Source organism: Leucopleurus acutus (genome assembly GCF_964270905.1).
Source record: "Leucopleurus acutus genome assembly, chromosome: 1".
NCBI lineage: Eukaryota > Metazoa > Chordata > Mammalia > Artiodactyla > Delphinidae > Leucopleurus > Leucopleurus acutus.
Window position 1 is genome coordinate 159,964,267 of NC_139142.1, and position 71,377 is coordinate 160,035,643.

The 71,377-nt window shown below is 48.9% G+C and overlaps 1 protein-coding gene across 1 annotated transcript; it reads left to right on the forward strand.

The window, feature by feature from the left end:
• Positions 1–6,441: 6,441 nt before the first annotated feature.
• Positions 6,442–35,778, forward strand: FAM174B (family with sequence similarity 174 member B; the record flags this gene model as incomplete). The annotated part of the gene is made up of 3 exons (XM_082840676.1): positions 6,442–6,794; positions 24,298–24,429; positions 35,680–35,778. The coding sequence occupies 3 exons, from the start codon at positions 6,442–6,444 to the stop codon at positions 35,681–35,683; spliced, it is 489 nt and encodes a 162-aa protein (XP_082696802.1). The 3' UTR covers positions 35,684–35,778.
• Positions 35,779–71,377: the final 35,599 nt, after the last annotated feature.

The following is a 71,377-nucleotide window of genomic DNA, read 5'->3' on the forward strand; positions in this document are numbered from 1 at the left end:
TATAAATATATATATATATATATATATATATATAGGCATGTATATATAAGTACCTCTCTTATCTTTCCACTTATCCATCCTTCTCTCTCTCTCTCTCTCTCTCCCTCTTCTCATTTGATCTGTATTATTTCTGAAGAATTTTCATCTAAGTTTGAAGTGGCCTCCCTCAGTGGTGTGTGAGCCTTGGTGAAGCAGGACTCCACCTCTCATACGGAGCTGAAGGGGGTGAAATATTCCCTCTTCCCCTCCTTTATCAGCTGGGACAATGACATGTGACTTAGGGCAGCCAATCAGATGCTCCAGCACAGGACTTTGAATTTCAAGGGAGTGATGAGATTCAAGAGCAGCTTAGAGGTTCACTCTTTCGGCAGTGGTGATGGCAGTGGCGTCTATGTCCAGTTACAGAGGCGGCAGTGGTGATGGTGGAGCCTGCAGAACGTCTGCTGGGCAGTGCCGCTGGGCAGTAGCTTCCCTAACAGGATCCTTCCTGGGGTCTGATTTTGGCTTTGGTTCTAGAAATCCAGCCAGACTCAGTTCTTTCTTTCTTCCTTTCTTTCTCTCTTTCCTCTCTCCCTCCCTCCCTCCCTTCCCTCCTTCCTTTTTTTCGCGGTACGCGGGCGGGCCTCTCACTGTTGTGGCCTCTCCCGTTGCGGAGCACAGGCTCCGGACGCGAAGGCTCAACGGCCATGGCTCACGGACGCAACCGCTCCGCGGCATGTGGGATCTTCCCGGACCGGGGCACGAACCCGTGTCCCCTGCATCGGCAGGCGGACTCTCAACCACTGCGCCACCAGGGAAGCCCAGTTCCTTGTTTCTTGCCTGTTGGAATGGGAGGGGAAGACTGTGTAGCATCCGTATCTTCTCTTCCTCCTCTCTAACAGAACCTTCCCTCTCCTTGCGGCGAGTGGGTGCTACTCTTCGTTGCTGTGTGCGGGCCTCTCATTGCAGTGCCTTCTCTTGTTGTGGAGCATGGGCTCTAGGCGTGTGGGCTTCAGTAGTTGTGGCTCATGAGCTCTAGAGCACAGGCTCAGTCAGTAGTTGTGGCGCACGGGCTTAGTTGCTCTGCAGCATGGGGGATCTTCCCAGACCCGGGATCGAATCCGGGTCCCCTGCATTGGTAGGAGGATTCTTAACTATTGCGCCACCAGGGAAGTCCAAGAGGAGGGTTTCTATTCCACGATTGGAAGAAGGGTTTTTCCTTCTCACTTGATGTGTATGAACTAGAAGGCAGGTTACCCCAGTTGTCACTGAAGTGTTCTTGTGACCAGCAATCACTGCAACCCTCCTAAGGTTGAAGCCAGTGCTGTGGGCAACAGAGCAGAAAGATGGAAACATCCAGGGTCCCAGACATCATGTAACTGCTGAATCAACCACCTGGGTCTTCCTTTATACGAGAAGAGATTTCCTTTTTGTTTAATTCAGTTCAAGTTGGGTTTTTCTGTTGCTCATAGCAGAAAATATTCTAATTGATTTGCTTCTTTTTTCCACCCAAGCCTGATTATCTAAGCTCATCCTCTCTCAAACAATCTTTTGGTCTCAGGAACTTTTGGTCTCTTTTTGATGTCCAGTCTTAAGAAAAATGAAGGACCTCAAAGAGGTTTTGTTACGTGGGTTATACCTACTGATATTTACTGCATTAGAGATTTAAAATGAAAACACCTTAAAATATTAATTCAGTTAGAAACAGGGTAATAAACACATTAATATTTTAACATCGATACACTGTTATGAAAATAACTATATTTTCTAAAAAAATAGAAGAGTGGCATTGTTTCAACATTTTTTGGTAAACCTCTTTATGGTCTGATTTAATGGAAAATAGCTGGAAAAACTAATACAAATGAATCCATATTCAAAACATAAACAGATTCACAGATATTGAAAACAAGCTTATGGTTACCACAGGGGAAAGGGAAGGGGGCAAGGACAAATTACGAATATGGGATTAACAGATACAAACTATGTACTATACATAAAATAGATGAGCAACAAGGATTTACTGTATAGCACTGGTAATTATACCCAATATCTTGTAATAAACTATAATGGAATATAATCTGCAAAAAAACGGAATCACTGTGCAGTACACCTGAAACGAACACAACATTGTAAATCAACTATATTTTAATAATAAAATAAATTTCTATCAAAAAAAAGAAAATAGCTGGATTTTCATATACACTTTTGCATTCACTCTGTTGCGATTTGTTGTTTGGGCTGAAAAATATGAAGAAAATCCAGCCTCACCTAGATATGCAGTTGGAAAAAGGAGAATTTTAATAGCCTTTTCAGATAGTGTGGATATACTTCTTTAATTTCACACCAAAATTTGCGAGCAGTAGTTTCTTAAAGATTACACTGTGAAATCTGGAACCATATCAATTAACTTTTTTTTTTTTTTTTGCGGTACGCGGGCCTCTCACTGTTGTGGCCCCTCCCGTTGCGGAGCACAGGCTCCGGACGCACAGGCTCAGCGGCCATGGCTCACGGGCCCAGCCGCTCCGTGGCATGTGGGATCTTCCCGGACCGGGGCACGAACCCGCGTCCCCTGCATCAGCAGGAGGACTCCCAACCACTGTGCCACCAGGGAAGCCCCAATGAACTTTTATACTCCACTTCATCAAAATCCATTGGTCTACCTTGCACTTTGAATGGACCTTTTACCCAAGCATGATTTTGTAACATTGGCCATGCAGAAAAATTGGCTTGCTGATTTAAGCAGATCTTTCAAAATTTGACATATTTCATTATATAATACCAAAAACGCCACACTTTTTAGTATCACCACCAAGCTCATCAGAAAAGTCTTGAAGTATTGGGAAGCAGTCCAGCTCACAGCAGAAAGCCTCCTAATGGATAAGTTTTCTAAAAATTCAGATTTTAGCCTGAAGGTTTGAATTTTATCATTGGCTACCATACTGTCAGTTGCCATCCTTAAAGTGACAGGCTCATTCTTGTTCATTTTTGAGAAAATGCCTGCCAAAGACCAGGTCTGAAGTTTGTCAGGCACTCTTTTGATTAACTATGGTGTTCCATGAAAAAAGTGGCTAGTTCAGTTTGCAACTTTAAGAATCGCACGTGTTTTTTTCTTGAGACACTCATCATGGCGCAGAGTGCAGCAGATGAGATTTATGCATACTTCTTATTTTACCACATCTAACAGTAAAATGTTCTGTTCTCAAGGGTCAAGATTTAATCATTTCATGGCTCTATCGAAGACACTATAAAATGAAACTGGCTCTTTTTATTGTTTTTTCTGTTGTGCATGGTCACGAAGAATACAATGACTATGAGTATAGTTTGTCTTGATTCATGCTAAGGCACCATCAGTTTTCATCACGATTTCTTTTGCACCATCAGTGAAAAAGACAAATAACATCTTAATGCTATTATGGAATTAGTTTTGGCTTTGCAGCTTCCCTGGAAGGGTCTCAGGGACCCCAGGAGTCCCCAGACCACACTTTTAGAACTTCTGCTTTAGCTTATGGTTGATTCTAGAAGCAACCCAACATGCTTCCGATAAACTCCCTTTTCCTGAAATCAGCCCCAGTTGGTTTCTATTGCCTGTCAGCAGTGTTCCATGTTAAAATGTCATTGTTTACGGTTGGTTGATTCAAAATGTTTAAGGAACTCTAATTTAGGGCAATTTATAAGTAAGTTCTTTGTTGTGATGGTTTGCACAGCAAATAATCAGGAAGAAGGAAAGATTCTACAGTTTCACTTTACTAAAATAATCTAACATTTATGTACATTCTTGGTGTTAAGTCAATTTTAAACAACCAAGCAAGTCTACTCCAGTCCATGAATTGTGGCAAAAGAAGGATAAGGGCACTAATGTTTTCTCCCTTCTTAGGCATGCTTCCAGCGACCTTCCTGAGCTAAGTATTATTATCCTCACTTTAGACATTAAAGACTTGAATTCTGTGGTTAAGCCTTTGGCCAAGGCCACTCAGCGGTCAGACCTCTCATCCTGGCTAGAGGCTCCAAGGCCCAGGCCTTCTTTACTCTACCATGCAGGAATTTTTGATAAGGACAAAAATATAAGCCTGTGGGCTTCCCTGGTGGCGCAGTGGTTGAGAGTCCACCTACCGATGCAGGGGACACGGGTTCGTGCCCCAGTCCAGGAAGATCCCACATGCTGTGGAGCGGCTGTGCCCGTGAGCCATGGCCGCTGAGCCTGCGCGTCTGGAGCCTGTGCTCCGCAACGGGAGAGACCACAACAGTGAGAGGCCCACGTACCGCAAAAAAAAAAAAAAAAAAAAAAAAAATAAGCCTGTGATGTCTGAGGTTTATGCCTTAGAGGGCAGTGCTGCAAAATCATGGACGTCGCCAGTGGTTCTTTAAGAAATTTCTTTTCTAAATTCTATCATGATGATATGATAAAATGCTGGCTCTCTACCAACACTTTTTTTTTTTTTTTTTTTTTTGCGGTACGCGGGCCTCTCACTGTTGTGACCTCTCCCGTTGCGAAGCACAGGCTCCGAACACGCAGGCTCAGCGGCCATGGCTCACGGGCCCAGCCGCTCCGCGGTATGTGGGATCCTCCCAGACCGGGGCACAAACATGTGTCCCCTGCATCGGCAGGCGGACTCTCAACCACTGCGCCACCAGGGAAGCCCTCTACCAACACATTTTTGACATACCATAAAGTGGTATTTTAGAGTTGGAAGAGACCTAAAGCATGTGATCTGTCCAAATTTCTCACCACTGGGGCATGCTGGACTATTCAACGTGCATTTCAAATAGTACCTCCTGGGCGATGACTTCTGATAACCTGATTATTGTTCATCCCACTAAATCAACATGTGTCACATTATAAGTGGCAGGCAGCTCTTTAGATGCCCCAATAATCCCTGCTTCCTGATATTCACACCCTGTACACTTCCCTTCCCTTGTGATAAGATCTGTAACTTGCTTCTAACCAACAGAATATAGCAAAGGTGTTGGGATGTCACTTCTGTGGTCAGGTTTCCTAAGACAGTGACTTCTGTCTTGCTAACAGGGTCTTTCTATTGTCTTCTAGACTTGCACATTTTGATGAGGCAAGCTGCCATGTTGGAAAGGCCCACATGGTAAGGAACGGTGGGCAGCCTCTGGCCAACAGCCAGTGGGGAACTGAGGCTTTCAGTTCTATAGCCCATGAACAGCTGAATCCGGCCAACAACCAGTGATTGAAGTTGGAAGCAGATCCTTCCCCAGTTGAGCCATCAGATGAGACCCCAGCCCCAGCTGACACCTTGACTGCACCTTTGTGAGAGACCCTGAAGCAGAGGACCCTGCTAAGCTATGCTCAGATTCCCAAACCACAGAAACTCTGCTATAATATATGTGTGTGTCTTAAGCTGTGAAGTTTGGGGATAATTTGTTAGGAAGCAATAGCTAACTACTACACTGTACTATATTTTATTTATCTGTTGCTCTTTTTAGTAGGACCAGGAGTGAGCTGTTTAAGGTCACTGAGTACTTGTCATGTGTGTTTACCTGTTACTGGAGAGCTTCCTGCCAGGATCCATCCTCATGCTGAAAGGTGGAACCTGAGGCCTGCAGTATAGCTCCTAGTGATCCAGGAAAGCCCTCAGTGCCCTGCATCAGTTCCCGACTTTGGGTCTCACACTAGAACATCCATAACTGTCTTTCTCCACTTAAGTATCATTTAGCTTACAAACCAGAGGCAGCAAGCCAATTACTCCCTGGGGTCTGAAACTTCAACCTGGGAGGAAGACTATTCCACAGCAAAGGTATGAATGCAGAAATGCACATCCTAATCCAGTTCGTAAGCAGAGGTGCACAATGTCTGAAAGATCGAAGCCATGAGATAAGAAACTCTTTCAGAGAAAAAGAAGTTAACTGGGGAGATGTTGAACTATGTGCACTGCATAGGGCATCGGACAGCCCATTTCACTCTGGAGGCTTCAGTTTCCGCATCTGTAGAATGGAGGCTTGCCTCGGGTGCCATGGTCTTTCGATTCTTAGTCTGACACAACCTGGGTTGCTATGAGCAGGCTCTCTGGGTCTTGAATCAACTATTAAAGGAGGGTAACAGAAATACCTGTCTCCTAAGGGGGTTGCAGGATTAAATGAAATAGAGAAAATGTGAAATGTGCAGCACAGCGCCTGGCTATTGTTACTTCTCCAAGGGGGTGCCAGGTCCCGAGGGAACTGGGGCCGCTCGGAGAGCAGCGCAGCCCGCACCGGGCCTGGTGGCCTGCCCCGCCCACGTGGGGCTGCGGCCCGTCGAATGACTCCGTGCAACGTGTTGGTGGCGGCTGCCGCGGCGGCGGCGGGCGGCTCGGACTCTTCCGGGCGCCGCAGCTTCCTGCCAAGCACCGCGCAGCCGCCTGGCTCCGCCGCGGGAGTAGCCGGTGAAGGCCTCGTCGCCGGTGCGGGACCCAGGGCTCCGCCGCGCTCGCCCAGCCCGACCCCGGGCCGCCGGACCGCACCATGCGCGCCGCGCCGCCGGCCGCGCGGCTTCTGCCGCTGCTGGTGCTGCTCGCGCTCCTGGCCGCGCCCGCCGCCCGCGCCAGCAGAGCCGAGTCCGCCGCCCCGCCGCAGTCCGGATCCGAGCGCCAGCCGCGGCCGCCGCCCGGCCCTGGGCCCGGGAACGCCACCGGGATGGGCTCCGGGGAGGCGGCGGGCGGCGGCGGCGGCGGCGGCAGCTCCAACAGCAGCGGTGACGCCCTGGTGACCCGCATCTCCAGCCTGCTCCGCGACCTGCCCACCCTGAAGGCGGCCGTGATCGTGGCATGCGCCTTCTCCGCCTTCCTCATAGCCTGCCTGCTGCTGCGCGTTTTCAGGTGGGTCCGCCGCCCCTTTGCAGCCCCCGCGGGCCAACTTGCACCGCCAACCTGCTGTCACTGCGCGCCCGCCGCACCTGCGCGCACCGATGCTCCGGCCCCGGCGCCTGGGTGCGCTCACGCCAGCCTGGGACTCCAGGCCCTGCTCCACAGGGTTGCACTCGGCTGGTTTTCCCTGCTACACACTTTAGGAATTTTCTCCCTTTCGAACGATATCTCTATCTATAGCTATAGCTGTAGCTATAGCTATGATATGTATCTATATATATCAATAAATATATAAAAAATATTGAATTTCTTTTCACTCTCCACTAATGCTTAACACTCTCCATCGCGCTCCGAATTATGACACCCTTACACGGAATTTATTTTTATACCTATTTCACAGATGAGGAAAAATTTTCCGGAGAGGCAAGGTGGCTTATTCAAGTAAGCTCAGTGGTGGAAGTAGGATTTGAACCTTACCCACCTTGCTGAGCCTCCCTCTGTTCCCTCTGAGGGCTTCTCAGGCACCACCTGCTGTTTTTTCTTTTCATCGGTTCTGCTACCGAAAGAAGCAGTGTCTAGCCTGTGGGGATACCTGTGGGAGGCGCGCATGGCGCCAGGGATTGGGGCTGGGCTTTAGGGTGTTTGGCCATCCTTGGTGGCCTCAGTGACTTTCTGCCTACCACCCTGCCTGAATGAACTGCCGCAATGAAGATGTGCAGGGGCATGAGGGATCTTGGAGAGGCTTTTTGTAGGTTGCTCAAGTTCAGGGAGAAAGTGGGAAATTAGAAAGGATGGCCGGGGTCTCTGGAGTAGGGGGATGGAGAGGGCTACAGGGGATGCAGGGAGGGTTGCATTTCCCCCTAATGCCTGGGAAATTCTGGTTTTGCGGGAAATGAACCAAATGTGTCCTGTTACTCAGGCGGGCCTCTGGGAAATCTGGGCATGTGTGTGTCAGTTATTCACAGCCTGTTCCTTCCCCTTCCAAGTGTATACAGTGTGCTTGGGTGTTTGATCAGCTGTTGGAGGTTTGGGGCCAGGGGCTTGTGAGCCTTTTCAGAGCAGGAGCAGAAACCAGATCTGGAAAGGCCGGGTTGGGAGCTCTCCCTTGAGGTTTGCTGTTGGTTGCTGTGTGACTTTGAGTCAAGGTGTTTCTTTGTGGGGCCATAGGATTAAATGGTAGTGGTCCTGAGAAAATGGAGAAGGGGGAACTGTGGGCCCACATCCCCTCGCCCCATCCCCTGCCCTGGCTCCGGCTACATTGTTTTCCACTGTGCTGATCCCCTGATGTGCAGCAGACGTTGAATTGCCCCTCTCTGTACCCCATCCTTCCCGCTGCCCTTTATCCTCTGCTTGCAAACTTCCGTGGCTCCCTGTAGCCACTACCTGGATGTGGCATTCAGACCCTTACAGACTAGCTCCAGTGCACCTTGTGGCCATCAGCCAGCCCTTCTGAACCTCCTGTCACTTCTCTCCTGACACTCCCTGCGGCTGGCTTGTGCTCGTCCACTCCTGGGCCAGTTCCCACTGTACACTTGCCATGACTGCACGCAGCCACCGGGGCCCAGCTCCCACGCTCCGTCCTCTGGGTAGTGTTCCTGGACATCCGAGCCAGGCGGTTGCTTCCTTTTCTGGCCTCCCCCAGCCCTAGCCCTGTGCATCCTCCGTACGGCCCTTCTCACGCCAGGCTGGTGGCTCTCCCACACAGCAGACAGTCCTGGAGGGTGGGCATGTCCAGTCCCCGTGCCCAGGGACGGCCTGGCCTTCAGCAGATGCGCCGTAGTCCTTTACTGCCTTCCTGATTGTTCAGTTGCGTTGAACGTCGGTGCCTAGAGCAGCTCTGAGCCTGGAGGTTTGAAACATTTTGCTCAAAATAGGCCGCTCAGCCCACAAGGCGGTGCACTTCTTAAGACGGTATTTGAACTATTTTGCCAGTCTGCTCCGTATTACCCAGGAGCGGAGCCGAAAAGCAAGCAGCATGTGGCCAGATGTGAGGGCACGTGTTGGAGCAGGAGAGCCGGTACTCAGGGCCGGAAGGGATGGGTCCTTGCTGGCCTGTGAGCTGGGCGTTGGAGGAAGGTTCCGACTTCACAGGAGAGGCTCCTTATGGCTGTGCCTTCTCTTTCCAGGAAGGCCTTCTTGTTGGGGAGAGTTTCCAGGGGTTCAGCTGACACCCCAGTTCTGATGTGGATAGGAACTTACAGCATTTTACAGCTGGGAAGGGCCTTGATGGTACACAGGTCCCATGTGCTCCTTTGCAGAGGAGAAAGTTGCATCCCAGGGAGGGGAGTAGGTCATCCGGTAGACTCTAGAACACTACAAGTCTGTGGTCTGTACTGTGACCTTTCCACAGGCCTCTGCACGCTCGCTTCATCGGGCTTCCTGAAGGCCTGCTGCCCTGACTGGGCGTCTTCCTTACCTGCTTCCCCTCCTAGCCCCTTAGCGTGCAGTCACCACATCCTGGCTATTCTGCCTCTCAAGTCTCCCTGAGACTGTCTCATCTGGGCCATACCCCTTCCTCCATGGAGCTTCCCCACCTGCCAGCCCTTCTGCCTGACTCCCCTCCCTCCCTCGTGTCCGGAGTCACAGCAGTACCTTTCAGGCTGGCGTTCCTGCAGCCAGCCTTGTCCCCACTCCCATCCATCCTCCCTCGTCTGGTTTCACCCTTCTTCTGCCCACTCATCCCCCCGTGCGCAGGCTTCTCAGTGTGCTGGCAAGCTGGCTGTGTCTAACCAGGGCCCCGCCTCCCTCTCAAGCCCCCATCTTAGCTGTACCCACTGCTCCCACCCTGCTGGACCTTCAGGTGTTCTCCAGCGGCATCTGGTGACCTTAGCCCGGCATGTGCCTCTGACCCTCTGCTTGGGGTCCCCTCCACCACCAAGACTACATGGCCAGCTCATTGCTGTTTGCCTGCCTGTGTGTCACCTCCTCTGAGAAGCCTCCCAGCAAGGCCCCCTTCCAGAGCACATGTGAGTTTGGGATTTTCTACTTGGAGTCAAGAGTGTCGCTGAACTTACCAGGCGGAGGGCTCCTAAGAGCAGGACTGGCCCTTAATCGTTTGTGCCTCTCTAATGCCTGCTGTGGCTCCAAGCACAAGCTGGCATCTGATAAAGGTATTTTTAGCAAATGAATGAACCCCTGAGTATTTTGCTCTGCTGATGCTTTGCTGATGCGTCTCAAAATGTCCTCGGTGATGAGCTGCATGGCTGATGCTGGGAACCTGTGAGATCGGGGCTTATTTGGACAGTGGCCGCCATTTCCTTAACGATGGATACAGAGAAGGGAGGGAGGTAAAGGAGGAAGAGTGTAGTAAGTATTATTGCTTATACATAACCCGTGTGTCTGTTTTCCCTGAAGGAGTCGCTTTGCCAGACAACAGAAAGAATGTGGATCCAAGGAAACTGTTACAATTAGAAGCAAAGAATGTGTATCGTGGTAAGAAAGATATATACCTTTAACCAAGCAGTCCCATTTCTAAGGTATGCACAGTTTTTACTGCAATACCTATTCTTTGCTTCTAATTTTATTACTTAGGAGAGGAAGCAAAGATGCATGGCCAATGAAGTCCAGAGCAGTTCTGTTTAACAGTGAAAAGGTTTAAGTAACCTAGGTATCTAACAATCGAGCATTGGTTAACTAAATGATGGTAGTCCTTACAGTGAAATACTGTGCAGCTGTGAAAAATGATGATGCTAATATAATACTCACTATATGCTGGTTGAGTGAAACAGGTTACAAAACAGTATGTGTAGTATGAGCTCATTAAATAAATAAATTATATATATATATATATATAGATGTGCAAAGAATTTTTTGTATGAGTGTGTACATGTGTGACTGTGGGAGATTCTTCATTATGTATTTATTTATTGTTTATGATATATTTCTACATTGTCTGAATTTCCTTTCAATGGACATTTATTCATTTTCTTTCTCCCTGTCTGTGCCCTCAGCTCCTTGCTACATCCTGAGGTGTGTCTTCCTGAGGACCTGTGTAAGAGAGTCTGGGGTGGACCCCTAGGAGTGGGATTCCTGGGTCCCAGGGGTACTCTTACACGGTTTCCTTGAGTATGTACCAGTTTACCCTCCCACCTGCAGTATCTGGGGGTTCTCAGATCCTCCCATCATATCTGACACTTAGTATTATCTGACTTTCTAATGTTTTTCAATCAGATGGGTATGATTGGGTATCTCATTGCTTGCTTTTGCAGATCTCCAGTTCTTACTGAGGTCGAGTAGCTGTCTCTTCCCATACTTATTAATCAATCTGATGTCCCATCTGCAGAATCATTTACAGTTTTTTCAGGTATTGGAATCATTAAGGAAAACTGTTTAAAGACTGGAGACAAACTTGGAGGGAGAGAAAGGCAGTTTGGAGGCAGAGCGCCCTCGAGCCAGAGTACCTTCAGGTATATGTGTGTGTGTGCATGCACGTGTACGTGTGCGTGTGTGTGTGTGCAGTTCTGCCTGGCTCGCAGTAGGGCCAGCCTCCCTAGGTCTGTTGCTTGACATGTTTATGAGAGCTGGAAGGAAATCAATAAAGAAGCTGTGTTTAGGAAGTAGAAAACTCCTCCAATTTTTGGATGTTGGAAAGCGTCTCATGGGGTCTCATGGATTCAGGGATAACAGGCGTAAGCCAGTGGCCGCTGTTCAGTACCTTTTGCCCCCATGCTCTCTGAGGTCTGACTTTACCCTTTGAGATCTGAGGGGGAATCTGACTTTACTCTGTGGTGTCTTATGAACGAGGTGGAGACAAGTTAGAAACTGCCACCTGAAACCACGACTTTCATTTCCTCCTGGGGATCCTTTCCCCCGTCCTGTCGAGTCTCCCAGCTCTCCTGCCCAGGCCACACTTCTCCCAGATCTCTGTTGGCTGCATGCCCAGCCACTTATTTCAAAAGCTGTGTAAAATCGTCTTATCTGAAAGGAGGGTTGTTTTGGTGCTTCCTGGGGGACGAAGAGGAAGACAAATTCTAAGTGATCTGACATTGCCCAGCTGTTGCACTTGGATCAGTGGCAAAGTTGCACGCTGTCGTGTCCTGAAGACGCCGGAACCACGGGAGCTTAGTGAATTACTAAGCCAGGTCTTTGAAAAGGAATAAAAACGTTCCTGCTTCTCCTGGATTCCCCAGATCTCCCATTGTCTGTGTATTTATATTTGTCCTAAGAATAAAAGTTATTTAAGAGAACATCTAGAAGTTTAATGCTTTCAGGATTTAGGGAAAGTGTTCTGAAAAGTTTCTAGTTATTGCTCATTAGTATATCAATATTATTTTAATAAATTGGAGCTTGGGGCAGAGCCCTGGTTAGAAAGTTAAGCCCCTTTTTATGACTTTGAGATTGTGGCGCTTGTGTAGCACCAGGAGGTCATTTTTAAAAAATTTTATTGAAGTAGGGTTGATTTACAATGTTGTGTTTAATTTCTACTGTACAGCACAGTGACTCAGTTATACATATATATATTCTTTATCATATTCTTTTCCATTATGGCTTATCATAGGATATTGAATATAGTTCCCTGTGCTGTACAGTAGGACCTTGTTGTTTATCAGGTCATTTTTGATTGCTTGACCAAGGTTTTGAATTGGGGGAGAAGCTATAGTTGTGAAACATATTTATCTTAATTTAATTTTTACTTTTCAAGTGGGTTTTCTTTTTTCTTTGTTTTCCAGTTTTATTGGGATAAAATTGATACACAGAACTGTATAAGTTTAACGTGGACAACATAACAGCTTGACTTACATATATTGTGAAATGATGACCACGATAAGTATAGTGAACATCCATCATCTCATAGATGCCAAAAAAAGGAAAAAATCATTTTTTTTCCTGGTAATGAGAACTTTTGGGGTCTACTCTCTTAGCAACTTTCCCATCTATCACACAGCAGTGTTAGCTATAGTCATAATGCCCACTCCATCCCCAGGACTTATTGGTCTTATTGGAAGGTTGTACTTTCATCCAATTCCCATGGATGTTTAATCTTACACACCACAGTAAAGAAAGTGTTAAATAAATCTAACCCAGCAAAAATCCAGATTAAAAAAAAAAAAAACAGGGTAGAGGGTATGCCCTTGATTCAGTTTTCCACCAAGATGAAAAAGAAGTCATAGCGTGTGGGAGGAATAGGGTCCCTCAAGTGGTTCTTTCCTAGGCGGATTCTGCCTGCTTTGGGGTCATTTAGCAATTTCTGGGGACGTTTTTGATTGTCATGACTTGGGGAGGGGGATGCTACTGGCATCTTGTGGGTAAAGGCCAGAGAAGCTGCTGGACATCCTACAGTACCCAGGACAGACCCCCTTAACAAAGAATGATCCAGCCCAAGATGGCAGTAGCACAGGTGCGGGCCGCCTGGTTGTCTACGTGAGCAGTTTACTGAACCTTTCCGGGCATCTGCTTCCCAGCACTCATTAAAGTACCTGCTTCCCAGGGCTACTGGGATGTTTGGAATGAGATTGGGTCAATCAAACCCCTGGCTCCCCTTTAAGCAGCCAAGTGTCCTATTGTATTTAAAAAAAAACGATTCTGAAAACAGATGTAATTTATACCCAACCTTTTGGTCTTGCTTTTGCCTGTAAATGAGGATTCAGCCGTATGGCCAAGATCGTCAGGCAAGTGCATCTGTTTCTGAGCCTTGCAGATATGAAACTGGTGACTCTAGCCTGCGTGAGCCTCCCTGGACATCTAGGACCCCATGTAGGGTCCCGCACACAGCTGAATTCCCCCGGGGAAGGGGGTGCCTCATGACTGCCCTTACTAACAGGCCTGTGAGGACTCAGGACCTGCCACTGATCCCTTCTATCAAGTTGGAAAGGGAGGAAAATCTCTCTTTAATTTAACCCTGAGCCCTCCGGCTTATTTGGCTTTGCCTGTAAACTCTTTTGCCCATGTACTCATCGAGTTTGGGGGGCTTTGCCAACACAGGCCCTTCTGGAGACACGGGGCATGTCTAGGGGTGGGGTGGGGGTCTCCAGTGTCAGTGTCTGCATGCATCCTGTACGGAGAGTGTCACAGAAGGGAAACCCTCCCAGATTTAAGCAGAGAAGGCTTCATAGGTTGTGCCTGGGATTTTAGTTTTATGGCTGATGTTTTGGTTCTAACTATTTACAAAGGGAGATTCTGGGACCACGAATTTAGAATCATGTTGTCATGGTTTCACTTTAAAAATCTGTATTTAATCTTCCTGGCAATCTGCCAGGAATCCAGACTTGCTATTTATTTTCCTGAGGGTGCGGGGAGGAGGCAACCCCCTCTCACTGGCAGGTGTGGAGCAGAAGAGGGGCCATGGCAAAGAGCCTGGGCAGGGCTCTTCAGGCCTGGGAGGGCTTCAGGCCCTTGTAACCTCTTGGGTGTGGGCTTTCTTTGCACTCAGAGTGCCACTGAGCTCCCTCCTTCTACCCATTGTACAGATGAGGAAACTGAGGCCAGGAGATGGGAAGGGTTTGTTAAGGTCACCCAGTGAGTTTGTAGGAAAAGTAGGACTCAAGGCCAGGTGTTCTGATGCTCAGCCTGGCCTCTTCTGGGCCTCCAAGATGTGGTGGGCTGGGTTTTAGCCTGGTCAGTTGAGTCTCCCCAGTGCTCAGCCAGGGACCCAGGAGAGAGCATGGCTGAATGGATGGAGCAATCTTACCAGTGTATTTAATGACCCCTTGGAAGCCTAGAAGGTGCTGAGAGAATACAGCTGAGGTGAAGGAGTTTCCAATTCAATCTGGAAGATAGGATAATGCCTTTGTATGATTCTGCTTGGCAGGTGAAAGGCAATCTAATTCTGTAGGGGAGTCGTGTGTCAGAAGCAACACTTGATAAGTTGCCAGAGGACTTATCAAAGCCCCAGGGACTTTGGCGGGGGACATAGTGGTCAGGGAGGGCATATGGGGATGAGTAGAAGGATTAGGACCTGATGGGGTGGGAGAAGAGGTTCTTCCAGTACCGGCTGGCCGAGCAGGTTTTGTGGTGGGCAGGTTTGTGAAAATGATCATCTGGAAATTACGGTGACGATAATAATAATAGCAACTAATATTTATTAAGCCCTTACTGTATACCAGCCTCTCTGCTAAACATTTTATATGTTTCTTCATTCCTGTGAGGAGTGTCCTGTCGGAATCCCATTTTACAGATGAGTAAATCAAGTTGCAGAGTGATGAAGTGTCTTGCTTAAGGCCATATGGCTGGTGACGGGCAGGAGTCTGATTTCCAATCCAGCATTCCTCCCCCACTCCTTTTCCTGTTGCAGCCGGATTTTGGAAGACAGGAATCCCAGCCAGAGGATTTGGGGATTAGTAGTGGGTCAGAGGAGCAAATGGAGGATTTGAATACAGGAGTGTAATGATGAAAGGGCTGCTTTAGTAATGCTGACCCCTTTTAGGTGCTTAACATGTATTTGCTGAGCGAATGGATGAATAGTGATGTGGCTGCCTCGGGGATGCAGGATGGCGGGGGAGACCAGTGGAAGGCGCTGGAAGGACCAGTAGGGAGGGCTGGAGATTCGAGTGGGTGAAGAGGAGGATGAAGAGGAAAGTGTCAGGAGGACCGGAAGGGCCTGGAGAGGTGGGCGTGGTGAAGGGGATGGTCAGGCAGGGGAGAAGCCTTGGTGAGAAAGAGGGTGACAGAAACACCATGGAAACGCCAGCCACGCAGCTGGACATCTCGGCTTGCGGTGGCGGGGTTGGGAGTTCTGTCAAGAAGTGACTGTGCCTGAAGTGTGGACTGTCCCTGAAGTGGGGGGCAGTGGCGGCAAGGACTGACACCCCCGCGCCTCCCCTACCACGTGGCAGGGACAAGTGGATACTGAAAGGGTCATTTATGACATGTGTCCCGAAGCACAGTGACCCCAGAATTTCAAGGCTGTGGTTGTGTCCCTGGGTCCACCAAAGAGTCCCTCTTGGTCATCTTGCCACTGCCCTTGAACCAACAGAGCTGCCCCTAGAGGCTTCCTTCCTCACTTTTGGCCTCGCTTGCCTCTCCTGGCACCTCACAGACGGGTGAAGTGGACCCAACCCTTTGCAAACACACTTGGGAGCTGGAGGAACAGGTCTTGGGGCATTTGCTGTGGCCACATTTCACGTGGCTCCTTAAACAGGTCAAAGCCGGGGCGTACTTATTTTTTCTTGGAAGAATGAGAGTTGGATCTGTCCCTCAGGGATTGAGGGAAGGAAAGGGAAACAAGGGTGGGGGGCAGGTAGAGGCGTAACCCTGAGGAGTTATGAAGAGGAACCCTAAGACTTGTCAACGGTATGTGGTCCTGTGTGAAATGGAAGCCCGGGACACACTGTGCATTGGGTGCTGGAGGCCGGCGTTGTGATCAGTCAACAGTGGTGTCACTTTGTTAATCCTGAGGGGACAGTGCCCAGGAGAGGAGGGGAACAGCTAGGCTGTATAGGTAATGACTAGTGCCTCTTCATCGTGACTGAACTGCTGGTGAACAGATCTAGGACCTCAGCTGACAGTGAGAATCAGGCCATCTCTCTGGGCCCATTATTTTAGCTCAGTTATTCAGTGTCGCTCATGCGTGGCACCCAGGACCAAATAAACCATGGCCAGGAAGCTAAGTCAGAGGTTGCAGACTGACGGCCCACAGATACGTTTTTTTGTTTTGTTTTGATCTGCACAGTGGTTTTGTTTTCATTTTTTATTAAGGGGCAGTTGATTTACAGTGTTTCACGTGTATAGCAAAGTGATTCAGTTATGCATACATACATACATATATATATATTCTTTTTCAGATTCTTTTCCATTGTAGGTTATTACAAGGTATTGAATATAGTTCCCTGTGCTATACAGTAGGTCCTTGTTGTTTATCTATTTTTATATACAGTAGTGTGTATCTGTTAATCCCCAATTCCCAATTTATCCCTCCCCCCACCTTTTCCCCTTTGGCAAGCATAAGTTTGTTTTCTATGTCTGTGAGTCTATTTCTGTTTTGTAAATAAGTTCATTTGTATCATTTTCTTAGATTTCACATATACGCAGTGTTTCTAACAACTGAGATAACTGAGAACACTTAAAGTTGGGAGTCTTCACATCAAAATCCAGATCTGCTTTTCTCAACAGATGGGAATACTGGAAACGCAGTGCCTCTGTAACGAGGGGCGGGTGGGGGGGCGGAGAGCTGGGTAGCCACCGTCCCATCTCGTCTGTGTTTGTGAGTGCCAATCCTCGTGTCTCCTTGACTCCAAGACCGAGCGTTGGCTGTCATTTGTCACCGCGTTTGTTCTAATGTTTACATCACACCAGGCTCGCTTCACTGCTTTCCTGCGCCTGTGGGCTCTGGGGCGTTTGAGTCATCCCGCTTGACTGGGTGCTGGTACTGGATCAGAGTGTCTGGCGTGGTGGGGAGGACAGGCGTCAGGTGTGGCAGCGCTGCTCATGTACCTGGAAGTCTCTGGAACACCTGTGTCTGGGAGGGCTTGGCCGGAGCCCTGTTAGAGCTGGGCTGCCTGAGATCCTGCAGCTCTCACTGCACTAGAGGAAAATGCTTTTGTCTCATGTAACCGAGAGTCTCAAGTTGCCCATCTGGAGCGGAGCCAGATGAGATTCAGATCACGCTGGTGTTGGGCTCGTTTAAACTGCTTTAAAAGGATGGTGATGGGTAGAGCGCAGGGGCTGTGCCCAAGGCTGGAAAGGGAGGAGGCTGGGGCTTGGGAATTGTACCCTGGTCGCCAGCCTTGGGTTTGCCCCTGAGCCTGGGGCCCATCCCAGGTCATCGCCCCTTCTTGGGAGACATGGCGCTGTTGTCACTGGCTCTCCGGCACCTGCTTCCCTACATGGTGGGGCTGCACAGTGGGTTTTGGGGTCGTGTCCTTTCTCCAAGTTTGCTTGGTTTTCTAGGGAAGGCTCAGTTTTGTCACGTTCTGAGGGGGGAAGATGCAGGGTAGAGGTCGGAGGTTCAAAACAGGAGAGGCCTCTGTCCTCAGAGCGCTGGAAGCTTCGGCCGGGTGCGAAGGTGGGCAGCTGACTCACGGCAGCTGCTTGATCCGATCTCTCCCCTACACATGCCGTTTTCATCTTCTGTATTAATTTTCCAAATGTCAAAGGTAACATGCTCTTTGGAATGAGTAGTGTGGTTTCAGCAGAAGGCTGGCCCTCGAGCCACAGAGCTACGTTAGTGGGCTTCACGTTGAAAACAGCTCAGGTGGAGGAAAGGCCAGAGATGCTGGGTTTGGCTCCTAAAGTCACCAGGTGAGCAGGAGACGGCAGGCAGCCTCTGGGTGGGACGGGGGGGCCCCCGGGCCTCTCCAGGAGAAGGGTCTCCTGTCCGAGAGGCAGGCCTGACACACAACGTGGTCTGTTTAAATTTTTATCTTAACTACCTTCTTTGAATTTTATTTATTTATTTACTTGTTTGTTTTAAAAATAGCTCATATATTCACATGGTTTGAAATTCACGAGGAGCCAGAGGGTATAGTGAACAATCTCCTTCTTAGCCCCGCCTGCCCTTCGGCCCCCCAGCTTCCTTCTCTGGGTGCTGTCAATTTCTTGTGACTCTTTCCAGAGAGATTTTATAAGTATAGAAATGAATGAATGTGATAGATACACATACATACATATCTATCTATCTTTCCTGCTTTTAATGACCGCTTTATAAGATGTAATTCACATGCCGTACAGGTGTCCCGTTTAAAGTGTCCAAATCATGGTTTTTAGTACATTCACAGAGTTGCGCACCATCACCCCAGTCAATGATAGAAGACTGTTGTCATTCCAGAAAGAAACGTGAGCTCGTTATTGGTCACTCCTCATCTCTCTCCCAAGCCCCACCGCGGTGAGCTCTGCCACCAGCACCCTAGCTGCACTGCGGAAGTGCGTGACGTGGACACGAAATTCGGGCTCAGGGTGAGGGACTTGCCAGGAGGCTCACAGACAAAGGAGTTGCTGGGCTGAGACGGAATCGCACCCCTGGACGTGCAGCCTGTGGATCTGACCGCCGCACCCCCAGACTGAACTTTTGACAGCAGACTAACCCGTCCGGCTTTGCATCGTTTTGTGTCTCTTTGCAGGGGAGGGTGGGGAGGGCAGGCCCCTCTCCACGTGGGTCCTCTGGGCTCCCACTCTGCTCCCCAGCCTCCGTGTCTGCCTGAGCCGTGCGCCGGGGAGCATTGGGAAACCAGTTTCCGACCAGCTGTTGAGCGGGCCTTTGAGTAAACCAACCCTCTGGCTTTAGGATTACATTTCAGAGTAAGAGAATTTGAACTTCTCTTCTGTCTAGTTAGAGATGTTTGTTTTGGCCCCAGTGGAACGATCCTTTGTCTCTTCTCGAGCTTCTCTGGTCTTGCTGGGTCCTGTGAAGCACAACGTGGGCATTTACTTAAAACCACCCTTTAAGTAAATGCCACCGTCTCTCTGTGGAGGCCACTTGGTGTAGCGGGACCTCGTACCAGAAAAGAAAAATTACGGCGAAGGGGCCGTGCTGTTGCAGGTGGGCCAGCAATATCTTTTCCCTTCCTTCTTCCCTGAATCTCCCGCTTCTTGGGCGGGGAGCGCTGTGACAGTTGTGGCAAAGCTGCCTTCCTGCTTGTGCCTCCCACCCACCCCCGGGTAGGCGAGGAAGCAGGGCTGTAAGCAGAAACACCGGGATAGGAACCCAAGTCTGACTCTAACCTGGGGCTCTGTCTGGAACCCGTTGCTTCCTTCTCAAGCTGTGTCCTCGAGGCTGACCCACTGCCCTCCCCCCCGGGGATACGTGGGTGACTGCAGATTCTCTGAAGCTGTGTAGCCTTGGCCTTTTCCTCAGACCGGGATGCTGGTGAACAGCCCTGTGGGAAGATCACCAAGGATGCTTGTCGTCTCGGAAAACCTGTTCACAGGTCTCCCTGAGTGAAAGCCTTCACGATGTTGTCACGGAGGTGCATTATATGTATGGTTCCTTGTTTCTAGAACCAGAAACAGGGAAGAGTCCCAGCGTTTTAAAGGATTTGACAAAATGGGAAAATTATACTTACATGTGGAAGGTTTGCTGTTAAAATGTGGGAGAATCCCGAGATGGTGTTTATCATTACAGCCATGCCTTTTTTCCTTCGAGACCCTGTGACAACGTTTAGGGTTCATTTGTTTGTGGGTGACAGAAAGCCCTGACCAGACTGGCTTCGGTGCCAAACAGAGTAGCATTGTTGGTGTCAAGGAGGGCTGGCATCATGGTAGACCTGGAGCCTGGTCTCTCCCTCCAATCTGTCCTCTACCATGTTGGCTTTATGTTCCATTTCTAGAAGACGGCGATGCAGCTCTCACCCGGGTGAGTTACTGACCCCTTTCCTGCCTGCCTAGCAAAGGTCACTGGCTCTGATTAGTCCCATACTCCCCCCAGCCTCCCAGCCATGGCCCCGAGGGTTGCAATACACTGATTCTGACTCAGGTCTAAGTTCCATGGTCCACTCCTGGAGCTGGGGGTGTGGCCAGTGGTCAGGCCTCCTCACCCACGGGGACCATGGAGAGGGGCATTCACCAAGGATACAGATGCCCAAAGGAGGGAGGAGACGGAGGCTGGGCTGCCCCAAACCAACATGTGTCCTGAGGGAGTCACCGTTAGAAAGAGTTGACGAGAAGTCTGCCCAGATCAATTTGAAATAGGAATGTGTGAGCTGTGGTAAGCGACAAGTTCCAGAAAGTGTGTACCAAGGGCAAAGAGTTTCTTGGTGTTAAAGATAAGTGGAGATGGAGTCTAGTGGCGGTGTGGAGTGGGCTTGCAGAGGGAGTGAGCGGGGGAACTGGCACCTTGCCTCTTGCCCGTCACGAGGTGGTTCAAAGTGAGCCTCCAGGGAGGTTCGTGCTGGAGCAGCCCTTGGTCCTTGGTCCTGGGGAGATCGACCTCCCTGAGCCTCAGTTTCCTCGTCTGGAACACAGAGATAACAGCGCTGCCTCATAGGGTGATTTATATGTTTTGCATGTGATGTTACACGTAAATTGCTTAGCTGGCACCCGGGAGGAGCTCAGCTCTGAGGGACCGCTATTGATCAGAAAAGATGCGTTAGAGCATCCACACTCAGAAGAGACAGCAGGGCTTGGTGAGGTCACGTAGGCTTTGAAGGAATCTGTTTTCCCCTTATCTCACCTCTTCCTCTCCGAGGCAGGGTGTCTCCGTTCTCTGACCCGGGACAGTGAGGCTTGGGGATCTAAGGGTCTGCGGGAAATGCTGGTCGACTATTCATGCATTTCCCAGCTTCTGACTCACACACAGCTAGTGAAGGAAGGGCTCACCTTCTAATTTGAAAAATACATGAGGTGAGGCCCCCTCCACCCACCCCTCCCCACGCGACTCCAGTCATACATGTGGTTTCTCTCTGGCGCAGCCAGTCACCTTCTGCCGTGGATGAGGCTGCGTCTCTTTCAACTTCTCACAAGTCCTGGCTTTCCCTTCTTAACATGTCCAGTAGTGAAACAGCAGAAAGTACTTTTTTGGGAAAGGTCTTGTGGCTCAGAGAGTTGATTATTGAAATGTAATGTCTTCAGCTCATTGTGTCAAAACTGGTGTTTGATGCATGTCTGAGGGCTCTTGCTAATGGCCTTTTGGTTTAGGCAAGGCTCTGTAGAGAAATGGAACCAAGAGTATGTGTGTGTGTGTGTGTGTATGCACACATACAGGCTTGAAATCCAAGAAGAGCTAAGATTTCCATTTTAGTCTGAATGCAGGAAAAAAAAAAAAAAAAGAATGAGGTCCCAGCTCAAAGGCAGTCCGGCAGGAGAAATTCTCTCACTTGTGGGATGTCGGCCTTTCTCGTCTAGTCAGGCCTTCAAGTGATCGGGTGAGACCCACCTGAGTTGGGGAGGGCAATCTGCTTTACTCAGTCTACCCATTCCAGTGTTAATCTCAACCAGAAACTCTCACAGACACATCCAGAAATAATGCTTGAGCTGATGTCTGGGTAGCCTGTGGCTCAGTCAAGTCTACACATAAAATTAACCATCACTGAACCTTTGGTGTAATCTTCAGGTTTAAAATTACCTTCTCAGGTGACCTGCTTGGAATGGCTGTCATTAGAGCAAGTAGGCCATGGTGTTCTAGAGGTTGGGCTGTGTTCCAGCTTCTCCCGTGGTAAGTGTTCAAGGGTCTTGTTTTAAGCTCAGCAGGTAAATTTTCTCATCACGAGACTCTATGAACAATCAGGAAGAAGGAAGGTGATTTTATGGTTGATGGGGACCCATTTCCATGAAGCAGGGCTGAAGTCAGAGCCTCCAGAACCTTCTCCCAGGGGCAGCCGTCAGTCCTGCTCCAGAGCCAAAGACTAAGTGAGGTTTCAAGTTCCAAGTGCAGGACGAGGTTTAGGAATCAGATTTTGCATTTTTCTAATAAGCCTCATGATATTTGAAAAACAGTTACAAACAATGGCGACTCTTCATCCAGAAACCATCTGGGCGCCAGTCTCTTCGGGCATCTACAGGAGCTTTCTCAAACCCTCGGGTCCACAGGACGCATCCTATTCCAGCGTTCCAGATGCTTGTCCAGATGTGTGTTGGGAATGGGCAGCCCTGGCACTGGGCACAGTTAACAGAAGGGCAAGTCCGGCTCCTTTGCAAAGCCAGGTGCTTCCTCTGAACAGCTGTGACCCGTCAGGGCAGAGATAGGAGACTTCTGAGAAAAGTGTGATGTGTGCGTCTGTGTCGATCCGGACCTTGAGCCTCGTCTAGAGGGCTTGGGGGGTGGGTGGTTTTCCTTGTGGCTTTGTCTTGGGTTGCTTGTGGTGTATGGAGCCGTTTCTGGGCTTAAATTTCCCCATCCAGTATTGGAGATTGAATTGGTCAGGGATTATGTCATCTGGGGCAGAACACTAAGATCTATTTTACTCCTTTGTGGGGAGGTGGAGAGAAAACAAGAATCTGTTGATTGTGAGAATCTGGACCAGCGGTATTTATAACGTAAGCATTTACGCTCCCTTTTACAAAGCCTGCTTCCAAAATACTGTTGTCCCGTGGCCACTGGGGAGGTGACCGGCTGTGCCCCTCTTACCTCTCAACCACCTCCCTGGCTTGGTGTTTGCACCGTGCTGCAACGTGTTTGAAATCCACGCAGTTTCACACCCACACCTCTGCGTGCGTGCCTGTGATGAAAGCAGGAAGGACAAATTGCTTTGTAATGAGGCTAGGGGATTGTCAGGCTTTATAGCTGATTTCCCAAAGTCTCTACACAAAGAACCACAAGGAGCAGTGCTATAGGTTGTACAGGTTGCTTTAAGCCAAAGGTATAGATAAATATTTATATTTTCTATGCAAACAATCCTTTCACAAATCATGTCTTTGATAAATAACACTAGGTAAGAAAAGAGCAAGTTGCTGTTGCTAAGAAACTCTTACTTGACGGTGAACTTCTGTTTTCATTGTTTTGCAAACTTCTTGAGGAGTTTCTGTGTGCTGGGGACAGAGAGACGGGGCATGTGTCTTTGATGTGGTCTCCAGCTGGGTACGGCTTACAGTCTGCAGGAAGCATGTTTAGAGAATATGATTCTTCAATGCCCCATTTATGATTCTAGGGGGTTTGCCTGGTTTCTCATAGACAGTTTCAAATATTTTTTAAAAAGGAGGGACATCAGAGAATACAAGGCATTTGGGAAAAAGTTCAAAATAGTGCAGAAAGAAATGCTTAGAGCATCAGTAGTCGTAATAACAATATCGTTCCCTGTGGCATCATAAACTTTCAGCTGTGTCCTGATCAATGTCTCGTGCTTTGTGCAGAGGGTCTGACACTGGCGATGGAAAGGCTTGCTCGGCACTTTCCCCGTGGTCCCCAGTGACCGTCGACCGTCCCAGAGGTAAAAGCATAGGGTTATAACTCCCAATGCTCACAAATCCTTGTGATGGAAACAATACTCATTTGTACAAGTCCTTGTCACGTGAGAGAGGCTGTAGCACGTTTAACTCCCATTTGTTGATTATTTTCACAGACAGTCATTTTGCCAAGAGCTTGCTGTGGGTAGGCTTGTTAAATGCCTCATCTCACTTAATCCTCCCTCGCCTCCGAGGGACAGATACTGTTCTCATCCCATTTTATTTATGAGGAAACTGAGGCCTAGAGAGATGGACTGACTTGCCCATGATCACACAGGTAGAAAGTGGGCAAGCCTGCGTTCTAATCCACCTGGCTGGCCCATGGGGCAGGGCACACAGTGCCAGGCTGTGACGCCTGTGCTTGGAGCAGTGACCTGCCAATACGGCAGGGCTGGGATGAGGGTGAGGGGTTAGGGGATGAAGGGATGAGGGGAATCATGCCAGCCCAGGGGCAGGGCTGAGTTCCATCCATGTTGGACATTTTGGTCTTTTGCTCATCGTGTATTTTCTTTGCATTAATTTTGCCTTTTAAAATCTTGCATTTGGGCATTATAGATCTTGATCGCTGGGTTTTATGGTGCTTTGGGCAGGTGTGGGTGAGGACCACGAGGGTTGCTGAGGTCAGGAACCCGCCCAAGGTCCCATGGCCGGAAGTGGAGGAGCTGGGGTATTTGCCAGATCTCCTGGGAGCCCGGCTAGGGGCAGCAGCGTGGCTTACCCCAGTGGGCATTGCTGAGTTCTCAGGAATGTGCTTCCCCTCTTCCAGGTCGGGGAAGAGGTTGAAGAAGACCCGCAAGTATGACATCATCACCACTCCAGCCGAGCGAGTGGAAATGGCCCCGTTGAACGAAGAGGATGACGAAGACGAGGACTCCACAGTATTTGACATCAAATACAGGTACCGGGTGGGAACAGTGGCTTTCTCCTGGGCTCGCTGGCTTGGGGAGGTGGGGCGGTTCACCTCTGAAGACAGTGAGTGGCCAGGCGTGTATTCTTGTTCTTTGGCTAAGTCTTTGACCTTGGGGTATTCTGCTTCTAGGGGGGAACTGCTTTGATCTCTCCCAGGAACGCTCAGCACCCAGAAAGCCAGCAGGGAAGTGCTTGCAGGGAAATGCTTATTCTCAACTCTTTCCTGACGAGAACCCTTGAGAAGTCAGCTTTGTGGGAGCGAAAGGAGAGCTGAATTTCGGACAATGAGCTTGTCATGTACAGACTGTGGGGAATCTGGTCCAAGCAACCGCCATGTACCACGCGCCATGCACACAAATGGAAACTTGTTTTTCAGCCTTGCTTAGTTGGTAATGGAGAGCGTGGGGTGGGGGTTACTCCTTGGATGGAATTTACCGCTGAATTCCAAAGGCAGGTGTGTTTCTTTAACGTGGCCTGTAGGAAAGTCAGAATGACTTTTTAACTTCAGGATTGTAGTTTGGGCTTTGGCTTCTTTTGGGAAGTACTACTCTGGGTATGTGAGATTCTCAATGTTAGAGCTGGGGGCAAGTGTAGTTTAGGGATGAGGGCTTGGAGGCCCAGGGAGGGGCCATGGGTTGCCCAAGTTCACAGTTATTAGTGGCAAAGTTGAGACACAAATCCAGGCTGGACCCTATCTGGAGATTCCTCCCTCCCCACCAGGGTCCTCCAGAGAAACAGAATCAATAGGATATACACACACAGAAAGAGATTTATTATAAAGGTCCAAGTCTGAAAGCCTGAGAACCAGGAGAGCCGATGGTGTAAGTTCCGGTGAGAGTGCAGGAGAAGACCAATGTCTCAGCTCCAACACGGTCAGGCAGAGAGAGCGAATCCCCCCTTATTCTGCCTTTTGTGCTATTCAGGCCTCCAGTGGGTTGGATGAGGCCCACCCATGCCGGGGAGGGCGATCCGCTTTACTCAGTTTACCCAGACAGTTGTTAATCTCAGCCAGAACACCCTCCCAGACACACCCAGACTAACGTTTTACCAAACATCTGGGCACCGTGTCACCCAGTCAGGTTGACCCGTAAGAGTCGCATCACATACAGCTTTTCTGTACCTCCTGACTTGTCCTTTTCCAGGACAGCCTTGGGTATTCTTGGCTATAAAGGAGTTAGATTCAAGAAAACAGTGTTTGGGATTTCGATTAGAGCAGCATTGACTCTGTAGATTGATTTAAAGAGAATCAGCCCTTTATGCTAAGTGAAATAAGTCAGACAGAGAAAGACAAATACTGTATGATATCACTTATGTGTGGAATTAAAAAAATACAGCAAACTAGTGAATATAACAGAATAAAAAGAAGCAGACTCACAGATAGAACAAACTAGTGGTTACCAGTGAGGAGAGGGAAGCGGGGAAGGGGCAAGATAGGGGTAGGGGATTAAGAACTACAAACTATTAGGTATAAAGTAAGCTACAGGGGCTTCCCTGGTGGCACAGTGGTTGAGAGTCCACCTGCCGATGCAGGGGACTGGGGTTCGTGCCCCAGTCTGGGAAGATCCCACATGCCGCGGAGCGGCTGGGCCCGTGAGCCATGGCCGCTGAGCCTGCGCGTCCGGAGCCTGTGCTCCACAATGGGAGAGGCCACGGCAGTGAGAGGCCCGTGTACCGCAAAACAATAAAATAAAATAAAATAAATAAGCTACAGAGATATAGTGTACAACACGGGGAATATAACCAGTATTTTATAATAACTATAAATGGACTATAATCTTTAAAAATTTTGAGTCACTATATTGTACACCTGTAACTTACATAACATTGTACATCAACTGTACTTCAATAAAGAAAAAAAAGAGAATCAGGCCCTTTATGTTGACTCTTCCCATTCATGAACATGGAATAACTTTCCATTGATTTAGGTATTGGAAAAGATGTCTTTCAAAAACTTCTCCATAAATGTATCATAAATTTTTTCTAGATATATTCCCAGGTGTTTTACCTTTTGAGATATATATATATATATATATTTTTTTTTTTCTTTATTTAAAAAAATTTTTTTGGGGGTAGGATGTATCTTTAAAATTTTTTTTTAAATTGTTTATACAGCAGGGTCTTACTAGTTATCTATTTTATACATATATATGTCAATCCCAATCTCCCAATTTTTTTTTACTTTAAAATACTGTTTACTTTAAAATACTATTTTATTTATACTCATGTCTGAAAAAAAATGTCTGTATTATCATGTTCACGTACATACCAATATTGGAAACAGAGTTTGTTAACAAATCACACCTAAATTTTATGAAGAATGCACAACATTGACATGGATTGGTTATTGATAGCGTGGAGGAACAAACCATTAGCTATAATTTGCAGTTTAGGTATAGAGAAGAAGAAACCCCCTTTGAGAAGAATCAAAACAATTACTAACCTGCACCCATACTGCAAAATACTAAATACTTAAGAAAGTGATTATACTGATTTTATTGCTAAGCCGTTTTATCGGTCTCACATTCAAGGCACAGAAATGAAACAAAATGGGAAGACCACGATGTCCTCATTATGAGTCACAATGGAAAGGCTCAGCTGCATCCTGCAGGCCTGGGGTTATTGTACGATAGGGAGCCCTTGATGGCTTAAGTGGATCAGCAGACTGTTTTGATTTTGAGCCGTGGGATGGGATCTCATCCATATTTGGTGTGTGAGCCGACTCCACGGGGGCTAGGATAGATGGAGCCATTTTTGTGGTAGCCTCAGACCCGACTACATAAGAAAAGACCCTAAGCAAAGAAATATCACTGTCTGTCCAGAAAGTCTACTGTTGACTCTTTCTTGAGTATAAGCTGGAAAAGGGGCCCCTCTAGAGAATCTGGATACAAATATTATTGTGGTCTAAAGACTGCTGGGTGGAGGTCGTGTCAGTTGTCACAAAGAGGAGGAAAGTATTGAAACCACTGTCAGATTAAGAACCTTCCACAACGAGTCTCAGTTCCTCAAATAATGGAGCAAGTTCCTTTCCTAGGAACAGTTAGCGCTGTATTGGCATTGCTCCTGGCTGTGAAACTCACCATCAAAGGCAAATGATTTCAAAATTAAAACTTTTTTTTTCAGTTTTATTGAGATATAATTGACATACAGCACTGTATACGTTGAAGGTATACAGCATAATGACATACATATATTACGAAATGATCACCACAATAAGTTTAGTTGGCATCTAGCACCTCACATAGTTACAAAAACATTTTTTTTTACCTTGTGATGAGAACTTATAGGATCTACCCTCTTAGCGGCTTTCAGGTCTATCATACAGCAGTGTTAACTTGTAGTCATCATGTTGTACATTACGTCCGCGGGAGGTATTCATCTCGTAACTGGAAGTTTGTACCTTTTGACTGCCTTCACCCAATTTCCCCCTCCGCAACCCCCTGCCTCTGATAACTGCAAATCTGATCTCTTTTTCTATGAGTTCGGTTTTTCTAGATTCCACGTATAAGTGAGATCGTACAGTCTTTGTGTTTCTCAGCCTGACATTTCATTTAACGTGATGCCCTCATGGTCCATCCATGGTATTTGTAAATGGTAGGATTCCCTTCTGTTTTATGCTGACTAGTATTCCATCGTGTGTGTGTCTGTGTGTGTACGTGTGTGTGTGTGTATATCACATTTTCTTTATTCATCTGTTGTTGGACACGTAGGCTGTTTCCATGTCTTCGCTATTGTAACTCATGCTGCTGTGAACGTTGTGGTGCAGATATCTCTTCAACATAGTGATTTTGTTTCCAAAGGCAAATGATTACATGGAACTACCTGGTAGGTGTTAAGGTAGCAGGTAATACTTTTGCTGTTTGAGAGTCCGAGCTTGCTCCCTGGTCTGTTGCAATGCTCTGGAGGATTTTTGTTGGCCACTGTAATAATGGGCCCTCTTCCCGTGAGCCATGGCCGCTGAGCCTGCGCATCTGGAGCCTGTGCTCCGCAACGGGAGAGGCCACAACAGTGAGAGGCCCGCGTACCGCAAAAAAAAAAAAAATAATGGGCCCTCTATCTCTATGAGACACAGCGATAGCATGGGGCCCTTTCACACATGGTAATTTTTAATTACAGGAATCACTTAAGGTCCCCCAGGCACCTCCATGCCTCTCCTCCACCCCGATTCTGGGCAGAAACTCAGGACTCAGCAAGTCCATTCATGCTAGTCTTTCATCCCAGATCATCCACGGTAATGACCCCTGTATCCCACAGGATCAGTCTCCACGCCCGGGTTTCTGCTTCTGGGGCTGCTGGCTTCTCTCTGCTGTCACTTTGGGGACAGCTTCAAAGACAGGCTCCCCTGCAAGCCGCTGCCACACGATTCATGACCTCAGTCTGATCTCTTTTTTAAAAAATATCACTTTCCTACTTTCTGTTCATGGGGTCTAGAAATGCAGTTGATTTTTTAAAAAAATCCAGCAGCCTCATTAAACTCTTATGAATTCTAGTAGTGTAAATGCAAATCTTTTGAGTTTTCTATGTAGATATATCACTTGAGACTAATAAGACTGCCTCCCTTCCCCCCAGGTCCTTCAACATTTTATCTCTCTCTTTTTTTAAGCCTTTTTATACTCACTCTTGGCCTCTAAGTCATTGTTAAATAGAAGTGATGATAATAGGCATCCTATTGTTTTTGATCTTAAAGGGTGTGCTTTCAATATTGACACTAAGAGCAGTGTTTGCTGTAGAGTTTTGTAGATTTTTTTCCCCAGCAAGCTTCCCTCTAGTCCTAGTTTGCTAATGTCAGATTTTATTAAATTCTTTTTCTAGCTCTGTAGAGAATATTATACTTTCTCCTTTAATCTGTTAAGGTGGTGAACTTATATTCATTGATTTTTTTCCTAATATTAAACCAACTTTGCATTCCTGAGATAAAGGAGCTTGGTCATGGTCATGTTATCTTTTTATTCACATTGCTACATTCAGTTTGATGATATTTTGCTCAGGACTTTCTTGTTTCTCTTAGTGACTGAGACTGGTTTGTCATTTTCCTATTTTGTAATATCCTTTTCAGGCTTTGGTAGAAGTTTTACTAGCTTCATAAAACAAGTTAGGTCGGTTCCTTATTTTCCTTTTCTCTGGAATAGTTAGTATCAGATTAGAATTATTTGTTTCCTAAATGTTTAGTAGAATATGCTAAAACTGGCTGGACCTTGATGCTTGCTTTGTTTGAAGATTGGAGAAAACTATTGATGTCCAGGCGCCATCCTGCTTCCCTGTTTGTTGTGAAGGACGGACCTCAAGTGGTCCATGTGAGAAGTTGGTGCTGTTTGAAGGATGTGAGTGAACTTGGGGGTGAGTCACTGGACACAAAACCACTCTAGTCCTCAGGCCCAAAGATGATTGACCATTTAAAAAGACCAGGTCATAGCTTTTATTACAGATGTAATGTGTGGTATAGAAATTACGGATAAGAAAAAGGGAAAATAAAATCACCTTTAATCTCACTACTTAACGATAACCACTGGAGTGTGTGTGAGTACGTACCCGTGGAATTTTCTTTTTTACAGAAATAGGACCATGTTACACGTGCTGCTTTGGACCATTTTTCCACCCGAACAGCGTATCACAAATGACTTTTCAGGTCAATACGTTTGACAGAACAAGAATTTTAAGGCCAATTTTATGTTGGCTTTAGCGTTTTTGAGAACTGCTCTGTCTGCACGTGACAGTCTGTTCACAGGTCCTCGTCTTTCCTGTTTAGAGATGGCTCAAGTAAATTTTTTGGTTCCCCCTGGGAGACAGACGACATTTAAATCGGATGTGGCTGAATCATGGCCTTGGGTGGTTTTATGAGTGAGTGCAAAGAGGAAACTCACGTTTTTGGCACCTGGGCAGTAAGGCCGTAACCTACCTTGTATTACACGTGCAGCTCGCTGATAACATCTCCTGACTTAGAGCCCGTGAGCATCCGCCAGGCAGGAAGTGGGGTGGAGAGAAGGCAGGCAGGGCAAGGCTTCCGTGGGCAGCCCTCCTCCCAGGCTCCCACGCCACTGGGATGTCACAGCGCGTGAGGTAAGGCCTCCGATGTTTAGGGCCAGATGCGGGGAGGGAAAAGAGTCTGTGGAAGTGAGTTTCCAACTCTGTACTTAAAAAGACTAATTGGAAGAGAGAAATGATGGCTAAATGGAGTACAGAGACCCCTGGGGTTTTGAAATGGTTCCGTATTTCAAAAGGCATTTGCATCCTGGCTGCGTGTGTTTTGAGCTTGGTTGGCCTAGCGTGCAGGTGTGGCTGATGTCGTGGACCTCTGGGCCCCCGTGGTTTATCGCCGGAGCCTTCTGTGACACCCTCCAGGTGTCCCCTGAGGCGAGGCAGATGCCGCTCTTCCTGCTGTTTGTCTGGTAGGTGGCACCAGGAGCCATGACAAGCGCAGCCCGAAGGTGTGCTGGGAGGACACGCAGCTCTGGCCAGTCCTGGTCTCCAGGGGCCGGGAGGGAGGGCGGGCTTGGTGCCTCTGCTTCTTAGGTGTGGAAAAGACGTGGCCCGTGGGGTGCAGATATGCGCCCCAGAAATGCCTGACTCCCACCCTCTTGTGGACAGGGCTTCCGGAGGGAATATAATTAGAAACGGATGAGATGTCCCCTGCACCTCTGGGGGCTGTGCCTGGCATCTTGGCTTTGGAACAAAAGGCGTTTGGTGGCTGTTTGCAGCCAGAGGCCCCTGGAGGCTGTGGTGGGAGAGGGAGAAAATGGACTTGACTTGCTTATCCTAGACTGAGGGGTCAGGGGTCAGGGTCCCCATGGCCACCCTATGGCAGAGACAAAGCTAAGGCCCTGCTAAGCACACTCAGGGCAGTGACTTCTAGAATCCTTGAGCTCGGAGGGCCCTTCGGCCCGCCCCACGCTCCCTCATCACCTGAGGATGCGGAGTGAGGCTGCTAGAAGCGTCAGCGTGGGGACCGCTGCAGAGGCAACCGGTACCCTGAGCTTCTGGGGCCTGGAAGGAATCAGACGGGACCTGGTGACCTGTGGGCTCCCCAGGGTGGCTGGAGCATCCTCCCTGGACCTGAAACGGCATCAGAGGCCATCCCCAAAGCAGGTTGAATAACTCTCTGCCAGCCCTCTTGCTTGTAGAATTCCGAGCTTATGTGTTATATATAAATGGGCATCTCCTGAGGCATTTTTGTTTCTCTGAAAAGCAATATTGGCATTCTGGGGGCAGTTCTCAGCTGAGGTATCGTGCACCTTAAAACTATTTGAGTTTTATATCTATGAGGAGGGAGACTATGCAAACGGGAATTTGTGTGGCAATGAAAATTTACTGCTAGGTGATTCTGTTTTTCATTGAAGTATAGTTGATTTACAATGTTGTGTTAGTTTCAGGTGTACAGCAAAGTGATTCAGTTACACAGATATATATATCTGTTCTTTTAAAGATTCTTTTCCCTTATAGGTTATCACAAAATATTGAGTATAGTTCCCTGTGCTATACAGTAGGTTCTTGTTGGCTAACTATTTTATATTGATATATAGAAGTGTGTATATTGTTAATCCCAAACTCCTAATTTATCCCTCCCCCTCCCCCCTTTCCCCTTTGGTAACCATAAGTTTGTTTTCTATGTCTGTGGGTCTATTTCTGTTTTGTAAATAAATTCATTTGTATCATTTTTTAGATTCCACATATAAGTGATATCACATGGTATTTGTCTTTCTCTTTCTGACTTACTTCACTTAGTATGATAAGCTCTAGGTCCATCCATGTTTAAGTGAATCTGACTTAGTTTCCCGCCTACATGGACACACAGTTTATAGAGCTGTGTAAGGCTCAGGCAAAGAAAAGGGGGAAAAAAAGGAAAACACACAAATAATCCTAACTAGCAGTGCTTTTGTAAAAGCTAGCCACGTTATTCAGTTGTTCTTTTTTGTGTTCGATGTCCTGGGATGAAAGTGGGAAGACTGCCGAGGGCCCCCCGCACCTGGTGGTGTGGTCCTCATGTCTGTCTGTCTCAGGAGAACTCACACACGTGGCCTGGTTTCCTCCCTCGGCTTCTCCATTCCGTGGCTGCTGTGCCGTCTTCCTGAGGTGTCCTCGTCTGCTGCACCGAGGGGTCAGCTGCCAGCGTGCGAGACAGGTGCTGAGACAGGTGCTCCTGTGTGGAGGGCTCTTTCTGCCAACAGACAAACTTCTTGTAAAACATGGGACAGGGACAGGTTGGGGCATGTCCCTCTCCTTCTCTGGGATGGCTGTAACCCAATGTCGCTGTACAGGACGGTTGCAAGTCGGAAGAGAATAAGCATGGGTCATGGCACCTAAACGTGCCTTTACTTCACCTGGAGTTTCCAGGGAGTGTGGGAGCGGGGTCTGCATGGACCAACTTTCTGGTTAATCTTAGTGACAAAGCAGGGATGTCAATAGCAGTTTGGCTTTTCTGGAGGAGGGAAAGGGCCCAGAGATCCCTCTTAGAAATCTCTGCTTGTCATCTTCTACGTGCACCCAGCTCACTGCAAGTGCAGGATGGGTAAGCCTGGCCCTGCCCTCTGGGAGCTTGTGCTGAGGTGGGGGGTCCAGGAACATGGACTCTTATAAGAGGACCTGGTAAACGCCACAGGGAGGAAAGAACAGGGTGTGTGGGCAGCCACCAGGGGCACATCTCCCAGGCACCTCTTCCCAGAGGAGATGAAGCTTAGAGGGGGTTTGGAAGGACAAGGGAGTGAGCCTGGAGCACACTGACGGGCAGGGAGGAGTGAGGGCATCCGAGGAAGAAGTAATAGCATGTCGACAGGTGCGAGTTTGAGCGGGTGTAGGGCCAACCGGGTGAGCTGCATCTGTGAGCCTGTCCCCCCAGGACCCTCTCCAGGGGAGAGCCCCAAAGCTTCATGGCCTCAGGGGAACAGCGGGATGAAAAGAAGAGGGCCGGGACTTTACAACCTTCCTCCTCACCCCAGTCCCTCTGTCGGTTTTCCCCAGAGCTGCCCGAGTCACAGTCACACCAGAGAGTCTGAAGGGCAGCGAAGCACACTGCTCGGACTTGAGGTCCAGAGCTGGTGACCTCTGAGGTGTTGGCACGCGCCCAGGGAAGCTGCTCCCCGTGGGGCAGGCGAGCACATCTGTTTTCTTTTTCCAGGAGCAGCCCTGGAGATTTAGTTCTGCTGAGGAGGGAGCCTGCGGAATCAGATGTGCTTGATGGTTCACGGTGGCTCCCCTACTGCTCCGTCTCTACCCGCTGTGTGTGTGTGTGTGTGTGTGTGCGCGCGCGCGCGCGCGCTTCTTCCTGTAAGCGCAAGGAGTCAACAGCTGCCCACAGGGAGTTGGGGTGCAGGCAGGGAAGCTGGCAGAGCATCCCGGGGGGTGCCCTTGGGGCATCCGGAAGATGCAGTTCAACAAAATAGCAATCTTGGGACACCTGCGAAGGTGAATTTTCAATGCGTTGGCGGTATATAAAGTTCACATCTCTGAGGATTCTGACGGTCTGCTGTTTCCGGATTCAGCAGGCTCACGGTAGTGTGCTTTTGTTCATATGCACACCTGCTCTGGGTAGCTCTTGGGAATCGTGTCCCTTTACTCTGGTCCGATTCTTGGTTTTTGAAAGCTTTGCTGCTCCGTCTCCAGTCCCCTGGCCCTGACCCCTCACGCTCAACATTGAACTTGCAGCAGGATGCAGGGGAAGACCTGACTGTGGGGTCAAGGCCGCTGGGAGTCTTAACATTTGAGGTCCTCAGGCTGCATCTGTAGAGTGGGGGTGTCTGGGCTCCGTGGATGTCAGTAAGCGGGGGTGAGCCCCCCTCTTCCTAGCCCAGAGGAGGGGGCATGTGGGTGACGCAAGAAAACCAGCCTTCACAGCGTGGACATGGCCGTGGGGATTTATCTTTTTCTTCCTCTAATCTGTTGAACGGGGGACCCTACTGGTCAATACGAGGATACCCATGTCTATTTTTTTTTAATTTGGAAATAATTTCAAACTTAAAAGTTGCAAGACAAGAACAGTAGAGAGAACACCCAGATACCCTTTACCTAGATTTTCCTATTTTAAAATTTTGCCTCACTTGTCTTATGATGGCTCTGTGTGTGTGTTCAGATTTTTCTTTTCTGAGCCATTTTCTGAACGCGTTACGTCTCTCATGTCCCTTTCCCCCCAGTACTTAAGTGTGTATTTCCTAAAAATATGATGTCCATATCTTTCAGTGATTAGTTACCTGATATTTATATTTGGGATCATATAACGTTATGAAAAGCAGTTTATTATTTGATAAGTTCTATTAAGTCTCCACTGTTTTTCCATGTGATTATGTAATGCCCATGTTCAAACATTAATAGATGCTGGGGACCTCTCAAATTTTCCCTCCTTTTCTAAGTCCCTTTGGATGATGTCTTGAATAGATTCAGTTTTTCAGCTTTCACCCATTGTACAAATATTTCTTGCACCCCCTACAATTGTCTGACACTGTGCTTGGTGCTGGGGTTTAAACGTGAACAAGCTCCGACAAGGGTCTCACCTGCAGCGAGCTCCCAGTCTAGGCAAGAGACAGACACGAATCAGATAATTACATAAACCATAAACCAGGGGCCAGCAGGCTAAGGGCCCTGGGCCAGATCAGCCCACTGCCTATTTTTGTACGGCTCCTGAACCAAGAATGATTTTTACATTTTTGATGGTTGAAAAAGAAGCAAAAGAAGAATAACATGTAAAAATTAAATGCAATTCAAACCTCAGTGTCCACAAATAAAGCTTTATTGGAACACAGCCATGCCAAGCATTTCCAGCAGCAGGGTTGAGCAGTTGCCACGAAAACTAGAGGACCTGCAAAGTCAAAAATATTTAGTACTCTCTGGACTTTTACAGGGGAGGTTTGCCGAGCCCCGGTGTAAACACCCACAGAAGTGCTAGGAAGGAGGATTACAAGGATAAGAGAGGTGGTGTACTAGGGGTCTGTGTGGGGACCTAGGAAAGCATCCTGAGGTGGGAGCTGAGGGAAGGGAAGGCGTTACCTGGAGGAGTGGGTGTGCGTTCCAGGCAGCACTTTCAAAGGCCCTGGGGTTGAGGAGGGTGGCGTTTTCAAGGGCTGAAAAGGCAGCTTGTGTGGCAGGAATAGAGATGGGGGGTGAGAGAGATGGAGGCACTGCTGGAGGGGCATGGGGAGGGGTGTCAACTGCCCTGCTAGGACGGCGGCGTGGCCTGGAGGATGGTCGTGGTTACGGAGGGGGTCACAATGGGTGTGCGGCTCTGCCAGAGGCCACTGACTTGTTCTTCTTCTTTTAGGTAAAACCTGTTCTCCAGCGTGTTGGCATCCTGTGGCTGGTCGGCTGAAGCTGGGGGGTGTGAAGGATCTGGAAGCTGTCCCGTCCAAGGTGTTGAAACCATAACAAACATTATTTATGAAACTCTGGCACAGTTGTGTGTAGAACGTCGGCTCCGAATGCCACTGCAGGAGACACCATCCTCTGGACGCTCCTTTAAAATGTCACCCTTTATTCCCTCAAGAGGGCTTTTGCCTTGCTAAGGGGCAAGGGGAAACATGCTGATTTAAAAAATAAGTTTAAAGCAACTGCCGACAAAAGTAAAAGAGATCAGAAGTTATCAGGAACCTGAGAAAAGCCTAAAGGATATTCAGCGGCATATTTAGGGTTTCTGACAGTCTGCTCTCCCGGATCCACGCACTTTTATATGTCTGACCCTTTGTGGCCTTTCTGGGCTTGGTCGAGTTCTGGCCTTTCGTTGGTGGTGGCCGCGTGAAAGTTCAGAGTGCAAGGGCTCGGAGCTGCTCAGCTTGTAGCAGATGTAAACACGTCCTGTGGCTCCTTTTCTTTTCCTTTTCCGAAAGGGTTCGGCAGAATTAGGCATGGAATTTAAAAAAAAAAATCACTGTGATAATTTACATGAATGGTGGTTTGGTTGGCTGAAAAAAGCCCACTGCCAGGGACTACGTTTGCAGTTGGTCCAGGCCAGACTGGCCTAGGAACCCACCTGGACCCAGGAGGTTACTGCAGGAAGGCCCCTTGCACAGGCGGGTTTGGGTGATGGCTTGTCTTGCAGCTCGAGTGCCCGACCCTTGCTGGAAGCAGGGCCTCGGGCTGACTCCTCAGGATGGTAGAGGCCTCCCATTTCACTATTTCCCCAGGGTTACTTGCTGCAACGGATATCCTTCTGCAAAAGTCTCCGAGCAGTGCCTTTGGGGGTGGGCTACTCTGTTCTCTCTGGAAAGGTGTTTTGTAATTTTTTTTATCTCCTCTTTTCTGGCATTCTGCAGGGTTTGCAAATTTGCCTGTTTATTGTCTGCTCCGCTGCTTGGGATGAAAACTCTGGCCTTTCCGTACTCGCCCCTATTTTCAGATTTTTCAGTTTCCTGGGAAGGGGCTGCCCTGCTTTGGGGTCCCCTGGTCCCCAAGGCCCTCTGGGCATGGGTGCTCTGCAGCCCTGGCCCATCAGGGTGGCACTTTAGCCTCTGCAGAAGAGAGGGGCGGCCACTCTGAGGACAGTGGCCAGCGGGTCCTCGGCTCCCTCCTGTGATTCGGCTTCTTTTGTTGACTTTCCTTCTCCCTTTCTCCGCCCTGTTTGCCAGAGGGGGGCGGGGGGCTGCTTTATCTCTACCCTCCACCGTGTCCTCATGGGCCAGGGTGGTGACTAAACGGGATGGGCCGCCTAGCAGCTGTGCGCTGTCCGGACCTTTGAACTGGAACCGTGGCTCACACTTGCCTTTCCGACGACCGCGTCTGAGCCATCTGCGGAGAAGCTGGATTCTTCTGCCTGACGCATGGACGCCGGCCTCTGTATGCCAGGTGCTCGTCACAGGGCCTGGCAGAGGCAGCCACCGAGAATGACCTTCCAGACGCCACAGCTTTGGCACTAGAGGCTCTTAAATAAAAAACGCTTCTGGCGTGAACCGTGTATGCATCAGTTTGGAGGTTTTCTGAGATGGAGGCCAGCAAGGTGCCTTCTTTTGATGAGGGATGTGGGCCTGAGGCTCAGAGGAGGGCAGAAGGGGTGCCCAGGAGGAGGTGCTGGGCCTGGGTTTGAAGCCCTGGGTGCCTCAGTGCTGGGGCTTGGATCGAGCTCAGGGGTCAGGTCCCACCCAGGCCCCTCTGCCTCTAAGTCCTGACAGAGTGACGAAGTTCTGTGGGATTCCAGAGGTGCAGAGAAAGCTGGTGGTGGTAGGGAGGCTAAAGGTCCCCTGTTGTGGGCAAGGCATTTGTGGTGACCAGTGCTGGGGTGAGTGGGGTCCCAGGCAGAGGGGAGAAAGGAAGGTGGGATGGGGACAGGAGGCTGCAGGGGGCCTTCCTTTACCTGCGTAATCCAGCTCTTCCTCTGCGAAGACAAGTTCCGTTTCTTAAAAGCAGAGTGAGTTGGGTCTCGGGGAAGCAAAGTTGGGCTGGAAGGAATATCGGACCTGGGTGGGATGACTTCCTTTCTCTAATGCCGCCTTCTTTTTGTTCTTTTCATGGGCGCTTCAGAGGGGCCAACTTTGGGGTCCAAAGGGACAACACTGTCCAAATGGATCCCACACCCCCCAGTGTTCCTGCCGTCCTCCCTCGGTGAAAGATTAGATGTTCCTTAGCTGGGGGCACCCCGATTCCAAAGACCCGGTTCCCGTTCTTTTACGAGCATTTGGGGACTTTTCAGATCACGTGTCCAGTATCGGCTCTGGAAGGTGTGACCATTATAGAGACATGATCTAGTCGGTGTCTTCTGGATTCACTTAAAAATAGGACTGGAAGTTATAAGAAAACATTTCAGACTGATTTAAGGAGCAGAATTTTGATTAAAAATGGATTTATTATAAAAGCGATGTTTTCATGGGTGACATTTTGGAAGACAGATAGTTAATTATAAAGAAGATAAAACAAGTTATCCAGATAACAATACCCTTAACAGCATTTTGACGTCCCCCTCCCCTTCCTTCCTTCCTTCCTTCCTTCCGTCATTTATCTGTATTTATCATTTGCAACATTTATTGAATGCCCACTAACTCTGGGCTCTGTGTTAATTGGAAGGCTCGAGAAGTTGAGTCCCGGGAGAAGACCAGACATGTGACCTAGAGGGATGACAGAGCATAAAGGGCTGTGACAGGGATGCGAGGGCCTCAGAAGACTTGACAAGGGAGGGGCCAGCTCTGCTTGGCGCTACGAGTGGCCTCTGGGCTTCTGTGTGAGCGCCTTTTCGTGTTTTTCTCTACACATTTGGGTCATACAACCTGAGTTTTTCACTTACCATTATGAGTATTTCCTGGTGTCCACAAATATTTAAAACGGTTTTAAAAAGAGCCTTAGCATTGTGTTTCGTAGAATTGCACTACGAGGGACCCCATCTCTGATCTCTACTGGCAAAAGCAAAGAACAAGAGGGGCCCCATGCCGAGGACAAGGAGTGAGGTCCCTGGGGTCTGAACTGGACCCCAAGGAGAACTCAGACGACGGTTGGTTTCCTTTCCTCCTTCCCTTTCCTCCTCTTTCGATATTTCAGCCTGAAGCCTGGGGAAGGATGATGTCTGCCTGAGCGCAGAGCTCGGCTCACCACGGTCCAGCATCATCTCTGCTCGCGGCCAGGCCTGGCCATCACCACCCAGCTGTGTGCAGTTCTGACCCTCGGCTGTCCCCACCCTGGCTGAGCAGCTCAGTGACTGTCCTTGTGTCACTGAGTGGAGCCCACAAAGGGCAGCTGCTGCCCGTGTGGAGCCTGTCCAGGGAGGGCAGAGTACGCTGGGGCTCCTGACCCCGCGGCAGACCCATCAGAGCCCCACTAAGCCTTCCCAGAACTGCTGTGGGTGTCACCTCAGCACGAGCCCCCAGTGGTCCTGATGTGCAGAGACGGTTCAGAAGCACTGGTCTCCTCGAGTCCTGTCCTTGAAGTGGCCATCGTGTGAGGTTTGGATTCAATTTTGGTTGTTCTCAGGTGTCTATCCGATTGTCCCCACACCACTGACTTGGGCTGCTGCCTTGGTCAGGCACTAAGTTCTATATCAGACTTTCACGTTCAAAGCTTTTGCATCTTAGCCCTACGGTATTAATGATCATCCTTGGGTTGAGGTCCTAGGGCCTGGAAAGAGCCAACCCAAAGCCTGCACCCCAGCACGGAGCACTGCCAAGCAGGAGGACGCCAGGATGTGTAGGGTGGGTGTGCCGGCTGGAAGGGCACTGGGGAGTCATGGAGTCCAGCATCGTCATTCTACGCTTGAGGAAACTCGGGCTCCCAGAGTTTATGGGAACTCCAACTGTTTCCTCCACAAGAGGGTAAATTCCCTCTGAGCCTGGAGCGTCTGTAACTAGAACCCTAAGCAGTACTCAGGCGGAGGCCGCTGTCCTCCTCTTCCTCTGCTTCTCCCTTCTACACCTGTGCCTCATGGCTTTCCCGCCCCACCTGGCGGGGCGATGGTGGGTTGCTGAGGGGTGTGTCGGGGGCACCCGTCCCCCACGTCCAGACTGGAGAGGGTGTGGTGACTGCCCGCGGGGCAGAGAGTGGATTTGGACCCACCTATAAAAAAACCTCAGATCCACAGTGCCGTGCCGCCGGGGGAGACCACCGTCAGGTGTTTCCTAAAAGCAGTGAGCTCAGTGACTATGGAGTCTGAAAGCCTTGAACTTCACCAAGGGGGACGAGAGTGGCAACCCCAGAATGTTGGCCATAACCAACCGGGGCTGCTCCTGCTGGGGCTTCAGCTGCATGTTTCCTGGTCTGGAGGCCCCGCCAGGGCACGCCCAACTGGGGGCAGGAGGAGGGGCACGGGTCCCAGTGGGGCCCACTGTGAGGTCCACGGAGGCCAAGGCAACGTGAAGATGCACGCGAGCTCACCACGGGAGCCCAGAGTCAGCAGGCCTGTGGCCTGAGACTCTGCATTTCCAATAAGCTCCCAGGAGAGACCGCAACTTGAAGAGCAAGAAGGTAGGTTGCCTTTTTCCTGCACCCTGCTTCGCCACCACTCATGGCTTTCTGAGTTCTGACCCTGGAGGTTTAGGCCACAGGCCCAACATCGTCCCGGACCTGCCCCCTCTCCTGCAAGAGCCCTAGTTACTGTTATGGCTCCTGGAAGTCCTAGTTGAAGGGTCACCTGTGCCAACTCGTCCCAGATAATGGAGGCCAGAAAGCAAGGCTGAGGATGTCACTTATGTCCTAGAAGAGAGCAGGGACATGGTGGGGTGACAGTTTCCTTCCCATGCCCAAGAGAACCACCCTGTTTGGAGGATCAGGGTTTCCGAGATCTTGGGTACCTGGGAAGATGGCCCTCATGTCTGAGGAAGGGTCAGCTAGTCCGAGAGGGGGGTTGGTTGTCAACCCACATGGACATTTGACTCTTCCTGGTGAGCGGGAAAAAAACTTAAAAAAGTACTACAGAGTTTCCTTTCCTTCTCAGCAACCTACAGGTGAAAAACTCAAATCAAAACTCAATCACATAAAATGTCTGGGGGCGGTGTTTTGACTTTCTGGAGGAATAGGGGGTGTTCCGGGGGAGGGCTAACCGTGTGAACCGCAGGCACAAGTGCACACACTTTTAGAAAGGGGCTTTGCATGTTCCTGCTTGTAAACATGCTTTCCATCCTCTTGCCGCTGGAATGTCCCCTTGTTCCCAACGTCCAGCCTCATACTCTTGCCAACACTGCTCTTTTCGCCCATCCTCTCTTGCCTCTGTGTACTCTTCCCATCCCTACCCCAATAACCAAAAAAAATTCCAAATCCCCCTGCTTGTTGCTTGCAGTTAGTTCACCCTCTTCTCTGAGCCTTGGGATGGTCCATTTCAGGCTTTCGGGACCTCCCCTCCTGCCCTAAGCCCCAATCACACTCTCCCCCACTGCCCTGCCCCAAGCAAACAACACTCTTTCTCTCAGAAGGTACCATTATTCAGACATACCCCAGGTACTTGTTGACATAACTGCAAGGTCATCAGAGCACTCACTGGTCCAGCCTTCCCCATGATGCTCCAGTTTCCAGGAGGCCATGGACTGTTAATTCTTTTTTTTTTTGTGCCAAGTCTGGGCACTTGGGTGGAGGGACAGTAATCCCTTTTGACAGTGACAATAACAGTAGTAGGAAGACCTGGCAGTGAGCGACTTTGGAAGTGTTTTTAGAGTGACAAATCGAGTCAACCAGCACTTTACTATAAGAGTACTCTGAAGCCCTCGTTGATCCTGAAAAGTCTCGTACAAAAGGAGGAGACAAAAGAAGAGAATGAAGTGAGATAAGGGGAGGGACTCCCAGTATTTGTAGAGGAAGGGGGAGTCCATCACTGCAGCAAAAGCAGGGGTGAATCCCCGAAGCTGACTGTCCTGAGTCTCCGGGCTTCATAGGAAACGCTGTGATTTCATTCATTCACCCTACTCTGTGCCAGGTACTGTTCTAGGAACTGGGAACACCCTAGTGGACAAAACAGACTTAGCTTCGGTTTCCGTGGAATTTATACTAAGCAAAAGACAGGCATGGAGCAAATAAAAATCCTGCCATCCTGCTGAGAGCTCTAAGAGATGATGGAGCACAGGCGGTGGTCAGCCCTGAATTGAATTTGAAGGGACAGGGCTGGATGAGGGAGGACCCGGAGTGAAGCTCAGGAGAAATGGCTACCAGGTGGGCTGTGTCCTGAGACCCCCACCTACTTTCCTATTGAAGAGACTGGAGCTGGTTTCCCAGAGTCAGACGCCCTCTCCAGGGCAGGGCTACCTGATTCCTAAGAGAGCCTCGTGACTCCTTGCAAAGAAAAATGTGGAAGAAGAGGGTGATGGGTTTTAATTGTTCTAGTTTGGATTCTTAAATTTCACTTGGCAAGAAGAGGCCTCTAGCAACAAGACAGTTGATTTCATAGAGAACCTGCATCTGGATCTAGTTTCACCTCAGAAAAGGGAACAGTGAAGGCTCCTTGCAGCGTGGGGAGGGGTGAGGTTTGGGACTGCCCCCTGGCTCAGACATTTCAGCATCCCTGCAAGGTGACTCCCATGAGTCTTTTTAGGGATGGGGACCCGCCAGGAGTTCCTGGTGAGAAAGGAGTTACAGGATGGCTCTTTCTTTGTAGGAAAAGTTAGAAGCCTAGGATGATGTTATCGTTTTCCGGACAAGACTTTTCTCTGCTTCTGACACATGACTGCTGGCAGTACCAGACGGCACTACCATAATCCAAGTTCACAGCTTGAGGTCCCCTGAATCAACTCGATGACAGGAAGCTGAGCTGCAAGTCCATGGAGGACTGGCTCATTCACCTTTACTCTGAGAGCATAGCCCTTCAGGGTTAGGGTAAGGGAGGTAGGGGAGGGCTCGGTAGGGTCCCCAGCTTTGGTGGGTACTGTGCCGTGGCTTTTGTATACAAACCCATTGGAAGCACAGATCGGTTTCTAAGCAGATTTAGCTGAATCCTCAAGGCAAAAGAAGCTTCGAGAGCTGGGTTTACTCTTCTGGGTCCTCTTCTCTATAACTCTGCCCAGTAATTCCCCGCTATCTTGTTATCTCTTTGATGCCTTTAAGAAGATTGTTCATTTTATAATATTCTACCTTTTAAAAAAAAAAAACTGTCTTCAGGGGACGGTTTCAATGGCCTAGTGGGCCATTTCCACCAAGGGAAGTCTTAGTTACTTCTCTTGGTACCTCCTTGACATGGGGCTTCTTACCAGCTTCAGAGATGCCCACTGTGAGAAAACAGCATCCAGCAGAGCTGGTGTAGGGGAAGGGCAGAGGGAGGCGAGCTGGGCCCTGGGGCAGGGGTGGAGGCTGGCTCATCTGGGCCTCTGGGCCACCCAAGGAAGCCTCGAGAACTGGCGTCTTCATTCACCAGCTGTTGAGTCCATGTTTCCCTCAGGAACTTTGGGGGTAGGAACAGCCCGGAAGGAAAGGAGTCAGGAGTGCTGGAGGCACCTGCAGACCTCGAAGGGTCAGAGAGGAGGGATCAAATTGCCTGCAGAGATAAAGAGCTCACATATTTTTAGGGGACTCCCACCTAAGCATTTACGTAGGGTATTCTGTTTTTTTTTTTCCCTGAACTTAGGCAGTGTTATAAAAAGAGAGGCCCAAGTGGAAATCAAATTATATTTACATTTCTTCAAATTCACTCCAATTATTTTCCCGTATACTTATATATGTATTTTATCTATCTATCTATCTATCTATCATCTATGTTATTGTGGTCAGCTTGTGCCTTCTGACCTATGGCCTTCTTCTGCCACGTCTCAAGGACAGCTGTGCCAATGATCCCTTCTTCGGCAGAGGATACATTGTATTTAGGTCTTTCTTGTTATAATATCAAATAAGGAGGAAGAGAGAAGCAATGAGGATGCTGAGTCCAGAGGGTCTAGATGGTGGCCGGGCGCTCGGGAGGCTGGAGGTGAGCCTGGGAGACTCTGGGACAAAAACCGAAGACAGGAACTTTTTCTCTTTTGAGTCAAATGCTGCACACTCTGCAATGTAAGTCTTCTCCACAAAAACCCACATTTCCTGCAAATCTACAGAGTCCTTTGCAGGGTTGGTTTGGTTGAATTTGAGGTTCCTGCCATCTCTTAGTCCTACAGCGTAGCTGAGGGCACGGATGGGTTTCCTGAGGAACGTGCTGTCATTTATCTGAACCTTCTCCTATCCTGGGACCCCTATGTGGCTTCCAAGTTTTCGTTGTTATAATTAATGCTTTGAAAAACCTTTTATGAACATCTTATGATTGCCTTCTCTTATCCTTTCTCAGGATAGATTCCTGAAAATGGGATCTCAGGGCAAAAGTTTTTGGTATATTATATACTATTGCTTTTATTTTTTCTACAGAGTTTGTACCAGCTTGCGAGCCAAGAAGCCTCAGATAACATGAGTCTCACCCAGGCTCCCCTGTTAATGTGCCTTGTCCTGATTCCATACTTCCTACATTGTCAACTCCATGTGTGTCCTGGAGACACCCCAGGAGGAGAGAGGAGTTGGGATTGTTGGAGGGGTTTGCAGACCTCAGAAGATAAGAGAGGAGGGTCCCTGGGATGGAGTCTTTCTCTTTTTCTTAATGATTACCTTGGCCTTGGAGGTGATCAGTTTTGGATACCAAGGAAAACCAGGCTTCTGAGCTTGCAAAGCCAGGGTGGAGGTCCTCCTGCCTCCCCTGGTTCTCCCATAGCCTCTAGGGAGAAGGATGCCCTTTGGTAGCGAGCCAGCTATCAGTAACTGGCATTTCTGGTAACCACGCCTTCGGCAGCTTGGCTGGCAGGGACCCTCCTCAACTTCGTAACTGCACAGGACTTGATTCATTCATTCATTCATTCATTTCACAAATATTTACTGAGAACCTACTGTGCGTCATGCCCTATTTTGAGCTCGGGGGACACTCCAGCCTACAAAGCAGGTCAAAAAGCCCTGCCCGTCTAGATTTCATATTCTTAGGAACGTTTTCCTGCATGAGGATAACGTTAGGAGTCTTTCACTCTTTTAAGCTCTCGGAGTAGGATTTCCCTCTCCCTGTGCTACACAATTCCCCCCTCCGCCCCCAGGTTGACCTGTTCCTGAACGAGGACGGCTCCCTCCAGAGCTTGTATTTGCCAGCAGCTTAGGGTGCATGGAATTTCTTTAGTTTCTATCACTAGCCTCTGTGGGCTGAGCAGATCCCTTTATTAAGTGTAAGACCCGTGGGGTGGGGCCAGCTGCAGGGAAACCAGAGCTCAGTGCTGGCACCAGCAGGCTTTCATCGCAGGGAGGAATGCGGGGCTCGGGAGGCTAGGGGGTGGGCTGGGGTCCAGTCAGATGCAGCATGTGGCATACTCCCTGGGTGGCCCAGATGTCAGCTAAGAGAGCTACAGGAGAAGTTCATTCAGCCCCATGTTAGGACCCGAGATCGTGACATGGCTGGGGTTTAAACGTCTATCTTCAGAAGGCTGCAGCGGTTGAAAAAAAAGACTTGATCCAGTCCTAAATGTCTTCTGGATGCATTCATTTGCATTTTCTTTCCATTACACGGATTAAGAAATGGGATGGATCACATATTTGCATGATTGCAATTTAGCACTTCTCAAAATGTGTCAATGACTGAGCTCCCTTAAGACCAGCAGGGCTGCTGTGCAAGATTGGAGGGTGGTCTGCTGGATGGGCCCCTCCTGGCTGTCTTGGGCGGGGGCGCCACCGCATCATCTGCGGCCTGTTGGATCCCATGATCACCAATGCTCCAGGCGACAGGTCAACAGAAAGCCAAAGCACGCCTGCGTTTTTCCTGCCCCTTTCTGGAAGGGGGCTTCTCACTGTCCCCTGGCCTCAGACTTCTGCTTGAATTAGCAAATGTGAAATACAGCTCCTTCACCCTTCTCCGCAGACAGACCAATTCTAGGAGGTCACTTGAAACATACATACAGCTCACAATGTCAAGACTGGCGTGAGGAAGGGCAACCAGACATTTCTTGGTCCTTTCTGCAGACTTGGCTGCTTCAACGAGGCAGGGAGGCGGGGGTGGCATGCTGAGCCACATCCAGTCCTCAGAGATGCCACCAGCAGGGCCCCTCCCACCAATAGCTGCTTCTCCTCCCCCAGTCCTGTCCTGTGAGGAGGGGAAGTCCTCCCCTGTAGCGCTAAGCTTGCATGTGCCAACCCCTTAATCACACTCAGCCAGGTAAAGGGCTGTCCATTCACTGAGCTGCCCAAGCCCGCAGGAGGTAATGGAGGTGATGACAGAACTTTTGGAGGTGGGAAGGGAGAAGACAGCTGGTGTGTTCACAGCACAGTATCTTTTCCGGGATGCAATACACCTGTGCCTAGTCACCTGCTAAATCTGGCTGTGAGCCCCACCGGCACTGGGGCTCAGACAGAGTGTCAGTTCTGTCTGAATTGACATGGAGACACGGCTCTGATGAGGGCAGGGCTGGTGCTCCATCCTCTCCCCCTCAGAAGCTAGCTTCCTGGGAGTACAGAGGAGCTGCCTCAGGTCTGGTGAAGCTCTTGAGTCCCAGAGTTAGGGGCAGACAGGTGAGGCCAGCGTGGTTTCGTGCCTCCCTGGAGGCAAGATGTCCTCTTCTAGATAAGAGGGCAGTTGGTGTGTCTTCTCCATCTGCCACCATGAATAAATAAAGCACTTAGGGAGGGTCCGTCCCCTACCTCAGGTATGGACATATTTTGGGATATTTTAATGGGGCCTGGGGAGAGGATATCCATCAGGTTCTATGGTGCGCACCATGCAAGCACATACTTTACATGTGTTTTAAAAATGTAAGCTCTGGGAGCATCACAGAGGGCTCATGAGGGCGTTTTAGCAGCTGTCCAAGGGCGAGTGTCTCTCCCCAGTCCAGGTACCCCCTTGCTTTCCTCCTGGTCATGGATGATACTGTGCTGACAACTGTAGTTTTCTTCCTAAGACACAATTCTCCTCCAAAGGAGCATTCTAAGGGTGGAGAGAAAGCACCAGCCCATCCTTCCAGAACTTCTTAGTTTCTCTCTTTTATATGTGCCACATTAGCACCGTGTCAGTATTCTCCAGGGCTTACAGAAGGAGCCTGGCAGGCAGGAATCCGTTGGGTCTCTCTATCTGATTGCTTTCTTGAAGCCCAATAAAGGACACCATTGTTTCTAGGAGGTCACTTGAAACATACATACAGCTCGCAGTGTCAGGACTGGCGTGAGGAAGGGCATCCTGAACCCCTGCTCTGGCCCCTACACCCCCAAGCTCAGCAAACTCCTGTCAACTGCTTCAGGCAGAATCAGACAAGGTGTGCCCCGAGCCGGGAAGCAGCTGGGTCAAGCAGGAAGAAAGGGCAGAGTCCAAACATAAACTGTTGATACTTATCTATTATACGGTAGCTGCTTATAATAGCTGGGGCAAGGGCTGGCTGTTTCCTCTGTTCTGTATACAGTTCCCTTTGCAGGAGTTGGTCTACCTGGGAGGCTCTCAGGAGATGTTTGTGGAATTGGAAAACAATCCCCAATTAGATGCCTCCTCAGAACGGTTTTCCAAGTCTGCCTTCAAATTGAGATGCAGATACACCAAACAAAGGTTGACACCTCTGAAAGATGTTAGAGAAAGTTTATGAATGTGCAACCCTTCATTGAAATCACCACCTAGTTGCCTCTTTCCCTAGGTTGTCAACACCCATATTTATTTGTAAGTAATTGTGTATCTAGTCACTTAGTGGACTGATAAAGGAAAACTCAGGTCTTTGAGATTATGTGAGGGTAGGCCAAACTGCTAAAACAAATAGACCCAAAATACAATGGCTCAAACGCAACAGATGTTTATTTCTTTCTCACATAATAGTCCAGGGCAATAGTTCCACATTCTTGGAACTGGTGGAGGAAGTTCTGCTGTAAGATTCCCTGAGGCGCCCAGGCTGATAGTGGCTTCCAAGGTTGCTATCATTGTCAGCATCATTCCAGGCACGTGACATGGCAAAACGTAGAGGAGAACGCCTGGGAGGTGTCATGGGCTGCCTGGAAGTGGCACACACCCTTCCGCTCACTTTGGAGAGAACGTTGCCACCTGGCCACACCTAACAGCGTGACTGGGAAACAGGGTAGTAGATGGGCAGCCATATATGTAGTAACCTTGGAAACAGGGACTGAATTTGGGTGGGAGTAGAGGGACTGTCCACGTGAGGGACAGTGAGGCGTGCTTCTACCGGGAAGAGCTCTCCCAGAGATTAGCATCTGTACTGGCTCTGTTTATCATGACCTCCCACCTTCACAGTGTTTCTTGAGGTTTCTACACATCCCAGAGTACAACAACATGCCCGCATCCTAGAACATGAGGATGTTCAGAGTCACATTCTTGGAGTGTGTGACCACCACTACACTCACAAACTCCTTCCCAAATGTCCGCTTTCAAATCTGAAACACAGACTAAGTAAAAGAGAAGAAAAACAAGTTCCAAGAAAAGGCTTCTTCAAGGGAAGCCCCGAGACCCTGGATCGGAAGGTGGGGATGGTACCACCACCGTTTCTGTTTGCCCCAGGGGCTGCGGCTGCCCAGGCTCTCTTCCAGATGGGTTCTGTCAAGTCAGGTAGGAGCGCACATGACCATTAAGACTTGAACTCCTTCCGGCTACTGAGGGGTGTCAGTGCTTTCTCTGGGTGAACAGTTTAGTTGGGGGATTTCGAGGAAGGTTGAAGAGAAAGCGGTGTTAGTCAACTGGCCATGCCAACAACATTCAGGTGTGTCCACTGCTAGTTAGTGTAACACTTGAAGACTCTTTGCTGGTCCGACTTGGACCTCTCTCTTACTATTTCCTGTTCCTTTTTTCCGAAGCCCTCATTCCCACTGGTGGTTCAGATCATGCTCTGTGCATACCATTTCTTCCCTATGGCCATGGCCACTCCACTTGTCTCAATGTCACCCTTTCCATCCAGCCCAGGCAGAGGTCCTCTTGCCTTTCACAGCAGTTTCTGGACATTACACCAGGCTCTGGATCTACTGAACCCTCTTGTTTGGGCTTAACGTTTGAATATGATTTTTTTTAAAGCAACATCTTCTGGTTACGAAAGAATTTATACTTTTGGCAGAAGATATGAAAAAGGCAGAAAAGTATAAAGGGAAAAATAATTCATCATTGCATCCTTGGAGATAGTCACCCTGTACATCTGGGTGGATTTGCTTCCTTTTTTTCCCTGTATGTATCCATTATACGTTATGGTTTGTAAAATTGATACCATGCCGTCAAAGTAGTTTCTCACTCTACCTGGCTAAGATTATAACACGAGTATTTTCCCAGTCAGGGCTCTTCCCAAACCTGACATTTACTGACCACACAGGAGTCTACTGAATGAGGGAGTATCATAATTCCATTATGCAGAAGTTTCCAAAAAGTGCTCATTTACCCTCCCATCAGTATGAAAGTGCTTGTGTCACTTCATTTGCCAGTTTGGTGTCTGAGAGACACACACCCAGATGGATCTGGGGAGGAGGATGCCAGGGGAGGGGAAAGGGTGGAGAGAACAGGACAGGCAGGACAGCCTTCAGGTCTGATGTCTGTGGAGGCGATAGAGGACAGGATTGGGTAGGAGACTCTTGGATCGCTGCACGATTTTAAGAAAGTTTTGGACAGGGACAGAAAATCCCCACCCAAGTTTCTAGCAGGTGGATTTCCGAGAGTCCGGCAGGAATGGGCTGGTACAAGGGCATTCCTCACTCTCCAGCTTTGGTTAGGGGCCTCCATGGTGAGGAGGGGGCGGGCAGCTGGAGCTGTCAGTCAGCTCTGCTTCCCTGGGGCAGGTTCTCTTGGAGGTGACTGAGCAGCACCCCTCTCCCACCCAAGACTGCCCCATTTCACCGGATCAACTGTGAATATAGTCAAAATACGTAATGATTAACTGCAAACATGGTCTCATTTTGCGGGTATGCCTTTTTTCTGATTAACCTTGAGATCAAACATTTATCATGAATTTAGCTACACACGTGTTTCTTCTAACAATCGTATGCCTGGCTTCTCAGTTTGCCCATGGTTGTTTTCCTTATTAATGTATAGAAGTATTTGCTGGATTAAGCCTATTGTTCATTTTCCCCCAAAATGTTTAACCACTTAATCTTTTCTCTTTATGTTTTATGTAGGATGTTTTTGATACTGTTTTTTTTTAAAACTTTATTTATTTATTTATTTTAACATCTTTATTGGAGTATAATTGCTTTACAATGGTGTGTTAGTTTCTGCTGTACAACAAAGTGAATCAGCTATACGTACACATATATCCCCATATCTCCTCCCTCTTGTGTCTCCCTCCCACCCTCCCTATCTCACCCCTCTAGGTGGTCACAAAGCACCGGGCTGTTGATACTGTTTTTAAATAACTGATTCTTCAGTTACGATCACCACTTTCGTTTGTTTCGTGCTCAGAAAGCTTTCGCTCATCCTGGCTTTAGTTAAATATACTCCACTATTTTCTTCTAGATGTTTTTGGATTCTTTATTTTTTTTATACTAACACACTGGGATTTTATTTTGGAGTGTGGTATGAGGGATAAAATTTGATTTTCCCCCCCAAAAGCCGCATTTTCTAATTTCGCTTTTAGATAATTCAACCATTAACTATTGCTTTTTTAAAAAGTTGAAGTATAGTTAATTTACAGCGTTGTGTCAGTTCCTGGTGTACAGCAAGTTAGTTCACTTACATAGATATCAATTCCTTTTCAGATTCTTTTCGATAATAGGTTATTACGAGATATTGAGTCTAGTTCCCTGAGCAATTCAGTAGGTCCTTGTTGTTTATTTTATATGCAGTAGTATCTGTTAATTCCAAACTCCTAATTTGTCCCCCTCCCCCCAACTATTGCTTTTTGGTGATCCCTTTCTCAGATTTAAGTTTTTAAAAAATATATAATAGATTTCAGGATTGTCTGGTTCTACTTCATTGATTGGTTTGCATAGTCTTACACCAGCACCACACTATTTTAATTACTTTAATAATAATAATATAGTTAAATCTATCTCTTAGGGAAAGTACTTCCCTGACCTCTTGATACTCTTTAAACAATTCTTAGCTATTCTCATCTTTTCTTTTTTTTTCTTCCAGATGAGCTTATAATCTTTCATCAAGTTAAAAAAAAAATCCCACTGGAATTTAATTAGGATTGTATTTCACCTAAAAATTACTTTGGCAAGGACTAACGGCATCAATATAGCCAGTGTTTGAATCCCAGTTCGTGTCTTTCAATGAACTTTTCTCTTTTATTAATCTCTGTCAAAAGTTTGTTTTTAATATGTCTTAGACATTTCTCATTAGTGTTGTTTATACATTTTTTTCAATATTCTTATGAGTGCAATTTCCCCCCATATATTCTGCCAGTTGTTGGAATATAGGAAAGGTATCAATTTGGGAGATTTTTGTATATTTATCTTGTATCTTACCACTTCCTTAATATCTTATTAATACTAAGAATTTTCCAGTTGATGCTCTTCTGTTATCTTGGTGCATACCATACTGTAGTCTACAGATACATCAAACATTTTGGATCTTCCTTTCTATTATAGAGTTTGAAAACAAGTTGGCATGCTCTCTTGTTGTCTTGAGGGTTGACTTTTCAAGTTATAGGGTTGAATTTATTTTGAAACTTCAGGTAACTTAAAAGGACAGCATGCGGTTTGGGGGTTTATTAAAATGAGGACCGGGTTTGAACAAGGCAGTTCTGGAGTGCCAAATGTACTGGCCTATATTTCAGGATAGTCTCCCTCCTTTTCTCAACTGGATGGTATATCATCCCTGATGAATCCCACATGTGTGAGTACTTCACCATGCTGGTTAACATGCAGTACAATCGGAGTGGGTTTGAGATCTTCTGGGAAAGCTGAGAATCCTAACAAGTCCATGGGTTGGAAGAGCATGGGGTTGAGAAAGCACACACAGGCCTGTAGGAACAAAGTCACCCTCCAAACGAGCCAAGTGACAAAAGCACCCCTAAACAAACACTTGAAACTTTTCAGAGCCCTAGTCATTGTGTCTTTCCATCAGGTGTCCTAGAAGACGTTTCCCAAATGTTTGTTCATGAACTCTGAGAGGCATGTGGAGGAATTAAAGGAGGTAAGTGTCTAATTAAAAAAAAAAATCTATACGTATTTTTAAACAATTCCCCTTTAAGGCAAAGTGTGGACGCTCTGTGCATGTGTTGGCTGCATATAGAGGAAGTTCAGGGAGACTCTGAGCATCTTCAGGACTCTAGTGGTTGAGGGGCTGAGCTCTCACTTGATCACTGCCAGCTGCCAAGTTGCTTTCTGACCAACGAAGAGTTTTAACTCTTTTACCTTAGTCCTCTGGTATTTGTTTTAGACCCAGAATGGACTTGTTAGTTTAAATTGGGAAGAAAAGGGAAACCTGATGTGGAATTACAAGTCAATGCAGAGCGTAAACATGAAAATAGCTCTACAGATGTGCTGCAGGATAACCCTTGTCAGATGTCTAGGTTGCCTTCATCTCATCAAAATCCTTAGTTTGAAGAACATTCTGAAGTACGCTTACATCAAGAGGTACCTCAAAAACCGGTGTTCAAGAGGAAAATGAACATGCACTTCAGGGAGGTGGGAAGAAAAGCCTTCTTTTGCCGTAACGTGTTATACGTGGAAATGTGGAATGTGCATGACCATTCTCTCTTACCATTTAGGAACAAAACATAACAATTATGAACCCATGCCAGTATTTTTAGTGTGGAAATTCGTGCAATTAAAAATCATATATTTGTAAAGCTTTGATCTATTTTTGAAGCTGTGACATGTAGTTAAATTTCAATCTTAGGTTTTAATTTTTGATTCCACCAAACCAAACACGATACGTGTTTATTCACATTTGTTGACTGTGCTTTTTCGTCTGGCTTGAATCATTCTGAACAGTGGTAACCTGTTGCCCCCTTAGCCTAGAGACACATTTATGAAATCACTATAAGATGCTCAATTAACTTTGAGCAAAGTAGTTTCCTGCATCCTTCAAGAAAGACATGTCTTCAAAATGTCACCCCAGTTAATAAAAGTATGGGGATCTAGCCAAGTTATGGGGGCAGAATTTGCAATAGCTGATTGGGGTATAGGTCTATTAATGGCAATGAAATCATGTTATGTGCATGGAGGAGAATTCAACTATTCCTACCCCTATACAGTGGAGGACTTGTATCTGGTTCATCTAAAAGTGGTTTCAAGTCACTAACAAATGCGAATGGCTATAAGACTATATTCTTATGAACCTATACTAGAAATTCTTACCTGATAGATGACAGTTTCTATATGCCTTGTTTTGATACTAAAGTACAGAATTCCTACAGGCATCAGTGCAGGGATCTGAATTGGTCTCATTTAGCACATTTCAAAGTGTTTCTTGTCAATGGAGTCAAAACTCAACACAAGCTATAGCCTATGTTATTCCTAAAAGCTTTTTCCCTTGAGATGATAAACAAGTAAGCCAATTTGGCTCTAGACCATTTTGCTTAAATCCCTTTTTCTTTTGTTACAACATTAGCTGAAGACAGCAAAAACTTGATTTAATTAAGAATGAAATGACATTTACTAAAACTTAAAAAATTAAGAATTATAAAAGTAAAGCATGGGGCTTCCCTGGCGGCGCAGTGGTTGAGAGTCCACCTGCCGATGCAGGGGACACAGATTCATGCCCCGGTCTGGGAAGATCCCACATGCCGCGGAGCGGCTGGGCCGGTGAGCCATGGCCGCTGAGCCTGCGCGTCTGGAGCCTGTGCTCCGCAATGGGAGAGGCCACAGCAGTGAGAGGCCCGCGTAACGTAAAAAAAAAAACCAAAAAACCCAAAAATATCCACTTGAGCATCCCTCTTAGTTATGCAGAAACAGTGAGAGCAAGCAGTCATTTTTTATGGATTTTCGTTGTTATAGAACCTTCTGTGACTTGCCCTGAATGCAAAGCTAGTTAGGTGAGGAGGTGGATTATTTGCATAGGACCTAAGTTCTTCTGGCGAAGACTCCAACCCCTAATTCCTGATAGTGTCAAAATCTTGCACTCTTCTGGGGGTAGATGAGGGTGGGCCAAACTCGGGCATAAAATATTACCTTGAGAAAAGACTGCTGACTCAGGCTCAACATAAGCAAGGTGCAAAGAGAGCATAAGTTGGGGAAAGGGTGGGATTCTGGCACAGAGTGTGGTAGGGTGGAAGCGACCCTTGACCCAGACACTAAGGCACACTGGATGTGCTTTGGAAAATAGTGACTGTGAGTGCTGTGTGTGTGCGCATGTGTGTGTGTGTGTGTGCATGCGTGCTCAAAGGTGGAGCAAACTAGAGTGAACTTAACATCTACGAAGTGGGACCATCTTCCTTTTAAGACGCCTGCAGCCTGCTCTGGGACCAACCAGCCAGGCAGGGCGTCCGCACGGCAGGCTTAGCCCAAGTCCAGGGAGCTGTGCAGAATCAAGTGTTGAACAGCGACACCATGTGGTAGTAAGGCTCAACAGCACGAGAGAGCTAGTCAGGTTCCGCTTCTCTTTCCTGGTGACTTTTGCAAGAGCCAACACTGTCCTTTGGTGGGATTCCAATCAGCCAGAGAAAGGCAGACCAAAGTGACACTTGTTGAATCCATTCCTGGAAGCCAAGCTTTCTGACCTTCTCCTTTCTGGTCAAGCTAGGTGCTTCTCAAGGACTCTTCCTAGAGAAAGGGGGTTGAGCAAGAAATGAAGACAGCTTTCAGACGAATATTAGCTGCATCCTGAGAGGTGAGCCAACTGGGGTCCAGATGGGCTGCACAACAGATTCAGCTAAGGGTTATCTGGGGGCAAATGCACATTTAGACCTGCCCCAGGGAGTGTCGCCTTCCTGCTGGAAATTAACCTATGATGAGAAACAAAGAGGTGGGTCTTCTTTCGACCATGCAGCCGCAGGTAAACTCTCCGGAGGGATTTCTGAGCACCCCGTCCATGGCAAGAAGGGACTGGAAGGAGACCCAAGCCAACAGGGCCTCTCCAGGGGGGCAGGCACCAGGGGCAGCTACAAAGTGCTTTAAGTTTCTATTTCTAGAACCAGGCTCAAAATCATTTGGGCCTTTTTGAAAACGAGTGATAGGAATGTGGAACAGAGAAGAGTTAAAAAATAAAAATAGCAGTCTAGGGACTGAACCTTCCTGAGCGCGCAAGGTTGTTGGTTATTTTTGTCGTGCGGCTGCAGTGTTTCTGTGTGTTTAGGCTGGAGCCAGTGGAAGTAGGTGGGTGAGGAAGTCTCGTTCGGGCTCCCGGGAGCCCCAGGAACCATTCAAACCCTACAGACCACTTCTTATTGGAGTCGACATTAGAGTTACCTTCAGGGGAGCCCTTTTATCTCACGTTTTGGAAGGGAAGTTAGGAAGAAACCATCATCAGACCACTAGTAAAGCTGTTGAGTCATTGAATTCATCCAGGAGAAGAGGGAACTTGAGTTTCCCAAAGTCCCTTTCTCCACTTTAATCTGCACTCTTCTCAGGTCACCCTGGGCATTTCCCTCCCAGCAGTGAGAGCAGCCAGTAAGAACTTGAGTGATTATTTGATTAATGTCTGTCTTATCCCTCTAGACGACTGGTTTCCCGAGGGCAGAGATCCTGTCAATCTACTCTTCACTTTATCCTCCGGAAGGTTGAAATGTCCACAGAAGATTTGGAGGAGGTCAGTCTCCAGGTGCAGGGAGAGGAGGTGGTGTCTGGGTGCTGTCGGAAGCCACTTTATTTCGGGTCGGGGTGCTGCTCAGTCGGGGGGAGGCATGTGCTCAATGGCAGCTTCAAAGCTATTTGTGGAAAGGACCCCATCCACCAACCCTGCCAGCCAACACACTCCTATGCTACTTTGAGACTGTAGTACTTCTAGGCTTTTCCTGTCAAGATTGATGGGGCAGGTGAATGGTAGGGAAGGAAGGTGGGGCCTCCCAGCCCCAGGAGAGTTAGGGCAGGTGGGGGGAACAGTGGCCATGGCTTACAAATGTCACCCAAACAGGCGGGTTTGGCCTCTGGTTGGGAGGAAAGTGGGCTGAGGAGGGGAAGGGTGAAGAAAAAAGGACAAACTGGCACTCCCTTGGGAGGTCCTGGGGTGACGGTTGGTACAAACAGGTGGACAGTTCCTGCCACCAATTCTCAGTAATACCCCCAGCTTTCCCAGAGCCAACAGCCCCACCATTAATACACCCAGGGAAGAGCCGTTCAGACAAGATTGCCCCCTCTTCTGGTGCCCCTGGCCCATCAGGAAATGAGCCTGGGGTACTAATCCCCTGAAGTCAGTTCCGGGAAGGAAGAAGCAGTGTTACATCAGCCAAATTTATAAAAGTGTCTTAAGATCAAAAGATCCCAAACACCTGTAAAGCGAAAAACAAAGAAGGTCCCAAAGCATAAAGGAAAAGCAAAATGGGTCTCGGTGCTATTGAGTTGAATTGGGAGGGACATCACTGCTTTCTCCCCACTGCTGGATCCTAATTTGGATGCTAATTTGGGAGGAGGCAGGGCTCTGTCCACCAGTAAAGACCACGGAATTTAGATTGTTGCTTGTTTGTCTGTTTCTCCTACCGAACTTTGAGCGTGTGGAGGCAGGGTCTGTCATTTGTTCGTTTTTCGTCTGCTGGGCAGGCTCCCTGTACCCACGGGAAACACTGAGTCAATGCTTATGGAATGAAAGTGCTTTCAAAACGGGAGTCCTTCTCCCGTTGAAACCAGGTGCTGTCGCCTGGTTTCTATCCAGGCAAATGTGGGACAAATGATCATGATAGAGTCACCAGGCCGCTGTGTTGACTCCTACTTGCGTCTTTGACAGGTAAGAGGCAGGAAAAATTGAGCTGGGTTGGAGATGAAAGAGCGATGAGGTTTCAGAAAATGATGGGTTGCCAGTGCTGGAGGGACACTTCCAGTTCCCCAGGTCCAAAGACCTCATTTTAGAGCTGAGGCCACTGTGGCCTGGAGGGCCCTGTCCATGTCCTCTGCTTGGCACCAGCCTTTCTGAGACTGGGACCAGCGTGCATCCACACCGCCACCTGCAGCAGCAGTCCCGGTGTCTGGTTGGTCACAGCCTACGATGGCTCAGGCCGCTGCCTTGTGCGCATTGAGGCCAAAGAGGGTTTGAGCTGCGGGGCCCCAAGCATAAGGGACTTGAGATCCAGCATCGGCAGGGGCAGCTGTCTTTGGTGGCATGAGGGCTGCCATCAAGACCAAAGAACAGAGGGAAAAACACAGGAGGGCTCGCTCCACAATACTGGACCCTCCAAAGAACCAGCCCTGGATTGGGGAAGAGCCCTCAGAGGTCGGCCTGACTTCTCCCCTCTGATCATTGTTTGCGGCAGCCGCTCCCCCCTCCTACCCCTGCTGCCTGCCACACAAGCTATCCCCCCATCTAGGTGGGGCCAGGGACCAGAATGCTGGGAGAGGTATCCTAACTGCTGACCACAGATGCCATTGCAGAGGCAGAGGCCAAGGGCCCTGCGATGCTTGGGCAATACCAAAAAGGAGAGGAGGGTAGGACCTCCCGTATATCCTGGGTGTGAATAGAAATGGTACCTCAGGGCAAGTAGCCAGATACAGGTGCCCAAAGCACTGGCCCTGATGTCTGGTCTAAGGTAGACTTGACTTTGTGCATCGTAAGGAACAAGAGTAGATACATGATCAGACCTTGGGGAAACAGGATTGACCTTATTCCTGGGCATTAACACTTTTCTGGAGGAATCCCCATCACTCCCAGCAACCTACTGGGCAAGAAGGGAGGTCCGAATCACAAGATGTAGGTGGGGCTTCTGCCCACTCCACTGGGCCAATAGAAACACAAGTGGCACTACTGTTCCCCAGTGACAAGTCAGTTGAGGGGCTCAGGGGTGCTCTAGGCAGCACACTGGCTGTCCTCTATGAACTACCAGGACCTGCTATGCCAGGGGTGTGGCTCGACCTCTGCTTGGGTCGCCTGGTAGGTAGGGCAGTTGGTTGCAAATCTATCAGCTAAGAAAAGCCAGTCTTGCTCAAGGCAGAATTACACCCAGGTCCACGGGCAATGTTCTCTAATGCCTGAAGGGATGGCGTGGTGGGAGAGAGCCCAGAGGGAGAAAATGAGTACATTAGTCTGCCTCATCCACCTAGTGGGATGGATTTCTGTAATATGCATCAAGGATGTAGCATTTCCAAATAACCCCACTGCCCAGCACTCCTGCGAAGAAACTCTCTGGACTATGCTCTCCAATGACAGCTGATCCCCCCTTGGGTAATGGCATCCAGTTCTCCCAAACCGGACATCACCTTTGACCCCAACTCAACCAGTTAACAGATGGCGTCGATTCCCACGCCCCAGCCCTTTCACTGCGACGCCTGCCTGCTCAGGCACACCCCGTCTCCAGATGATTCCAGAGCTTGGCTGTCAGTCATGGAAATTCTACACTGGTTCCCTACTGGTCTCCCAGTCTCCAGGCTCAACTCTTCCAGTCCTTTCCAGCCACCGCTAACAAGTGATTCTCCCCCGACACCGCTAACCAGGCATTTCTTCGTGGCTCACAAAACCTTCAACATCTTCCCATCACCCACAGATGAACGTCCAGACGCTCACTTGGGGTGAGCGTCTGGACCCTCCGTGGCCCTCACTCTTCTCCTGCAGACACCTTCCATCCCTGCCCAGATGCTTCCCCAGCTGTTGCTGAGCACTTGGCTCGCACCCCCGACTCCTCTCCCCATTAAGGGCCTTGATTTTTGCTCAGATGCCAGCTTGCATCCCCACTCCGTGGTTGCCCAGCCCTCTTTAGGAATCTTACAGACTGATTAGTTTCCGTCTGCTGCCTCATATGGCTGCCTGTATTGCCAGGTTGCCCATCTCTCCAAAGACACTGTAAATTCCTCGAGGGCGCAGATTGTGCTCTGTGACTCTCTGAAACCTCAGCCTTGAACAAAAGGCCAGAAGACCTTGCTCACTCGCCCTGCAGGCTGGTTGCTCCCAGGACACCCTAGGGCCAGGTCTAGGGGCATTGCAGTCTTCAGTGGTAGAGAGAGGCAGCCATCAACTCAATACTAATGTCAAGGTTGGCCGGGAAGAAACTTGGGCTGAGATGAAGTGAGCAGAGACAAAGGGAGAGAGGAAAGAAGAGTCTAGACGTGGCTCCTTTTGCTCTCGAGGGAGAAGTGGAAACTCTCTGTACCCATCGACAGGGAATACCAGCACTGCCCCAGCCCCAGAGCGGTCTGAGTGGAAATTGCCATCCCTGTGCCCAGTGTTTGCTGCACCCTCCCTGGCTGCCCAGACATGCCAGGGGGTGCGACAGACAGCCTGGCTGTGGGTAAGCAGAGAGGCTGCTGGGGCTGGAAGTCACGTCATGGACACAACAAGGACCCCCCGTCTCAGGGAAGTGAGTGTCTCAGGCACACAGCGACCTTCACCCCCCAGTGAGGGGTGGAGAAAAGAACGTGAGCGCGGATGTGGGCTGGCGACAGAGGAGCTTCCGGCTGGGGTGGCAAAGGCCCCTTGCCTGCCCCCCCTCCGAACACGGAGACGGGGGATGGCGGGTGGTGGCCATGGGGGAGGGGCCAGAAGACTGCAGATTTCTTCTGTCGGAACTAAAATCCTCTGTCAGGTGATTCCCAGGGTCTCACCCTCTTTAAGCTGGAGCAGAACATCATCTCAGGTTTCCCTAAAGCCTGGCCGTTCGGGGCATGGGTGACAACCCGCCCTCCACTGGATTCTGAGGTCAGGGATGGTCTCTGTTATGGAAAGGGTTTTCTGGGTGGAGAAACGGGGTTGAGATCTGAAAGATCGGGTCCTCCACCTGGCAGGGGGAAGGTGGGCAGAGGCTGGTGCCCAGGCGTGCCTGGGCTGTGGTGCCAACCGACGGTTGTCCTGGGGATGCTGGGGAGGGGGACAGCGCCCGTCCCCCCCGCTTCCAGGAGCAGGACCTGACCTGCCCTTCCTTCCCCTCGCGCCCACTTCTCCCTGTTCGTTCCCCTCCCACCAGAGCTGCGGGCACCCTGGGCTCAGACGCAGTTCACCCCACAGTCTTATAAACGATGGGGAGAAGGGGAAGGAGAATAAGGAGGCTCAGGGAAGACAGCCATGGGGAGGGATGTGGCTGAGCCCTGCCCACGCCCAGCCTGGCCTCCAGGAGACTTTGCTGGGAGCGGAGACGCCCCAAAAGGCAGTGCAGCAGCCGGCCTCCTGCAGCCTCCCCAGGGGACCTGTCCAGTGCAGAGGGTTGTTCTGGGATCTGTTCAAATTTGGAGATTTCCTCGGTATCCCTCAAGAATAAAAGGCTGCTTGCTGGGGTGCAAGGCTGAATTAGACGTACCTTCTATTTCACACTACAGTGTTTTTCATACTGCCGATTGCAAACCATTAGTGGGTTGTGAAATCAATTTAGTGGTTTACAGCCAGCACTTTACAACAACAGATTAAAAACAAAAGCCTCAGTGTATGGCATATAGAAAGGGTGTTTGTCTTTCTTTTTCAATGTTTTTTTTTTTTTCCAATGTATGTACATGTCTCCATACTTATAACTATGCTTATACCTCTATGATATCTAGATATCTGTACTGGGTGGTGATGAAAAATCATATTTCTTAGTGTGGTTTTGGGGGTCAAAGCAAGTTGAACAACATTGGTCTAGACTAGAACATCCCTGCTGGGACCAGCTGGCCCTGGAGTAGCACAGAGAGAGACCAAGCCTGAAGCTTGGGGCCTCTTTTGGCCTCATGGACCCAGAGGCCTGGGTTGAGGTGACCAACTGGTGGGGCCCCATCTCTCCTTGGCGACAGGACATGCTGGGGGCCCCAGATGGGAAGGGCTGTGATGAGAAACCTCCTCTGGAGGACTCTGATGGTGCCTCTAGCTGTTTAAATGCTGCCGCTCTGTATCGGTTTGGGGCTCATGTTCGCTTCTGAGACATATACACTGGAAAGAGAGCCCAGCAGAACTTGGAAGACCTGGAGGATGGTAAGGCAGAATGGGAAACAAGGAATTTGTCAGGGAGTGTCAGTGGCCTTTTGGGACACGCTCTTTGAGCTTAGGGGATGGGCGAGAGCATGCACGCTCAAGTTTTTAGCACGCTTTGCTGAAAGAATGAAATCCAAGAACCGCTGGAAGAGTTGGAGGTGCCAGGGATGGGGGGTCTTCTTCCTGGCAGATCAGTTTCAAAGGACCCCATGGGAGACCATTACAGAAAGCACAGGGGTCTGAGGAGGGGGCAGGCCCTGCCTGATTCCTCACTCAAAGCCATCGTTTCGGCGAACTGCAAGCTGCAGTAGAGAAAGAGAAAAGAGGGCAAGCCTTTGATCATTCACGGTGGGAATGCTTCACAAATGACAGAGGTTTAGAGAATAGCGTCCAGAATGCTGAGAGGGAGGAGAAAGAATATAAATGTGCGTGTGCGCGCACACACGATACTCCTGCCTGGTTTCTGGTAGAGACAGCATTCAGCTGGGAGGATGCACTGTGTCAAGCACCCCTGAATCAGGGTGGTGGGACCTTTACACGGAGAGGTGGCACATTTCACATTTCATAAGGAAAAAAAAAAAGATACAGTATCTAGCCCACCGCTTTAAATATATACTACATGCTTAATTTAGTTAGAACAGTTTCACCAAAGATTTCAAAATTTGTGCTTGTTAGTCACTGAGGAAACTAGGAGAGGTGTTGGTGCCCCGGGGTGCAGGCAGCACGAAGAAATAGCTGAAATTGAGATGCCAGAGTTAAATGAAAGCTCCGACTTTCAGAGCTTCGATAACGTGTGCATTGTTTTTCATCTTTCAAAACCCCGTTACTCCCCCTCACTTCCCTCCCCCATCCCTTGTTCCCTCATGTAGCCACCCCCCCGCCCTTTCCAGGGCTCCCCATCTCCCTGCTTTCAATACACCATGAAGAGGATAGAAAAATTAACTTGACAAAGAGAAGGGATGGATTCAGGCGTTGGGTCTAGTCTAAGCTACTTCCCAGGCCTGTTTCTCTACCGATTGGAATTTCTGTTTACTCCCATTTGGGAATAACCAGAAAGGATCCTATTGGTGCTCCTTACTGAGCAGAGGCTACCTGTGAAATATGTACTGCATTATTGTCATTTTCGTTATTCCGTAGTTGGCTGTCACTGTGCCCTGGGGAGAGATCAGAGGAGGATGGAGGCCAGAACCTCTGCCCTCCACGAGGCTCTCGTCTGATCAGGGAAAGCATGGAAACAGACACATGGAATATACGACAATGACAGCTAGGATGAGACCAAGTGTGCGACTGTCCAGAACAGAATCTCACTGCTATTGTTGCTTTAACATGGGGTGTGTTTTGCAGGTTAAACATCTTTCCACGTTAGTGGGGAAACTTTGAGACCCTTGGGAGCATCCTTCCAGTTGCTTCGACTTTGACAGTGTGGACTCAAGCGAACGAAACTATTCCTTACGAGCAAAGGTTCCCGAGAAGACTGGTATTAGACGGCTGGGGAAATGAAACAACTCACTCCGAAACTGCCTTGGCAATAAACATAAAAATTTGAGACCAGCATGCCTGCCATCTCTCACTCTGATAATAGGTAGTAAGCACTGAAGGACTCAACCAGGACTCCTGATCAATGGTTTGTCTTTGTGTTTCCCCAATTCTGCACCGAGGTGCCCCAGGGCACTGCAGCAACTTCCTGAGTGCCACTGAATATTTGAAAATTTTCAAAGTGAACACAGCGACATCTGCCAGACTCCACGCAATTAAGTTGTTTGGAACGAACTGCTTATTAATGGAACTATCAGGTATTTCTTTTAGCCTAGGGGCACGGCAAAACATTCCTGAGGCAGCAGGGCACCTTGAACCGAGAATATTCGGCACACCGTGGGTTTGGCTTCAGCACGTACGCAATCTGATAGACACTCGGCAAGGTGCCCGCGCCCAGACGTCTCTGCTCCATTTCTCCTGCTCAGCCTTGGCACCGGCCAGCTCCTTTGAACTTGCCGTGGCTGAGATCTTGATTCACCATCCCACCTATGGTTCAGCCCCAGAAGCAGCCAGGATGCCTGCCTTTGGAGCTAAGAGAGAGGCAGGTAGCTCAATGACTGTGGCAAAGGCCTGAGTTTGTCCCCACATGGGCACACAGAAGTTGTCAGAGCCTGCCTTTGGGCCACTTGATAGCAATGACCGAGCCCCCGCCCTCCGGACCCTGTCGCTTTCTTCCCAGTAGCCAGCATGATCTCCACTGACCACACCCTCCCCGCCGCTTCCCATCAGCTTTTCCCTGCAGACCCTGAAGTGTGCTGCCCAACTCTGTGCCCCTCCCCGGACTGTGAGTCCTGCTGGCCCCTGGCTTCACTCAACTGTTGCCGTCAACTGCCATCGGAATTTTCTCTCGTTAAAATTCTCAGCGGTTGGTGGCCTGGTTTTGCAGCCTGGTAGATGATCAGGCCTCAGGGACGTGGTCCAAACCTTTGTGCGGGAGCCCAGCAGCTAGCACACTGGAAATGCTCAGGGAACGTGTGATGAATCCATCTAGTAACTTAATTCCCAGCATGGGTTTTGGCCGGTCACGGCTGTCCGTGAGACCCCTCTGGTCACTGCCTGATCATTTCCCACGGGCTCTGCCTGCCTTAGCAGAAGAAAAACTTGATGTGGGAGCCTTGGTCCAACAGAGGTTTGTGGCCGGGGGGCTGTGGCCCCCTCGTACGGCCCCACTCCTGTCCCCTAGGCTGTGCCTGTGCTTTGCCACGGTTCTTGTGTCTTTCCTGGTGGGTGACGAGTGCATGCAGCCCACGGAGATGGTGTGAAGATGTGTATGCTGGATTTAGTCATCCTTTCCCCTCTCACAGCTACAAGGAGAGGAGACTGGATGTCCCCAAGGTGGAGGTGTCCACTCCTTGCCACCCCTCTTCTGGGGGCCCTACCTCCCTGGGCTGCTGTGCTCTGTTGTCACCAAGTGTGTGCAGGGCCTTGGGGGAGAAGACTGGGAGGGGGCTGGAGAAGAGGCCACCCCTGCCTTGACACTCCTGGACTCCACTGCGTGAGCCCTGAGAGGGCATTTTGGAGGTGGAAAGAGGCCCCAGTCTTTTCCTTTTTTGAGTACCTTGAATACTTGAAAAGAAAAAAGAAAAAAGCCAAAAACTGGTACAGAAAATTGTAGAAGGTATATTTTATTTAAATGCTTAGTAAGTAAATGCCTTTTAACACTTGTACAAATACAGCGGCTGGGTAGACCTTCATTTGGAGAGAAGGTTCACTGCCTGTGGTTTGAGGCCCTTTGTGAATGAGCCCTCCTGGCACTCTTCATTCCTCGTGGGAGGTCTGTGCACCTTTGGGGGTGTCTCCTGCCAGAGGGATCAGGGCCCCATTCTCCTGGTGGACCAAGGCCTTCAGACCAACTCTGTGCCCTGGATGGGGAGGGTCTCCTTGCTGGGTTGGGATGAACAGCGAAGGGGCACACCTGGGGTGGTGCCCAGGCCGCGGTGCCCCTTCTCAAGGTGGGGACCCATCACTGGGGTGTCCGGGCTGTCGGTTACAACATGCACAAAGGCATCTCTGACAGATGGCTTCCACTCGGGCCTGCAATGCTTTGGGACTTAAGCAAAAGCTCTGTGGCCAGGGCCAACTTTCTGCTGGTTTCTTTCTGTGATGGTAGCAGCCAATGGCTCACCTCAGGACAGGCCTGCGTCGGCCAGGCATCGTGCCAAGAGCTGAAGATACAGTGATTATTCACAGTGACTGTCCCAGGGGAGCTGGCCGCTGGCTTGGGAGGAAAGCACCGGTGTGTGAGTCACGTCCACACAACGGGGTGAGCGCTCTGCTCTGGTTGTGATAGACAGGGGCGCAGAGGAGGGGCACCCACCCAGGGCCCGAGTTCCCGAGCAGTTTCCAGAGCGAAGGGAGCCCGAGCTGAACCCTGATGAAGACAGGACTCAGCCAGGCCATTAGAACTTGCGAGTGAAACCCACGGCCCAAGGGACCAACAGGCGGCGCGGACACCCTAGCTTGGGCAAAAGCACAGAGGTGTGACAGACCAAGGGTGGGGACTTGATGGGAACTAGTGTCCAGGAAACTAGGGGGAGGTGCGTGTAGAGCAGGGGGAACCGGGGAGAGCTGTTATCCTGCAGAAACTGGTGAGCAACAGGGCTGCGAGGGGTCCCACGGGGCCTTCTGGATGGAACTTGGCCTCCAGTCTGCAAAGAACAGACCTAAGTGAGGCCAAGAGGCCTCTGCAACAGACCCGGTAGGAGATGAAGCCCTCAGCGAGGGGGAACAGGGACGAGGGCTTGAGTGGAGGAGATGGGTGATGGCTTGCGTAGGGGTGGTCCCGCGTAGATGTCACCAACAAAGAAAGGAGCAGAGGTGGGGGTGAGGATGACGAGGTCTCTTGTGGCCTCGGGGGGAAACAGAAGGGAGGTGTCTTTCTGTCGCCTCTGTCCAGGTGGGGCTGTTGGACACCAGCTTCTGTAATAGGAGCCGATGAGAGATGCAGCCCAGGGAGGGTGAGGCAGAGTGGTACGCGAGCAGAGATTCCTGGGGACAGAGGTGTAAGGGACAGGCAGAGGGGGGCGGGGCAGGGGGCCATGTGGTCTCCCACCAGCCCGGGGAGGGATTCCCTGAAGGCATGAGCTTTAGGGTTGCTATCCCCTTACCGGTGCCTGACACACGATGGGCACTAAATGAATGTTTGTCAGATCCGCTGAACACAAATACAGCACAGAGGCCAATAAGGGGGGGCGGTGCTGAGGGCATCCGGTGGGTTTGGCAGCGGGTGTGGGGCATTTGCCAGACCCTTTCCAGGAAGAGGCAGGTGTGGAGGGAGGGAGGGAGGGAGGGATGGAGGAGGCTGTATTTCGGGTGGAGTTGGGTAGCTTGGGGGGTGAGGAAGTAGAGACAGCGTGTCTCTGTGTTCTTTCTCGAAGTTTGACCAAGACAGGAAGGAGAGGAAGTGCAGGACTCATCACTGGAGCATTTTTTTAAAAATTAAAAATACCTTTTTACTGCTTCCTTGCCCCTGCCCCCGCCCCCGCCCATGCCAAATACGATTGCAAGTTCCTTGTAGAAAAGCTGGGAAATAAACATAAGTAAGAAGAAAATAAAAATCACCTGTAATTCCATCCATTAGAAATATATACTGTTGCTTTGGAGTCATTTTCCTTCCAGACTTTTTGTTTATTTGTAGAAATGGTATCACGCAGAACCTTAGTATTTTGTAACGTATCTTTTTCACTTAATACTTCTTGAATACCTGTCTCTGTCTGAGCTACTATAATTCAAAACATTCCTTAAAATGTTACCTACCTATCTAATTATCTATGATTGGAATGGTTCAAAGTGCAACGGGTACAAAAGAGCATTCCGTGGAAAGCTACCTTTTATTGCCCGCTTCCCAGCCACTCAGGTCTCCATTCTGGAGGCAAATCACGTAACCTTACAGCATCCAGTTTGGTGGTGAGATAATATTCCCATATGGGCATGTTCCCAAATTTATTGAAATAGCTTCCTGTCTTAGAGAGTTAGGTGCTATTTAATTTTAGTTTGCTATTATACATAAGGCTCTGATGGAAATCCAGACAAATCTTTGAACACATACTTAATTGTCTTAGAACGAGTTTCTGGAAGTGGAATTTCTGGGTTAGAAGGTAGAGCCAATTAAAGAAACAAAACAAAGCCTTTCAAAACCAGATTTTACCTCCAAGGAGACTGACGTCACTTGACAATCTCACAACGAAGCATGCCAGCCTTCCTATCCCGCCTGGCCCTCTGCCCCATGTCCTCCAACTGCACCAGCTTCGTGGGGGAAAGGTGCTCGTGGGTGCCTCCAACCCTACCTGCAGGTTGCATTGTAGGAGAGACAAATGACACCTTGGGGAACAATGGGGGACTAAGTGTTGAGAGGGCAGCCCACCTGGCGGAGGAGCAGAGGAGAGCAAGCCATGGTGGGTCCCGGAGGCTGCATCGTTGGTGAAGGCCGCCCCCAGGGACAGACCCTTTCACATTTTCAGAAACCCCTAGGCAGAAGGGAGGGCCCCAGGCCGTGAGAATCATGGGCACACCGAGGAGAGGTCCAGGGCCAATTGGTTCACACGCTGGATTTTAGCTTGCTTTGCCCCTGTTAAGAGGCAACCCTGTGGCTTCTTCAGTGACAGCTTCCAGGTGTGCTGGGATGGGTTCCCAGAGCCGTGTGGACGGCGGTGAACACCCTTAGGTGAGCTGAGCGAAACCCACCTCTCCCTAGACTTTGCCCCGGGCGCACAGCCAGCGCTTTTATTGGGGAAGGGAGGCTCCAGACCGCTTACACCAGCCCAGCTGAGAGGGGAGGCAGAGCGAAGCCAAGGAACTGCTCCCCACTCATGAATCCTAGGTCTTGCAAGGTTGGAACCGGAGGTAAACTTGGATGTGGGGAGAGGCAGGATTCCCTCGGCATCCACCGTCCCTTTGGGACACCACCCACAGTTCCTGTACGCCACCCTGCTAGGGGAGCTGTTCCTCTTTGGCCTTTATTGAACGCCCTAGACACTAGACTATTTTGTAGACTGTTTATTAGTTTTTTTTCCCCCTGAAAAACAAAAAACCAAACCAAACAAACAAAAAAAACAGAAAAAGGGAAACAAGGTAGTTTGGTTTACAGTAGGTAGTAGTTACTTGCCTTTGGGTTACGGTTGCTAGCGGTCGCCCTGCATTTTCTTTCAATCTGACTCCAAGTTTGGGAGGCCAAGTATAACCCCTGTTCCCCAGGAGCACCTTCAAGGACTATAAACTTCCCTGAAATTCACATCCCAGAGCACTGGCCCAAGAGCTCGCTGGGAGTCCCCCCCCACACCCCCGTGAATGTGGAGTCATATCTCGCTGCTATAGCTCGCTAGTTCCCGGGTTATTAATTCTCATTGATTATTCTTTGCAAGTTGTTTTGTTTCCCCCCAAGGCCTTGTTTTTGTCTCAGCCGTCATTTCCAGAGCCTGATCTCCAGGTAGATTCTTTATTGGCGTCTGCATTAGTTTCCTAGGGCTGCTGTAACAAATTACCACAAACTGAGTGGCTTAAAACAACAAGTGTATTGTCTCATAGTTCTGGAGGGTCAGAAGTAAGAAATCAAAGTGTCAGCAGGGTTGGCTCCTGGCAGAGGCTCTGAGGGAGAATGGGTTCCTTGCTTCTCTTCTGGCTCCCTTTGATGGCCAACAATCCTTGGTGCTCCCTGGTTTGTAGACGCACCTCTCCAATCTCCATCTCTGTCTTCACATTCTCCTCTCTGTATGTGTCTTTGTCTGTCCTCTTCTTATAAGGGCACTAGTCATTGGATTTAGGGCCTACCCTAATCTGGTTATGACCTCACCTTAGCTAACTACATTTGCAAGGACCCTATTTCCAGATAAGGTCACATCTTGAGGTTCTGGGTGGACGTGAGTTTTGTGGGGGGACACCATTCAACCCACTGCAGTCTGTCTGCCTTCAGACACTTCCATCCACCAATCCATCCTGTATCTCTTGTCAGAGCCACTTTTCTCGAGCCACGCTTAGCAGAAGCACCTCACCCTCGCTCTAAAACCCTTTGTTGATTTCCCACTGCCAACAGAATAAAGTCCTATCTCTTTAGCTCAGCTTTAGAAAACTCACCACAGTTAGGTCCCAGCAATATTTTTCAGATTACATTTCTCCTGCTCACACCCTCCAATCACAGTGGAAACATCTTCCACGTTGCTGAACATGCTGTAAGTGCTCTTGTCTCCTGCCCGATCCTCTGTCCCTTGCCTGGATGCTCTCCATCTCAAACGCCCTTGTCACATCACACCTTTCTTCTCTCATGAGGACATTTCCAGCCAGCCAGGGTCAAAGGGCTCACCTCTGCTCACAGACTGACTCGACTCTCTGCTGTTCACCTCTTCTCAGTCTGTAGTGGTGCTGTCCCCTGCTGGAATCTACTTCTCACCCAGGGATGAGCCCGGGTCTTGAACTTCTTTGGGTCCTTAGATTTGAACATGGTGTATTGAACCATGTGGCATCATGGTAAATGATGGCAGATCCTGCCATTGGTGTGAGCATACACGGGGGTTGGTTTAGACCTGAAGTGATTTGAGCTGTCATGTTTCAATGCAGTAACTGAATCACCCCATGCCTACAGCCCCATTATGTCTAGAGCAGACGAAGAGTCCTGTGCTGAGATGAAATGAGGGGAAGGAGAGAATGATTACTGCCTCGAGAGTCAAGGGCAGTAGTCTTTCAAAGGAAGAGTGAAAAAACAGACCTGATGCAGGAGAAGCAAATCTGCAAGGCTGGATGACAAGGGGCACTGACCTCCAGGGGAGAGTTGTAATGATCCTTGGGGAGGGGATTCCCTGCCCCCACTCTTCCTGATGGACCATTGGTGAGAGAGATGGTGGCAGGGACTGGGAGGGAGGTAAAAGTGGAGACATATAGTGCAATGAATGGGATAGACACCAACACCTTTCACTCTCAGCTTTAAATAGATGCTCTGAAAAGTTGGAAGTAACAAGGACGTTTTAATTCCAAAGATTGTTATGAGTGTTTTTTGCTAGCCCCTCCTAAGTGGCAGTGATTGGCAACTGGCTTTTCAAACTCTCTCCCAAATCTTTGCGTCTATGAGGGACTTGGTTCATCTGGAAGCAGGTTTCCTCTAAGCCTCCTTGCCTCTTGCACTCTGTCCTTTCTGTCTGATTATGCCTCAGTTGCATCAAAGCCCCAAAGGCATCACCCTTGGGGATCACGATATAGTCCACCCAAGAGAGAAGAATAGAGGTATAAAGAACTGGGATGAGAATCCTGGGCGGGTGCTCAAGGTGTGGGCTCTGGGCTGAGCTCACTGAATGTGGCATTCTGCATTGCAGATAGACCAGGACAAGTTTCCACCATCAAAATCTTTGAAGCCACCAGGGCTCTTTCTTGCTGGGATAGGTTTGGCAATGATCCTTCATGGGGGTAGGTTTAGAAACTCAAGCTAAAGAAACAGCCAAGGAAGAATCCCTGCCTCTTCTGTTGATGGACAGATTGTAATGTTAGCTCTGATCCTTGCTGAGTTGACTCATAACTCTACTTGCATGATCTCACCTGGCTGGGTTCAGAAAATATCTATCTAATTGTAAAAACAGGTAACCCTTGACTCCATTAAGAAAATTATAGCTTCTTAGACATTCCATTTCAAAGGTTTGCCAGTTTTCCTCCTGATAAATTGCCGGTTTGGGTATTTCAGCACTCACTATTCAACAGAAGAGGAGGGATTTAGTCAAGTTTCCTTTGTTAGTAAGTCTCCTGTGCAATGTACTTGTTTGCAGGTCCTAACAGCCATTTTGCTCAGGTTCAAACAAACCGAAAACCAACCACGCAAATAGGAATGACTCAAGTTAGAGACGGTCCTATCCATCTACATAAAGAATATACATGAGTTTGAAGTGTTTTGAGAATCAGGAAGGGGAGAGGAGACAGAGGAGAAGGATGCATTGTTCATAATTCTGCTCTTAAGCAGTGATTTTTCTCTACTGCTTCCTATTACTAGAATGTTCCACCCACCTCTGACAAAAGAGAAGTATAAACAACATTTGACACAAAGTAAGACATGAAAAGATCTTTCAATGGTTCAGTGTCCTGGCTGTGACTCAGAATTATTCATTAGATTAAACAAAACCCCATAAAAACACATGCCTGGCTAGGCTCCCAGGCTGAGTCTGGAGCACAGGTGGCCAATTCATACCATTCTTCTTGCCATTTGCTGTTTCCATTGAAGGAGACTGGGTGAGTCCAACTCTTAATTTCTGAAACAAGGATTCGAGGTATTTGCTTCTGTTTCTTTCTCCAACTAGACAGTGAATTACTTGAGGGAAAGGATGATGTCCATCTGACTTTACATCTGCAGGAAGCAGCTCAGTAATTGGCACATAAGAACACTCTGCTACTTTTTTTTTGGAATGACAGTGGTTTAAAAACAGCAAGACCCTCTGTAAGTGTAGGACGTTATATTCCTGTTTTCCGTCAGAACACATAAATATTAGCTATGAGGTTGCACCAGGATTGGGATTCTGAGTCATAGCAGTGCTGGTACCTGGGGCTCTGTGACTTGCAGACAGAGGAGACGGAGCCCTGGGGAGAAGGTGGAGCAGATGGGAAATTGCGGTGTGGATGCTAGGTATGGAGGGTGAATTAGTTTCCTACGGCTACTGTAACAAATTACAAGAAGAGGAGTGGGTTAAAACAACACAAATTATCGTACTGTTCTGGAAGTCACGATGTTCAAAATGGGTCCCCTTGGGCTAAAATCAAGGTGTTGGTAAGGCTGTGTTCCTTCAGAAGGTTCTAGAAGAGCATTGTCTTCTTGCCTTTTCCCATTTCTAGAGGCCACCTGTATCCTTTGGCTCATAGCCCCTTCCTCCATTTTCAAAGCCAGCATCTTCAAATCTCTCTCTGACTCTGACCTTCCCGTCTCCCTCTTTCCCTCACAAGGGTCCTTGAGATTACATTGAGTTCACCCGGCTCGTTCAGTATCCCCCCCCCCCACCTCTAGGTTACCTGAATAGCAGCCTAAATTCCATCCACAGCTTTAATCCCCCCCACTTGCCATATAACGTAACGTAATCACAGGTTCTGGGGAATAGGACGTGGACGTCTTTGTGGGGGAAGCCGTACTGTGTCTACCACAGAAGGGTGCCTGGGGATTGTGGAGTCTGGTGTCCTCATTCTACGCTTGAGGAAAATTGGGCTGAGAGAGTTTCTGTGAATTCAACTC